This window comes from Lygodium microphyllum, chromosome 19 (genome assembly GCF_053477565.2).
Source record: "Lygodium microphyllum isolate KBCC chromosome 19, Lygodium_microphyllum_v1.1.10, whole genome shotgun sequence".
In the NCBI taxonomy this organism is placed as follows: domain Eukaryota; kingdom Viridiplantae; phylum Streptophyta; class Polypodiopsida; order Schizaeales; family Lygodiaceae; genus Lygodium; species Lygodium microphyllum.
In genome coordinates, this window is record NC_141153.1 from 73085858 (window position 1) to 73157946 (window position 72089).

At 40.8% G+C, this 72089-nt stretch overlaps 1 long non-coding RNA gene across 1 annotated transcript; it reads left to right on the forward strand.

Annotated features, from left to right (window-relative positions):
* The first annotated feature begins 7790 nt into the window (after positions 1-7790).
* LOC148020030 (uncharacterized) lies at positions 7791-42365 on the forward strand. The gene is made up of 2 exons (XR_015694920.1): positions 7791-8198; positions 42021-42365. It is a non-coding gene; the product is annotated as an uncharacterized LOC148020030 (long non-coding RNA).
* Positions 42366-72089: the final 29724 nt, after the last annotated feature.

Consider the following 72089-nt stretch of genomic DNA (forward strand, 5'->3'; position numbering starts at 1 on the left):
CCCACCTACCTGTTCCGCCTACCAGCCGACCTAACATGCCCCTTATCCCACCGCAGTGCCATGGGACTGGCACTTGGCTAGGAGGGGGTAATGTTACCGTGTTTTCGACCACATTACCACATCACAGAGGAGTAGAAACTGGGAAGAAGGAAAAAGAGCAAAAAAAGGTGAAAGAGGAAAATGCGCACCATCAAAATAGGGGAGTGCCCCCAAATCTGTGTAAAAGAGTGCCAGGCTCGCTCCTGTGCAAAGTGTATGCATTAGTAGGAATAGGGTAAATTAGAATGGTGGGAAATGGGAAAGAGGGCCTAGGCTACGGCCGGCCATGTAAAAGAGGAAAAGGGGATGACCGCCCAGAAGGGATTTAGGGTTTTGTATATAAAGTTGAAAAATGAATGAGAAGCTCATTCTTTGGTGTGTGGCAAAGGGAGTCCTCTTCTTCTTCTCTTCTTCTCTCCTTCTTGCTTGTGTGTGCTCTTGAGAGAGGGAGTGTGAGAGTGTGAGGAAATGAGTGTGTGTGAGGGTGAGGGATCAAGAGGGTGAAGCTCTTCACCATCTCCTATCCTCTTCTTCTCTTCTCTTCCCTTCTCTTCTCTTGCGCGCGCGGCTGTGGAGGATGGAGCTTGGAGATGGAGGATCGTGGAGCTACTGAAGTGCAAGAGAGAGGAGGGTACTCGATCGAGCATCAAGGTAAGCTCACTACACTCGTAGGATCAACGGCGCGTCGGCTAGGTGAGAGATAGCCATTAGAGCTCGCTTGAAACGCTTGAAAGAATAAGCAGTTCGAGGGTCTTGGCAGTTGAGCGAAAGATCCCACACTCTCACACCCTCTCTTTCTCACTCTTAACAATGCTAGTACAAGATAGAGAATAAGAAGCAAAAAAAGGCATTGCTCAAAATTGCACATACATGAATGAGTTCTTCCATTCACCTTTTTACTTTCATACATTAGGGTTAGAATTAGGGTTTTCGTCACAAGTTGGGCATCCCACCCACTTTTAAGGCTCGTACGTAGTCCTTTCAATATTGTATGCACCTCACTTGGGTTAATTGATACTCAAAAGTGAATAGAAGTTATGTGCCCACAATTTGTAACATTTGTTGCAAGCTTTTATATTCAAAAGTTATTATCATTTACATGCGAGTGACCTTGGCTTTGACGAGTTATAAAAATGTTAAGATATTACAATTGTTCAATGTAAAATTATGAAGCTTTAAAAAATTAAATTATCTTCAAAAAATAACTTCAATGCTTGTCCTTGACCTTCTTTAACCTATCTTTTAATTGAGCAACTAAGAATCATTTGCACTGTTTAGATAGAGTTCACATGAAGTGAGAATACCATTGCATAAAATTGCACACAATGAGCTATTGATCCTTGCTCTAGTAGTTGAGCTTGCTTAATTATTTGCACCATAGCATAATGTTTACAAAGTTGTTCCTATCTTTGACCTCCTTTCTATTCACAATGTTTATTTTAACATCACTTCTATTTGTCTTTATTAATGTGTGAATAGGTTGTCTAAGGAGAAGGCATTATAAAGAATGGAATATGGCAATGCTATCATGCATGACCATGGCTAGTTCAATATCATGGTAGAAAATAGTCAATATCTTTCCCAAGTCTAAATGTAATCAAGATCAAAACACCTTTAGCCAACAATTTATCAAGCTTAACCTTATTTGAGTGTAATGTTAGAACTATTGAGGAGAGTATCATCATTACAACCACCATTAGAATGATTGCTTCAAGTGAATTATGGTATTCCTCTTAATGTTTATCTATCCTCAAGAAGATACAAATGTATATATGTTTGTATGTAGGTGCATATCAAACAAAATGTCAAAGATTGTTAAAACTTTGAAGATGAACTTATATGTTGGAAAAGTTGGAATAGCCCTTGTCCTCTCTCCATGTCTCAAGTCCAAACTTTTGTTGGTGGGAAATCCAATAACATGCTCTTTGGGGGAGAGGAAAATTTATAACTACATATCTTTAGGTAGGGACCATATATGTGACAATTTAGAAGTCATATTTTGGCATATCCTAATCTAATGAACATGTTGGTCCATGCATTTTAATATATTTATGATCCTAACTTATACATACATACACAAAGTTTGTTGAGTGTAAAAAAGTTGAGTGGGGTGTGTGTGCGTGCGTGCATGCGTGCGTGCGTGCGTGCGTGTGTGTGTGTGTGTGTGTGTGTGTGTGTGTGTGTGTGTGTGTGTGTGTGTGTGTGTGCACGTGTGCACGTGTGCACGTGTGCTCATGTGCGTGTACGTGTGCATGCGTGTGTGTGTGTGTGTGTGCGTGTAGAGAGAGGGGGGGAAGAGAGAGGGAGAGGGAGAGGGAGAGGGAGGAAGCACATTATCCATGAATCAAACCGATCACATCAATGGGGTGGTAGGTGTGATGCTCTATGGAGTGTGACTACCTAGTTTATTGTGATCACTCCTACTCATGGATAATGTGTTAGCATTGTTGTAGAGGTAACATATGTAATAATAGCATGTAGCTCTAGAGCTAGTACTAAAAAAAATCTATAAGAACCTACGGACTTTTCAACTAAAATCTATTATTGTCTTTCTCCTCAAAAGCTTCTGTTGTATGCTTAGATCTTCAATAAGAATAGTCATAAGCATCTTTAGTCCTTGTACTCCATCACCCTAGGAGAAGCCCAAACCCCTCCTAAAAAGGCAATAAGATCTCCCTCTTATCTCATTATATACAATACATCTACAAATAAAGTGCTCCTTGGACTCAACCTTCTAGTAGCATCATTGGCAGATATGTGCATCCTCACACATGTATATACCATCCAATAGCCCTACTATCCCATGGGAGAGGTGGACATCCAATCATAGTGGCTTGATAATAAATCCCTCTACCAACACATGTAGGTTAGAAATGATGTTAATACCATACCATCTTCATACCAAGGGGCTCTAGGAGATGCACCCATGTATGATCCATAGGATCAATCTTCACAAGGCCTACCTTCGAAAATTGATTCTTCTTTATACATGTGATCTATGGGAAATCCAAACTACAGTGGAGTGGTGTGAGTGCATCCATCTCTGATCCATGTGTCTTGAACCATGACTGTATCTTTGCTTACTAGCAATGTGTATCCCCATTCTCCAAATGACTGTTTGGATGAAATTAATGCCAATTATGGATATCTATATCTAGGAAGCTCCTATATTCTTTGTAATTAAGCTATGGCCTAAAAGAATGCCTCCTTGACCATAGGCGCTACTCTAGCCTCCATTCTAGCGATATCATGAGGTACCAATGGTTTGCTTCATATCATGCAAGCAATCATCATTACTAGTGTCCTCTCAATTCTCTTCTAGGCCTTTTTGCAAAGACTAGGGTTTCAATACGGGGGATTTCTATAGCAAGGATAGGGTAACCAATGTATCAAATAGTCATAATTTAGTTTAGGGTTCCTAGAATTGAACATATGCACATTTTTCATCTAGTGCTCCAAGTATTGCATAACCTCTACCCAACCTAGCAATCGTTGCATCTTGCAATGAAAATGTAGGTCCTGTAAATGTGACTCCTAGATATACAAAGAATCGAGCATACTCAACCATATTCCCACCAAGAGTAAATTGATATCCCATTTAGGTCACCCAAGCTTGTGTGGTATGAAACACCATCACCTTGGCATTTTAAAGTTTCAATATCAATCCTCTATCCTTGCAAAAGGCTCACAATGCATCCATGTGTCTTTGTAAGCCCTCAAGTGAATCCACAATCAATACCACATCATTTGCATACAACATGATGGATATCAATATGCCATCCAATCTCAAACTTGCTTCTCCTAATCTATCCACACAATCTGAGAGTTCATGAACATAAACACCAAAAAGGGTAGGCAAAAGTGGGCATTTGTGCTTCACATTGATGGTATTGTCAATCATATCAAAAAGCCCTCATGGAGCATGCACCCTCCTTGTCACTAACTCATATAAGGCATGAATCCCCAATGTAGACACTTTGGAGTGCCAATATCTTGTAGTCACTATATGAGCCTAGGTTGAGGTCCAATGTTGAATGCTTTGCAAAAACCCACAAAGAAACAATAAATCCTCTTCTCATGTGCCCTGCCTTCCTTTATTATAGCTTCGAGGGCTAATATGTGATCAAGCATAATGAATCCTCTACCAAAGTTTTCTTGACTTTGTGTTCTATACCCATGTCGCTTTACCCATGTACTAAGCTCATGCTCTAAAATGTAGCCATATATCTTGGCCAAGGAGTGACCAATCATGATTGTCCTCTTGTAATTTTTTGATAACATAGGGTCCTTGCTCTTAGGTCTATCCAACTTACCGAAAAGCCCTCATGCATGGCTTGATTGAACATGTACATCCAAAGAGCAATATGGGTCCATATTAAACAATTCATCACATACTACAATTCTATATACGTGAGCCGTCTGTTGTAGAAACTGATATCTAGGATGTTTAGAAATTGGAGCAACAAGTAAGCTCTTGATGCAACCTCTTGTCATTGTGAAACTCAAATATGTATGATCCACAACTAAACCAATAGGTCTACTTGAAAGGGTAAAGTCAATGATATATAGCATCACAGAGGGTGACCCCATCAAGTAGTCTATTTTGTACTCAATCCCCCCATGGGATTCCAGCATGTGAGCTATCCTGAACCTTGCCATCGTGACATGTTAAAGATGACCAACTTGTGTGCTCTCCCCAATGGAATGAAATGTCTACCATTTGTGTTATCTCCCTAGTGTTACATGATTATCTTTACATGTTTGTATCCTCTAGGGCAATCTCTTGATGCATGGAATGATGTATGTTATACATCATTGTTTGGGCAGTACCTATGTGTGCATTAAAATCTATGGCTAGCAATATGTCTCCTATACTAGCAAACCATAAAATATCCTCATATAGTGGCATCTAAGGGGACTCCTTTGTTGCATCTCCTGATGGTACATATCTAGAATCAACAAGTGGAAAGTAACACATTGCTATGTATAACTCCCTAAGTCCATCTCTACATACTTGGATCCATAGGTATTGTGCCCTAGTAACTCTATGTACAAGATGTACTCAACCAGACAAAACTCCTCCTTGAATAGTACATCTACCCCTCTAGATCCTCTAGTCTCCTCTATTTTTGGTGACTAGGGACAAAAACCTGACTCCCATCTATATCCTCATATCTTTGGTAAGTGCCAACCATTGCAGCGTGTCTCAATATACATGGCAATATCTACATTTATGAAAATGTCCTCAAAATAACCAACATCCATTTGGAGAGCTCCATTACAATTCCATCTTGTAAATCTTGATGTCTCATAGGTTGTGTTGTCCATCACGATACTTTGTAAATTTGCGTTTTGAGGACTCGAGATATGTGCTCTTTTCTATGTGCCACTTGGGTTGGAGTGAGGTCTTCATCCAAGTAAATATTTTGACCTTTTAGAGGCCGCCTCTTGGATAAGAAATCCCTCCTTTTTCCCATGTCCTCAAACCTAAGAGTTAACACCTTCATTGTATACACACACGCACACACCAAGCATCCATAGTTGGCACTTCATTTGCACATACTTTTTCACCGAGTGCTTTTGCATCCTATTGGGGAGTGCCCTTCTCGGTCCACCCCACTACACATACTTGTAAAGTTCACACTCTATGATTTGCCTCTCCCTCAAGAGTGGTGTTCATGACCTTGACTTTATGGATGGGTGACATTTTTAAGTTTTTAACTACGTCAATCCATTATGTTGTTTCCTTCACTTGCACTTGTGTTTGTCCTGTCACTTTGGCTTGTGAATTAATGTATTTCTCCATGTGTGGATAGAGATCTCTTTAATCTCCTCTTGCACCTTTGGGGTGATCTCCCCCTCCTCATGTACATATAATTCCATATGCATTTACATTCTTTTAGCCCTTCTTAGAGATACTCCACAACGTGATTTTTAGATTTATCATTATTTACTATTTTAGATTATCTTCTACATTCTATGAGTTCTTCTCTTAACTTCATGATGACTATGTTTCTTTCATGCATACCTCATTCAATGTCCTCTTTTCATGACACAAATTGCGCATAGAATTGCCCTTCCATTTCAACCCTACATTTTGATAGTATTTGTGCCATATTAGGCTACATGGCCTCTTGCATGGTGCCAAGCATGTAACCTATACATGTTCTCAATTGCTTTTGTACAATTTCCAGCTCATTGTCCTACATTTTGCAAATCTTATAAAGTGCACTTATTCAAATTTACACTTTTGAGCTAATCATGTGTTTAGTTGGCTCCATATTACATTATATTTATTATCTTTTTCTCCCCTTGGAGAACTTCACCAATAGGGACATGATCTTGTATACAAAGACACACCTAAGCATGCACTTACCATGGGTATGTAGCTATAGATGGGAGGTGGCATGTCACCCTAGAGCCTGATCATGAGGGGGGAACAAAGGGTCTAGGGGAGTGGTTGTTCTGTATAAGGAGGAGCTACAAGATATTGTGCAGGTCATGCAAAGGGATAAGGAGTCTCACTTCATGTGGATCTAGATGGATATAGACCATCCCCCATGACATATACATTTCCATTTAGTTAGTCATAGGAGTAGACGATAGCTATTTTGGGATTTGGAAAAACTCATTGGCTTTTGATGTAATATTTTGATCTCATAGTCCAAATTGGCCTTTTTGTAGATGTTTACATTTATTTATTTTTATATCTCACTCATCTGCTTCTACTATAGTAGTAGAGTTGTCAAAAAAGGGGAATGGAAGGGTTGTTCCTCAGCACCCCTGTGGAATAGCCTTGCATCACAATCCTCATGGCTCCACTATAGTTCCACCCATTTGCCTACTTTGTGAGACTCCATAATCTATGGGATGCATCTCTATCGGTGGGCTACCTAGGTTGGTGCGAGATCTCCTCTACATACATCCCCCCTCCCCCCCCCCCCCCCATTTTTAGTAGCCTTCCTTTTGGAGAGGATGGCTAGTTGCGATCCCAAATCAACAAATTTGAGGATGAAGGGGCTTAGGTCCTTACCTACCCGCCACCTTCCACAATGGAGGAGTCCTTCACTCCATTTCCCCACATATGCCTTAGTAGTCTCCCTCTTTCCATGCGATCACTCAAATGTGTAGAGCTCTAACCTTCCTTCTCTTGTCCTCTTTAAGTGCTACATTCACAAACTAGGCCTGTGGTGGCATCATATATGAATGAGAGAGAGAGAGAGAGAGAGAGAGAGAGAGAGAGAGAGAGAGAGAGAGAGAGAGAGAGAGAGAGAGAGCAATTTCCTTTGGGTCTTTGCCATGACTTGTGGAACTTTTTCATGGCTTAGTTCTGGGATTTTACACACATTGGCCTAGGGCCCTTGTGTATCTTGTAATCATGTAAACTTGTACCTTTTTTTTCGTAATTAATACAATTACCTTTTACGGAGAGAGAGAGAGAGAGAGAGAGAGAGAGAGAGAGAGAGAGAGAGAGAGAGAGAGAGAGAGAGAGAGAGAGAGAGAGAGAGAGAGAGAGAGCCTTGTGCCACATGAAAAGCTTAATCCCTATCCCTCATCATTCTAAAACAACCAAACCAAGCAATTTTATTATGTCCTAACGCCTCCTTAAAAAATGTTTGGGGGAGAGCGCACTAACACCCATGCGTTGTTGAGGTCAACATGAAATGCCAACACTCTTCAGAACGTAACACTATCACTCTTCATAATGTTACAAGAATGTAACATTATCACTCTTCATAACATAACACTATCACTCTTCATAATGTTACAAGAACACCAATATTTTTAAAGATGCTAATATTAGTAAGGGGCATGAGATTATCCATGGTCTTTCGTGCTCTCTTCCTATTCCAAGGATCATAACTCCCGTTCGCATCGTATGATTGTATACGCAGCTAAACAAAAGAAAACTTGCTTCTTTTACGTTTTTTCACAGGACGTTTCTGGCAGGAAGCTGCGGGTTATCGGAGGCAGGAGAGGGAGAGGGAGAAGGAGAACGAGCGATGGCGCAACCTGTGCTCTCGAAAGTGGCGGCCTTTTGTGAATGGGTGGCTGTGCCTGCAGCCATCTTGGCGGCTTGGTACTTCACGCCACCTCGCCCTATCCCCCACGAGCAGAAGGAGCAGCCCAAATAGAACTGTCTGCAGCCTCACGATTGGGTAAGACTTCTCTTCCTGACATCATCCCGCTTCTCTGGCACCATAGAACCACAGACCGTTGTAAAATTTCATGGCCTGCTTTTTGAAACACGTCACCACTCTCGACAATCTATTCTGTCGGCATATGATGACCTAGGTCTTTCTGTCGTCGTATAATAGACCAGGCCCTAACTTTGGAGAACCTTTACAGGCTTGCCGGTCTGGAAAGCTCGCATGGTTTCACAGGTTAGAAATGTAGGTGGTTGATGAGCAAAGGGGTTGATTGTTCGGGGCAGAAGTGTCGACGGAAACCTTGAAAACATGTTGTGGCAGCTTGATCCATAGGTGCAGGAAGAAGGGTGAAATTTGCCTCTGAGCTGTAACTTTCCTTAGTCATCTACAAGTTTGGAATGGTTCATGTTATAAACCACATGTGAGACCTCATGATCTAGACTTCCTGAAGTCCGTTGAAGCACCTTGCAAGAACCTGAAATGTTGGCAGGGGTCTAGTTGGCTTTTGTAAGGACTTGCTGATGTACGTCCTTGGAAATTTAAGTGTACACTAGAAGAGATCTGAAAGGATGATGGAGATTATGCAAAAAAATCTCCCTTCTGGTTCCTTTCCTCAACCTGCAGAAAGGAAGTTCCTCCTTCTTAGACCATTGAAAAAGATTTTTGTACAACTCTTGGTCAATCATTCTTGCAAAATGCTTCACATTTGTTGCTTTATGCACGTCCTTAGAAGGCAGCCAATCGAGAACATTATTTGCCCCCCATCGTGCGATGAAAGTTTTATTAAATAATGCGAATATATATTAATGTAAAAAGTATTGGACATCAGCCATATAGGTGACGTTGCTCAGTCCTAGACTAGTGCTTCTTTAAAGCCTTGAACATTGCCCTAAAGAGATAGTCTTTTTCCCCAATCCCCTTACAAGCAATCAAAATCTCCTCCAGTAAATCTAGAGGACTTGCCAAAGACTATTGCATTTCTATGGCTCCACAGGCATTTTATCACAATAGCTCGAGCAACGCTACATATCTTGAGGGAACCCTCTTTGAGATTATAATTTGTTTCAAACAAAATGCTTTTGGTATTGAATCTTGCATGGAAGCCAGCCGCTTCGTTTTATGAGCCAATCTTCTTCCATAGGGGCTTAACTTCTCTACATTCTCAAACCATGTGAGCTACCATCTCTTCTTCCCTTTGGTAGACATGATAGATTGGGGGAATCTTTACACTCTTGTGCAATTGTTGTTGGGTGGGGAATTTATTTGTAAGCACCTTTCACAAAATTACGTTGAGTTTGCTAGAAGGAGTGGTCTTCCAGAGGACTCTCAATCTCTTCTTCTAGGTCCTCATCTTGGTCCATGGGAACTTAGACTTCAAGTACTCCATAGTTCTCATAAGGATTCTTCCTTGATAAGGCTTAAAATCCCTTTGTTTCCTACAATCTGCTACCACCTTGCTTATCTTGGTTTGGATAGATCGAAGAAGGGGGACACCCTTGGGGATGTAGGAAGTAGGCCAATTATCCTCCTCCTTCTTGAAGATTAGATGGAGCCACTCTTTTTCTTTAGGGCTGCTTTGCAATTTCTTCCACACTCAAGAACTCTAGATGGCCCCCATGGCATACATTTGATCATCTCTATATGCCCTTACAATGGAGGGTTTTGGAGATTCACGGAGCCAAAATGTTCAAAAAGTCACCTTCAAGAGTAATCACCTCTTCCATCAGTGGGTGGGGACCACACTCTCTCACTAATCTTGCTCTTCTACATTGAACCAAGTTATTGATGACCTCCGATCCCTTATGGTAAATGTGATAGTTTTATTGATGATTACGTCTTCCCATTTCAAACTAGGCCAAAGCCCTCCTTGGATGGGATTAGATGTAATCATGTGCCTAGCAACTTGAGCCTAGGGCTGATGACAACAGTCCAACCTTCCAATGAGCCTTAGGATTAACTTGTTCGCCCCATCTTTGAAGGGCTCAACTCCTAGGCTTGCTTCCATCTTCTTAGTTGTAACCACATCTTAAGAGATAGCATGCCAATCTTGGGAATCTCTTCTAGACCAGAGAAAGTTTCTGAAGGCTTTTTCAAGCTCATTCCATGATGATTTGCTAGAAGGGAAAATACTAGCTACAAATATGACAGTAACCGTCAACATGGAGTTCAAAATGATTAGCCTCCCCCCCAAAGTAATACCATCTAAGCTCCACTGCAACTTCCAAGTACAACACCTTTGTTTTAGGCTTGTTAATTATAGACCCAAACAAGTTAGAAATATCTTGAAAGACCTTGAAAAGAGTGTCTAGTTGATTTTTTTTGGGTTGGGATGATATTGGAGTTATCATTTGCAAAGAACTTGTTAGCAGTCTAGTCAGCTCATGTGTGAGTTTGGGCATGTGTCCTAGTGGGTTGGGTATTCTAGTGATATTTAGGTTTTTTATTGTGGTTATATTGATGGTGATTTTAGCATTTTTTGTTGTCCGACCAGCATTAAATGTTGGCCGACCTATTATGGTATTCTTTTGGCCTATTTATTTAGGCTCCTCCTCCACATTTTGTCATTCATCACTTGGAGATCCAATGCATGCCCTATTGGAGAGAGGGAGTTGGTGCCGGTGCCCATGCAATGAGTGACTCATTGTTTTATGTGAGTGTCTCGTGTTTGTTATATGGATTCCATTTCTTGAGCACATTTCTGAGTTCTCTTTTGCAGTGTTCTTGTGTTTTCTCTTTCCTTTCGTTTCTGTTTTGTGTTCAATGGTTTATTTCATCATTCTTTCATGCTTCCACTACTGCATCCACTTCTAACATGGTATCAGATTTCAAGATCTACATCCTGCTGTTTTCCTCTGTTGATTGCAGGTCTTGTCCTAGTGATCAATGATATCCCTTGACTACTACCACCTCCTTATAGCTTGGCGACATTTGTCTGGTGCAAATTGCCGTGTATCCAGCCTCTACAGTATGTGTTTACTGCTCCTACTACTTGCATTTTTGTCTCCAACTGTTTGCGTTTTGATTTTCTGCGTTATTTTATTGTGGTACTGCTGCATTTATCTTCTGGCTTGTGTTCAACAGTTTATCTCAGCATTCTTTCATGCTTCTATTGCTACATTCACTTTTGATAGAACTGACTGGCTAGTTGCTCACCATGAAGCATCCTTAGGCCATGTAGAATCCTCCCTGAATTTGCTAGTCTAGTCTTCTCAAAAGGGGTTCTATGGCTATAGCATAGAGCAAAGGAGCTATTGGAGACCCTTGCCTTAGAGACCTTTTGAGTTCAAAGGGATTGGTGAGGGCCCCCCGTTGATAGAAGCTTTTGCTTCAACACTTGAGAGAAGGGTCATTATTTTCTTTGAGAATTTCTTCTCGAAGCCCATGGCTTTCAAGGTGATGGAGATAAATTCCCATAAGATCTAGTCGTAAAGCATTTTCAAAATCCATGTTGACAAGGAGGTAGTTCTGCCCACTAGCCACAACCTAGTCTATAGCAGTTGCGAGGTTTAGAATTGCATCTTGAATCTTCCTATTGATGATGAAGCTACACTGATAGGGATGGATGATGCAAGATAGCAATACCTTGATCCTCAAGGTGAGGGCCTTAGTGGCAAGCCAATATGTTTAGCATTGTCAAAGGGCGCCAATGAGTTACCTTAATGCTTGTAGCTGCCTTGGGAATTACCTTGATTAGGCCTATGTTTGCCTCCTTAGGGAAATGACCAATTGTAAAATAGTAATTGATGAAAGGAGTGAAGTCGGCTACACAAGTGTCTCAAATTGACTTGAATAATTTTGCCGGCATGCCATCAATGCCACGGGACTTACTATCCTTCATTTTCATCAAAGCATGATGAAGCTCGTCCTTAGTGAAGGGCCTACATAAGGTTGTTGCTTCTTCCACAAAGACCAGGCTAGGGTATCCTTGGAAGAAATCTACCACTTTCTCTTCATAGCCATAGCGCTTGTGATACTCCGAGCCAACTACTAAAGCCAAGTGGTAGTGGAAGAGGGAGAGTATTTCAATTGTGTCTATGTGAAGGACACCATTGCCATCTTCAATGCAGGCCATAGTGCCCTTGTTCCTCTTATCTTTGAGTGCATTAAAGTAGAAAGTTGATGGAGCATCCCGCTCAACTTTTGAACCTTAGATAGACCTTCACAACTTGTAATCTAGCACTTTCTTACCTTTCCAAGTAATCTTTGCACTACAAAATAGGGTTAGGAATAACATCATGAAGAGTACATAAAAAATCACCTCGATTTCGGGCAGCAACAGCCACATTCCTTTGCTGTGCATGAGGAGTGGCTTTGCCATGGTTCTTAGAAAGGTGGGTATAGCTCCAATGCAAGTTAGTCACTTTGTTGTTGGATCCCCTCCTTCCTTTTTAGAATTGTTTCACATGTGGCGTAGCCTCATGGCAAATTGAGGGTCATCCAAAAAGGACACATTGAGGTGGAGGATAGGCAGTGTGTGCCCTGGAAGGCCTTCCAACACTCCTTTTCTAATTTGATAGAGTTCCCCCCTTGGAAACGGTCCCCTAGCTCCATTGTCATGTTCCAATCACCAACCAACAGGGTGGGGTCTTTGTTGAGTTTCGAATTTGGCCATGCTCGCTGGTTAGCTGTGATGGCAGAATTAACATCGGCATATACAAAAATTACAATTATGTTGACTCTTGAGATTTGCACAGCAACTACCAAGGTCGAGCCATCCTCAGCTGACCACAAGAACTGGGGTTCTAGATCCTTGTTAATGACCATCATGGTGCCCCCTCAATCTCTCATACAACCTTTGGCGAAGACCTAATACCTTGAAATGGGTATCCCATTGGCCTCCTCCTCCCTTACTTTATTTCTTGCAAAGCTACTACTTGAGGCTTCCTCTTTCTAATGATGGAGTAGAGTACATTCTTTTGTTGGTGCACATACCCCTCACATTCCAAAAGACTAAATTGGTTTTTGTTGATCTTGGATTTATCCTTGTAAATGTATCTTCAAAGGTTTCTCCCTTACCATCAATTGCAACGTAATAGTTCTTTTCAACAAGAGGAATGCATGCTTGCTTCTTGAGCGAGATTTTGTGCTTACCTTTCTTTGCTTTGCCACCCCTATCCTTAGGGTTAAATGTTCTCCTTCTTCGAGTTAGGGGACTTGGGAAGCCTTGGTAGTTTGAGTTGAACTTGGTTGTTCGCAAGCTTGAAGGTGTATCAAGAGAAGGCTCCTTCCTCCTGTCCTTTGAGACTTCATGGAGTGCCTTCTCTTTAGTAATGATAGGAGCTATCTCCTTGTGTTAGAAGTGGTGCAACAATGGAAGCATAGACAAGTATTGAAATAAACTATTGAACACAAGATAAAAAAGAAAGAAAACAAAAGAACATTGCAAAAGAAGAGAGCTCAAAGATATGCTCGGCAAATGGAATCCATATACCAATCACGAGAATGATGTGTACAACAGTGAGTCTGGCTCCAAGGCACTGGCACTTGCACTGACACTGGCTCCCTCTCTCCACAGAACCTATAGGTGATGATGTGACATAACGAAGAGGGAGCTAGGTATGTAAAGAAGAAAATAATGTCATAATAGGGGCAGGTCGGCCAGCATAAAATGCCCCAAATAAGGATCATAATAATCATAATAAATGCCTAAATAACCTAGCCATGCCCAACAACTCACACATGAGCTGTTTAGACTACTAAGCCTCTCTCTTAGATCATGGGCGATTTGATACGATACAATGATACAATGATACAATGATAAAGGCTAATCATAGTCCACACAACAAGGAACCACTAAAGTAGAACCATGGATATCCAAGCAATGGGTGATCAAGCCACCACCAAGGTGCCTCAGAGAGAACTTGATGTCAATGGCAATCATACCAGCTCCTGAAAATAGAGAGGAGTCATAACAGATATTTGTGTTCGTCAATAATGTTGCGTAGTAGCATACAAGACCATCTTGTCAAAAAATGCCTTTGAACATATGTGACCATGGATTCCCCACTTTTGGCCAAGACCGCCAAAGGGTCCCCTTATGCAAGCTCGAAGTAGTAGCCAATCCCGTTCTTTGTTTAATAGAAGCCCATCATGAACCTAGATGTCAATTCTAGCTCTAGGATTTGAACTTGTCAGACTTCGAGCGATGTGTCAGGGACGTCCCTCTCTGGAACTTGTGTACCTGTATACCTGTATGGATGAGGTTCATTGACCCCATTTTACCACCCTCTCACACTCCCTCTTTGGCATTGGAGAGTCTTGAGGGATGACCACATCACTTGGACTAGAAAGCAGCTGAGGAAGGGGTAGTCAAGCCCTTTCCTCCATCTGAGAAATTGGATCCCTTCTGCACTTGGGACTTTGCCTTGGTTGGAGGATCAGAGTCTAAGTCTTAGAAAGAGGATGACTCGACAAAGGAGTCCACATCCCACTTCTTCTTCTTCTCCCACTTCTGCCATGAGGCTGCTAACTCCCTGTAGTCCTTTTGTAAGGGACTCGATTTCTTCTTTCTATCAAACATCTCTAAAGCAGTAAAGGCCTCATTGGAATCTCCATAATGAGACGGAAGCCTCCCTTGTAAATGCAAAGATGCCTCGTGCTCAAGTAGCATTGAGGACATATGTGTAAAGCTCACAGGTGTAGATGAGGTTTGCGCCGTCAAAGCATTGGTCACTCCATCAAACTTTGGGGGGAGCTTATAGAGTAGTGTTCCCACAAGACGGCCCTTTGGAAGGGTAGACTACATGACAAAAGGTGGTCTTGTACCTATGTAACACGAAGCAAAAAGATTTGGACGGTGTTCATCTTAAACTTCATCTGCTAAAGCTGTCTATAAAAAGGGTCACTGTATGCACGAGGGAAGGTGCCTTGTACATCATTTGAAGCTTCAACCATACTTTGCGAGTGCAGAATACAAGTGTCATCTGAATCCCATGTAAGCACAACTTCCTCATGGTTGTCCTCCTCATTAAAATTTTTGGGAATAGGAAAAGGATGTTGAGGCCTAGGAATAGCTCCACATACAATGTACCGAATCCGCCTTTGCACAAACCAAGCTTTCGTCACGGCACTGTTAGCAGATTAGTCAGCTTAGGTGTGAGTCTGTGCTGCAGAGGCTGTGGTTTTTTTGTAGTATTTTTTCTGACATTTTTGGGTGCAATTTTTAGGGTTGGGGAGCATTTAATGCTGGCCGATTGCATTTATTGCTCCCCCCATTTTATGCCTATATATTGCTGGGGCTCCTCCTCTTCTGGTGTACTTCGGCCATCATTTGTGTATTCTTCTGGGGAGAGAGGAGCCGGTGCCAGGGTGCCCACACAGCCATTGAATCATTGTTGTATGCTGCTGTCTCTTGTTCGATATGGATTCTGTTTCCTGAGCATACATCTGAGTTCTCATCTGTATTTGTGTTCATTCATTCATTCTTTCTCGTCTTGCGTTTCAGCAGTTTATTTCAGCATGTTGTTTATGCTTCCATTGCTGCACCACTTTTGACATGGTATCAGATTTCAGGTTGTGCACACCTTGTGCTGTGTTTTATTGCTGCTTTCAGGACTGATTTACCCCTTTGTTGCCCTTGCAAGATTGTTGTCAACTTGGTTGCAACCGGATTTTGGCTTCCATACTCTGCGTTTTGATCAGCATCTGCATCGCTTGCTTGTCCAATACCTCCTGCTGCCTGTGTTTTCCTCATCAGGCTGCTGCTGACAGTTCCCTACCCTTGTTTAGGCAGTGTGCAGCTTGCATTTTGCTGTGTATAGCACTATTTTGGGCTGGGCGACTGGTAGAACTAGCCGTTTTTGCTGTTTCTAGCATATTTGAACTGATTTTTTGACTTTATGCAGCAGATTTTGGCTTATTTTTATCAGCTTTTGGGTTATACTGCATGTGAACTCTTGTTTTTTGCAGTCTGTGCTTGTGGTTTGGCTGTGTTCCCTCTCCCAATCCCTTCTTTTCTCTACTTCTTTTTTGAAACCGCTCCAGATGGCTGCTCCATGCACATCCACTGATGACAAGCTCCATGGACCTGATTATTACATGTGGAGTGCGGTGATGAAGGCTTGGTTTATGCAGAAGCGGTTATGGTACGTGGTTGGCAGAGCTATGGCACATCCTCAACAACCTTCTCCTGTTCCATGTGATTTTGATAAAGCAACCATGAGGAGGCTGTGCTTACATGGGATTCGGATGAAGCTCGTGCTTATTCGGCATTACTTCGGTGTATTTCCAAAGAAGTCCTATCGGCGGTCACCTCCTGTACGACAACTTGAGATGTATGGTGGAAGTTACAGTTGATGTATGAGGCTCCTTCCACCATGAGGGCCGTTACTCTCTATGGCCAACTCGAGCATCTGAAGTTTGAGTCCACATATACGATTCAATCCTTCCTACTTCGTGTTACCCAACTCTAGGACTAGCTTCGCACTATGCAATCTAGCCTATCAGAGGCACATCTTGTTGGTACGGTACTCTACAAGCTTCCTCGGGAGTTTGATGGAGTGGTGAATGCTTTATGGGCGTAGACATCTACAACTCTTGTCAGTTTTCTTCAAGGACAGTCAGTTTTCTTCACATGTCCTTGATGCTACTTGAGCATGAGGCTACTTTGCGACTACAAGGGAGGCTTTCGTCACATTATGGAGGTTCATGTGAGGCTATTGTAGCTTCAAAGAGGGGTTCAAAGATGAAGAAGTCGAAGGCCCAGTGTTATCAATGTGGCAAGAAAGGTCATTTAAGGAAGGACTGCAAAGAGTTAGCGGCTTCCAGCAAGAAAAAGGAGCAGAAGACGATGCGGGATGCGAACTTCTCTGATGAGTCCTCCTTTGCCTAAGATTCTGATTCCGACCCTCCAGCCGAGGCGAAGTCCAAGGCGCTGAAGGGATCCTCTTCTTTCGATCGTGGGAAGGGCTTAGTGGCCCCTTCCTTAGCTGCTTTCTAGTGGTGGTGATGCAGTCATCCCTCATGACTCTCCAATGCTAGAGGAGTGTTAGAGGGTGGTGAGATGGGGCAGCCGTGCCTCATCTATATGTTTATGCAGATGCACAGGATCTAGAGAGGGACATCCCTGACGCATCGACCGAAGTGTGGCAGGTACAAATCCTGGAGCTAGGATTGACATCCAGGTTCATGATGGGCTGGTTACTTGACTGAGAGTGGGAGGCTTTCGTCTGGAGCCCACATGAGGGGACATTTAGGCGGTTCTAGCCGAAGGCAGGGTTCCATGGTCGCATGTTCAGAGACATGTTTGGCAGATTGGTCTTGTATGTCTTGAGTGACATAGGTGACATAACACAGAGAGTTGCTATGATTCTTCTCTATTTTCAGGTGGTGCTGTTATGATCGACATCGACGTTAGATACTCTCCGAGGCATCTTGGTGGTGGGCTGGCCACTCATTGCTTGGATATCCATGGTTTTTCTGGTGGTTCTATGTTGTATAGTTTATGATTCCCTATCATTGTACTATTGTATTGTATTAGATTACCCCTGATTTGAGAGAGGGTGTTAGCAGATTAGTCAGCTCAGGTGTGAGTCTGTGCTGCAGAGGTTGTGGTTTTTTTGTAGTATTTTTTCTGGCATTTTTTGGTGCTCTTTTTAGGGTTGGAGAGCATTTAATGCTGGCCGATTGCATTTATTGCTCCCCCCATTTTATGCCTATATATTGTTGGGGCTCCTCCTCCTTTGGTGTACTTCAGCCATAATTTGTGGATTCTTCCGGGGACAGAGGAGCTGGTGCCAGGGTGTCCACATAGCCAGTGACTCACTGTTGTATGCTGCTGTCTTGTGTTCGATATGAATTCTGTTTCCGGAGCATACATCTGAGTTCTCATCTGTATTTGTGTTCATTCATTCATTCATTCTCTTGTCTTGTGTTTCAGCAGTTTATTTCAGCATGTTGTTTATGCTTCCATTGCTGCACCACTTCTGACAAGCACTCCATGTAAGATAGTCAAGTCCATGTAACTTATCGTCTATAGAAGGGCATGGAGGAGCCATCAGGAGAGGAGAAGAAGAGAAGATAGAGGATAGAGGATATATGGAGAGGAAATACAGCCAAACCAACAGCAAATACTTCACAAATTGAGAGTTCACATGCAACAAAAAGTCTGATTAGAGACAAAGGAAAACTGCTGCAAAATGAAGAAAAAATAGTCAAATATTGCCAGAAACAACAAAAACTGGCTTGTATAAACAGTTGCCCAGCCACAATTAGAGGCAGAAAATGAAAAACATAGGCTGGTTGAGCATTTAATGCAGCAAACGGATGATTGCATGCTAGAATCTAGGCAAGGCTGAAAACGCAGGTTGCTGGCCTGAAAATGCAGGCAACAGCTCAATACACACACACATGTGCTGAAAGCCACCAGTAGTAGATCTCTTGATCAGCAAGGGGAAGAAAGACCTATGATTTGCAGAAAAATTGCAATAGGAACCTAGATCTTGCAATTTGATACCATTTCAGAATTGGTGCAACCATGGAAGCATGGACAAGTTCTGAAATAAACTGTTGAACATAAGACAGAAAAGAAAGAAAACAAAAGAACATTGCAAAGGAAGAGAACTCAAAGATATGCTCGGGAAATGGAATCCATATACCAAACACTAGAATGACGCATACAATAGCGAGTCTCTGTTTCCAATGCGCTAGCACTAGCTCTCTCTCTCCATAGAACTTGTAGGTGATGATGTGATTGAAAGAGGAGGGAGTAGGGTATATAAAGAAGAAAATGATGCCAAAATAGGGGTAGGTCAGCCATCATAAAATGCCTTAAATAAGCATCATAATAACCATAATAAAATGCCTAAAAAAGCTAGCCATGCTTGGCATAGGTTAGACTCACACATGAACTGGCTGGAGTGCTAATACCTCCATGGCTGATTTGGGGTCTTGGGTTGTGTTTCTAGGGTTCTCCTCCATCGCGGATTCTTCTCCACGTTTTGGGGAATCCTTGGTAAAATGTCTAGATTGTTTGCAGAGGTAGCGTGCATCCAAGAAGGCTCAGAACATAATTGGAACCACCATCTCAAAGCCCTGAGAATTTGTGAGCTCCAAGACTTTAGGTAGCTGAAGCTTTTTGTCCCATAGGATGCATGCCCTTCTATTAGGTGTAAGTGCTTTGTAGGAGGTTGCAACCGAGGGAACATAAAGGACTTTGTTGAGTGAAGCTAGCCATGGCATAGACCTCATCATCAAGCCAAACTGGTAAATTAGGAAATGTGACCTAGATAGGGCATTGGGATTGCAACACTCTGTTAGTGGAAAAGGAGGGAGATCGGCATCGTAAGGATAAGGTTTTTCTTGAACCCAATTGCACAACCTAGAAGCCAATCACACTCAGTAGCAATATCAGCTAGCTCATGAAAAAGCCCTTACTAATAAACTTGTATTATAGCAACATAGCCTTACCTTGGTATGTTGCAGAGAACCATCTATCAAATTGTAACCAGTCTTCCTTTTTGGAGAGGGTGGTAATTCCCTGATTAAGCACTTAATTATAACAATCAACAAATAAACATAAATTGAAATGCACACTTTACATTCAAACTTTTTGGACAATGGACACCATGTTGGCCCCAAAATTGGCGCCCTTTTTGGTATTTCTTTATCTTCAAGTACCGATGGATGTATTACTAGCCGAGATTCCTCAATCTCTTTGTTGATCCAAAAGCCCTTTATTGTACCAACAATCAACAAACAAATTGGGTAACTTTCCCCTTGAATTTCAACCAAGACTTGCTCTAATTGGACCCTAATTGGCCAAATGTTGTTCCAAATTTACAATGGATGGCTTGGCATTTGAAATCCTTGACAATTCACAAATTTCAAGTGTTGATTTTAATGTTCAATGCCTTTTCTTGTTAGCACGGGTCTGAAGGTGGCACCTAAACCCAATCTTGTTGAGATTTGCTCCAAATGTTTGAGATTTCTTGAGATAACCTGATAATGGGTTGGAGAAGGTGAGAGAAAGCTAAGATGAGAGAGAGATTTGATTTTCTTTGCGGGAAAATGAAATCGGCCTTTCTTCTTGGAAAGGGCAATAATTCGTTGATTAAGCACTTAACTATAGGAATCAAATATAACTTGAAAAGCAAAAATTATCTTAATAATATTGGATATTGGACATCCTATTGGCTCCAAAACTGGCGCTCCTTGTGGTATTTCTTTATCTTGTAGTGCAAATGGAAGGAGTACAAGTGAGATCCTCTGATCTCCTCCGCTAATCCAAGTATCTCTTGTTGTCAAAACTGACCAGCAAGTCTCCAAACCAATTTGCCCTTGGTTTGCTTGGGGATTGGTATTCACCTTGCTCTTTGAAAGACAAATTCAGCCCCAAATTTGATATTGGTTGGCTGGCCTCTTGAATCTCCTTGAAATTCTTCAATTTTAGTTGTTGGAATTCAAGTCCTAGGCTATCGATTCTGAGCACGCATCTTGAAGCGACTATCAAACCCTAATTTTTGCTGTAAATTAGGGTTACAACAGAGATTGACTTAAATCTCTTCCTCTAGTGGCTCAAACTGCTGGAAAGTGTTGAGATAACTTGAGAAATGGTTGGGGGATAAAAGAGAATGTTGTAGAGAGAGAAATTTTAGAGTTTCATCCGGAGAAACATTGAAAAATTATTGCTGCCCTGCTCAAACTGCCGCGGAACCTATTAGGACCGCTAGAAAGATTGCTGCTCCCTCTCTTTTATGCTGTCACATGCACCAGAAGGAAGGATCTTGGGATGTTGTCACCTGCTTTAGAGGGCTTCAAATTAATGTCACTTGCTGTAGGACTGATTCCTGATGGCTACAAATCACATCAATAGCCTCTCCTTGCTCTCTAACAGCCTCCTCCTCTCTCACAATGGCTGAAATAGACTCCACTAGCCCATAAAAACATATTTGCTACTTGCATGGGCAAGTTTTGCCAATTGGCAACCTTCTAATCTCATTTTCTAGCATTATCCAACTTATTGAATTAATTTTCAGAATATTAATTTTAAAAATTAATTTAATAATTATTCTAGTGCTTAAAAAATTAATTTCACTAGCCAATAATTAAATGTCTTTCAAATATCCCTAAGCAGTTATTAGCCCTTAGACATGCATTAATTAATTAATGAATGCCTAGTCTCTAATGTCACCGCTAACATTAGTGGCCAATAAATTGGTCTAGGCTAAAATTTGACAACAGGTACTACCTAGTATTTGCCAGGCATAACTTATTACAACTTTTGCCTTTGGCACCCACTGCATCTTGGGGGTCCTTAGCTTGTTAACATAAAATAATTGTCATGTACGTCACACATGCTAAATAACCTTGCACATTTGATTAATAACTTAATCAAATGTTATCGGCAAGATTAGAGCATCTCAAAATTTCATGTCTTTGCGACAGAACTTCCCCTTGAAATCCTTGCAATCGTCCTCGATTACAGTGCATTGTGCCAAAAGAAAAGCATATTGCACTGGAATTTCCATAGGGCATCACAATCACAACATTGGCCACTGTTGTCTAAGCATGCTATATGTCCCAAATCTTATTGAAAATTTCCAACTTGCATAACTATCAAATAATACTGAGAATTACTCGAGAGCTATTGCTAGAAACCCATTGGATGCATCCATAACTCATGTTTCTCAACTGTTCCGACTTTAGAACCATAGTAAAGCATGTTCTCAGCATAAACCATGGTTGAAACTATCAATGTATAACATTCCCGATTTCTAAAAACACGCATTCTTTATACAAACTGCCTCTTAGGAGGCCAAAAGGATAATTTATGGGAAATAATGGCAAATTTTTTTATCCCTCTCCCCCCAGCCGACTGTCGTGCTAGAGGAGGGGGGAATAGCAAGGGTGATTGAGTATCCCTGCTGGATGCCATGGAGGGGATAAGGCCATGCGTAAGGCCGCGTGGGGGAGGGAGGATCCCCTCCCCTCACCTTTATAAGCCTTGTGGGGGGGGGGAAGTGATGGTAAAAAGGGCTGAAACCGTCACACTGCTATTGAGGAGGGGAGAGGGTCGTGAGCAATCAGCGTTGCTGTTGTCGTTGAAGGGGAGAGGAGAACCGCCAGTTGCCGCTGCCATTCGTTAGCTCGTCTTGCCGCCATCGAACCGCCAGCTGCCGCTGCCATTCGTCAGCTCGCCCTGCCGCCATCGAACCGCCAGCTGCTGCCATACTCCTTCCTCCACGTGGGCTTCCACGTTTTCCAGAAGCTTTAGAATCTTCTTAGGAAGCTTCTAAAGCCTCCTTGGAAGCCCTCCTTCTTGTGGGCATCCTCATAACCCATTTTCATGTGGGTTTAATAACCCCACCCCTCGGGATTAAAAAAAAAAAAACCCCTTTCCCGTGGATCCCATCCAAGTTTTAAAAAAGCCCATTAAGCCTTTCTTTTTTTTTCCCCTCGTGTTTTTATTCAAAGGATCATTTCAAACCTCGGGGTACCTTAGAACCCCCTTTCTATTGGCCTTCACAAGACACCCTCTTTCCCCCCTTTTCCATTTCACCCAAGGCCCTTTGAAAAGCTCATTTAACCCGGGAGTTAAGGCCTTCTTTCCCCTCTTTGGGTTCCCCACAAGCTTCCACTAATCCGAGTTATAAAACCCTTTCCGTGGGCCTTTCCTATTGCCCTCTCAAGCGGGTTCTTGTTAACCCGGGATCTTTTAAAAATTCCCTTTGCCTTCACAAAGCAAATCTTTTACATCCCTTTTTCCTTGAAGTTTATGGAGGAATCCTATAAAGCCTTTTAAAGCCAACTCCGAAAGACGGTGCAAGCGGTCACAAAGGGAGTTCGCGTTCGAAGAAGAGCGGCCAACATCATAAATCTGCGTCCAAGGCGGAAAGGCCGAATTCGTGATGGCTCCTAAGAAAGCACAAGGTGCAACCGCAGGAGGATCGTCTCCTAACATCCATGTGGACATTTCACCACAAGTCCAGGTTTTTCTTTCTAATTTTGATTTATGTCGTTATAATTCAATTGTGCATGGATCATTTATGGAGATAGGATGCATTTTTCGATTAAAATACTTTGACTAATTTAAAAGAAATAGCTCACGATGGAAGAATTCAATCATTAGTATTTTTCAATAAAACGAACAAAATAAAGTGAGCATAAGATTCCTATGCATCTCTAGCAAGTGGTTTTTATGCATTGCAAAGAAATGAAATTAGATTAATTAATTTTCATTTTTACAAAATGGAATTATAATAGTACACTTCGATTAAGCATGGAAGAAATAAACCGCATATCGCATTATTGAATATATTTTTCGAAATGATTCTTAAAGAAAGTTACTAGCAACCGTAGGAAATTGCTAGGGCTACATGAAGAAGATTTAACTCTAGGCAAGTGGCCTAAAAACTCAAATCAACGAAAGGTTGTGTAAGTTCTGCATACGACAAATTCATTCGGAAATGAAAGTAGAAAAATGTTGCATGTTTAAACATAAAATCCTAAAGCCTAGTAGCATGAATCTTGTTTGCATGTTATAAGATGATCAATTGGAATTATGCTATAACTTAACCTATGCTTTGATCTTAACCCAAAAAGTTAGGGTTTGTAAATTAACTTATACGTAAGCAATGAATCATGTGGTTACGGAAATGGTAGCGTAATTATCTTCAAGAATAGACAAGTTAAATTGGTTTAAACCTAAACATCTAAAAACCGCGAGAGATTCGTTTAGGAAGGGTTAATTCAATGCAACATATCCCAAAGAGCTAACTAGGATTTAATATGTTGAGGACGTGACCTAGTCGCTCGTATTGCCGAAGCTGAAACTCCTATACCCTAAAGACTTGCCCACATTCACGGAATGTAGGGACAGTAGGACATACTTGCGAGAAATAATCTAGGGTTTTTTTTCCCTAAGGATCTCTCGCTAAAAAGATGAAGCTCGTTTGAACTTGGAACCCTAGAATCGACAGTGTTGGCCTAATGCAATCAGGAACGGATTGTTATATCTAATCATGATATCATGATTAGAAGACGTCGTTGATGGGTAGAATAGTCCCATGGATTAGGTGCAACACTTGGCAACAAGTTGCAGTGTCGCATGATCTTGTGATTTGATCACAAGGGAATGGCCAATTCCTCAGGATGAGATTGACGAATTCTTACGCAAGTTTATCTTGCAAGAGGATAAATAATCGTCTGATATAGTACATTTCTTGGGTAAAGTGACCAAGATACGGGGATTAGATATTTGCTTGGAAGCAAAAGACCAATCAGTAAATTGGAATAACATATTTACTGCTAATAGAACTTAAGGTTTTGGTTAAGTTGGGTTAATAGGGTACGGCCCTAATCCAAGGATATAAGGGTTAACAGACAAACCCTTGGGGATCTTGCCAAGTCACAATTGATCCCGGATCGAGTGCTGGATGCATTCGGAAAGAAGGATTCACTCCTTAGCAGTTGGCAAAAAATAATGACCAATGGAAATGATTGTGCTTGTAACAGTTTTAAGAGCACTGTTTTGCTTTGTTTGCTCAAAGAATTAAAGGATGAAAAGTTATCTAATGCTTCAGGTTAAAGGCCTGAAGGGAGAGGCAGCTTCAGTTACCCTCGATTGCCTGCCTGACCCTAACCAAGGGGGTTGTTAACCGCGCCGGGAAGGGGACTGAACCCGCCGCGAGAGGTCTCTCCGTTGAGCGCTACTTGGAGCAGGAGGACGCTTGGGTGCTAGAGGGGGCTCTGGCCGTAAATCTCTCGCATTCCGAGCCCTGCACAAGAGGCCAATGTGATTCGAGATTGGATCTCGAGGCCCGCATACTAGTCTACGGGCGGAATCTTGGATTAGTAATCCCTGTGGATTGCTGGATAGCCTTCGGGCGGATTATGGATAAGCCTACGGGCTAGACTTTATGTATTTCAAAGATAAATATAATAACCTGTTGAAAATGAACTTGTTTGACATTGCTTTTCTATGTCAAGTGCTATGATTACGTGAAGGAACCAGTGCCTAATGGGCTGATTAAGGAAGCTGATTGATACATGTCCAACTAAATGTGTTAGGTAATTAAATAACTAAAACAACCTGAGGAAAGTGAGGAGGATGTGGCCATAGGTCCGTCCTACGGATGGGTGGTCCTGGTTGGCCGTGAACTTTTCTCAATCATGATGGACAGTAAGAAGATCGTTCAAAGGACACGAACAGCAAGGGCGCTGACCTAGAATCTAAGTTATAATAATCCCGATTTACGCTGTTTTAGGGGAACGGAATGGGACTATGCCTTATGGCAGAGAGGTCGAGCCTTGCATCCCTCTCGTTTCCCATTCTCCTTGAACCAAGTGCAGCGTAAATCCGCTTCGGACCTGGCGTTTCTGCGTAAAGTAGTTCACTTGGGGTTCGACGCTAGTTGCCGTTTAGGAAATGACCATTAGGGAAAAACCCTGATTCAGGTCGGTCCTAAGTGGGAATGGCCAGAAGACTTCCGTTACGTGGCAGACGTGGAAATGCTTAGATCGCAAACCCCATGACATTCCATGGGAGTGCCGGCGGAGCTTTCTAGACATCCTTTCCGATGGACTGCTAAGACGTGTCTTGAAGATTACAGGTGGACACGTTACACAATGGCATTTACTAAGATGTTGTCCATGGAACGAGTAGTAAACCATTGAAAATTGAGCATAATCTGATCATAAACTAATCACTTGCTGATCCGAGAATTGATCACCAACTACTGCAAATGTGACCTCAAACTGATTACAATCTGATTGCAAAAACTGATCAGCAATTGATGCAAAAACTGATTCCAAAAGTGACCATAAATGGTTCTCAAACTGATCAAAAAAGTTATTTTGAACTGATCAGAATTTGATCTCAAAACCGAGGTAAATACTCATGTCCAACTGATCATAAATTGACCCAAAAGTATAGTTTCAGTGCCGGGTGAAACTCATACTCACCTGCATAGATCTCACAGTGACTAGTACACTAAGTAGTGACCTCATTGCAAACATACTGTCAGCACAGTACCTTGGATATATGCCAAATACATCCGAGATCCACTACATACAAGGGCTGTCCACAATGGGAGGAGAGGGAGTGCTACCTTGATTGGCCCCAAAAACTGTTGCCCATTGCGATATTTCTTTAGCTTGTGTTCCTCGATCGAGCTCCTCAACCTCAAGCTGAATTTCAGCATACATATCCTTTGGCACTCACCATGAAAAGGCCTTAACAAATTGACAAGAAAGGCACTGTGTATTTGCCAATGTGGAGGTAATTTCAGTCAAGATGTCACATCGTTGATCTTCTTCAACAACTGGAAGGGTCCATAGTATCTCATACTCAACTTCGGATATAGTCTTTCTCTTCCTTTCTCCAACACTTGAAAGGGTCCATAGGATCTCATGCTCAACTTCGGATACAATTTTCTCTTCCTTCGTCTTTTTTAGCCTTGCCTTTTCAAAACGCAACAATATATAATTGTTCTTTGCAAACTGCAAAGCATGTATATGACGATTAATTGGGCTCTTTTGCTTTTCTTGTGATCTCTGAAGTGCATACTTTATCTTTGCATAGGCTTCATCCAAGTTTTCCATATAACGGTCAGCCTCAGAGATCGTATCCTTAGTTTGCAAGATAGGTGGTGTCTTCTTGCCACTCTCAACCACCTTAAATGGAGCTTTGCTAGTGGAATTATGCATCGTGTTGTTGTAAGCAAACTCAACCAAGGGCTAATATTGCTCATACTGTGTCTTGTGGTCTGAAATATAGTACCTCAAATGATCTAATGCCGTTGAATTTACTCCCTCAGATTGACCATCTGTTTGCGGATGGAAGGATGATGAGAGTTTCAACGTGGTACCCATATTCTTGAACAACTAGAAAGCTAAAAAATAAAGTCCATTGCAATGCTCTACCAAGGCCTATTTGGAATTTGCAAGGGCTACAATGAACCCCGACATCTTTTACCTATCATGCTTTACCTTTTGACATACGATGCATTTCTTGACAAATTGTTTTGCATCATGTCTCAAAGCTAGCCAATAAAGATATGCTTCACTGCGTTGACCATGCAGTGTGGCATCAATACCTCTGTGTCCTGTATATGGAGGAGCATGACTTTCAATAGAGTAAAGGCTCACCATGCCTTTTATTGTGTTCGGGTGTGAACGGACCCTTACACTTGTACTTTATATATATTATCAAAACCTAAAATGGTACATCCCATCATTGTATATAAACACTTTGTGTGTCGTGCTCTCACTCCTTCTGCTCACTCTTCCTACTTTGAAGTCTGTACTCAGTCTGCCTTGTACTTTGTCTTGATCCTAGCAAGTCGGCCATCAAACTAGTATCAGAGCGAGGTTAGAGGCAGCTTGGCAGTTAGTCGGCTGTTATAGGCGAGCTGGGGGCAGACAATAGCTGATAGTTGTCGCACGTGACATCCAGGCAAGCAGGTGACCAAATGGAGCATCAGGCGGCAGTCACGTGTGCAGGGGTGCAGGTTAGAGGCGACATGCAACGGCGTAGGCACGCAAGTCAAGTTATGGCGTAGGTGCAGTCAGCCGACGGGTCCAGCAGTCGACGGAGTCGGGACGTGCAGTCAGTTGACATGCCAACGTAGATAGCATGCAACACATAACATAGATTTTTTACCAAAATTTTAATTATTTCCTACAATTTTGCCTCTTCCCTTTGTTGGACGTTGGTATGCACAAGCATAGTGTACAAATTTGACCCAAAAATTTGGGGCTTTTCTCGGGGTTTGGGGACTTTGATGTAAGACAAGACGATCTTACGTAGAAATTGCAAATTTGGTGCACATTTGCTCGAGAAATTTAGGGATTTTTCACATTTTAGTGAAATTTCTTCAATTTAACTAAAATTTGTGCATATTGGACCCAAGAAAATTGGGGCTTTTGCAAAATTTCTTCAATTTGTGCAACAATTGCTTAGTATATGCACTTGGGTTCATGTATTGATGCAATCTGGACGGATTTCCTTTTGAAAATTTGGGGCTTTTGACCGAAACTATCAAATTTGTGCCCGTGAATGCTTTTGGAGCAGAAGTTGCAGTCAAAATTTGGGGATTTCACATGTAATTGGTGCCTTGGCCTCTGAATGTGGCTATAATTGCTTGTGGAGTGCAGTAGTATGTTGGGATAAAGGCCCAATTTCACCCCCGTGTATAGTACATGCACATTGTACATGTGAATGCACCCTTTACGTGCCCTAAGTATAAATATATTTTATTCTTTGTGTACCAACACATTGTTGGTACACTCTAATCGAATTGTACTTGACTCTGTTCTCACTCTTGCTCTCCAGCCATCAGCCTCTCATGCTCACTTTTACTTGACTTCCATCTCTCTCAGCTGTGCTCTTCGCCCAACAATTGGTATCAGAGCCAAGATTTTGCACGCTTCCCGAGACCCAGGCAAAGGCTGCTGGGCTTGCAGTAGCAGGCGTATCCTTCCTTGGGGCATTCACGAATTGAGAAAATCGGGGATCCTTTGCCAATTCAGCAAAAAGATTTACTGTTGTGCACATTCGATCTTTGAAGCTATCATCAAATTCTTCTGCCCCTTCTGGTTATCAACGCCATTATGCATTGAAGTACTAAGATTTGGGTCATTTCCCACATTTTTAGCTTGCTGTCCATGCTGAGAACCATGCCTAGTATCAGTCATTGCATTCCCCCCTTCACCATGTGACTGCCAAGGAGTGATGCATCCTCTCCACTTGTGAAGAGGCTTGCTGTAATTCAGTGCTGAGAGTAATTTCAGCACTAATGCAATAGTCCCAAGTTGCAATCAAGTGCCACGGGCCCACCAATTCAAAGGATTTGATAGTATCCCGGAGATGGAACCATGAAACCAGTCTTCCTTCCATGGATGGGTGGTAATTCCTGTGAGAGTGCGTTGCGGAAGAGGGAATACGAACACGGAGGGAGAGAGAGAGAGAGAAAGCAGAAAATAAGGAAGAGAAATCTGCACTGACTGAAATGAATGCTGAATACACTGAAATGGACTGATCAGTCCCTGCACGCAGCCCACAGCGTCAGCGAGGGCACCAGATCAGGCTGATGATGATGGCAGCACCAAGGAGTGTCGGAATCTGCAAGAAGACAAGTGATCAAGTGGGGAGGTGGGACTGCCTATAAATAGGCAAAAGGACAAACCCTAACCCTAACCCTAAAATGGGCGCAAACCCTAAAAATGCCCTAAAATGGGCGCCCCACAATAGTGACCAAAAAGTGGTCGGGCAGCCAGTGGCTGCCCACTAAAAGAGGCCAAAAAGAAACACACATCCTAAGACAGCCAGTCAAGAGTGACTAGCCTCCCCCATCATAACACATGACAGACATGCTAGAGCTCCTAATGTCCTCGTTTGACTCAGATTGAGGCTCACAGGCAGGAGATGACAAGGCATGACAAACATGATTGCTAACACCCCCTCTCAGATCCTGGATGTGGCTGAAGGCCGAAGAGGAAATAGATCCTGGGGTGGCAAGAGGAATGCCAATGTCGATGAAGCCCGTTGATGTAGACTGTCGTTGAAGGAGCTCCTCACGATTCTGGGGATCCCCCTCTAAAACACTAGGGGCCAGGGAATCCACAGCCGCATCACCGAGATCGTCCCCCTTTGAAAGGGATGGGGGGGTACGAGGGAACCACCGGAGGAGAAGGTGGGGGATGGGAAGGAACCTGTGGAATAGAAGGTACACAAGCGGGAATGGGTGTAGCAATAGACTGCCGCGGAGGACCTTGCATCAAAGAAGGGGAATGGAGCCTGTAAAGCCCATTCTCCTATCAACCTGTAGATAAGACAGCTCCTCTAAAAGAATCCTCAATAACAATGGCATGCTCGGTGAAGATCACTCGTGTGCCAAGCCTTGTAAGGCCATTAACTGAGAGGAGGGGAAGGCCCAAATTCGGAACATGTAGGGCTTGTGAAAAGGAGCTCGAAGGTCGGTCGGTAAACAAAGGCAATGTGCCAACACCACTAATAGGCACCGATAAAATGTCACCAACAGTGATTGAACCCTCTGATAGACGGAGATTCTGTAACAAATCACCTTGGGGAGTCATATGACTTGAAGCACCACTGTCCACTAACCAAGGCTGCGCAGAAGACACTGCAGGCCCACAGAAGAAGGATCTGCCTCCAAAGCATGGATATGAAGGAACACTGACTCATGGGTAACAACTGGTGTAGAGGTAGAAGAAGGCTCTGATGTAGATCCACCCTTTGCTCCCGGACGAAGGTGAGGGTACTTCTTCCAGCATTTCTCCTTGGGATGTGTCCCTTTCCCACAGTGTGGGCACTCCGAACCTACAACAAAGGCTCTAGTGGAATTGGATCCACTAGCATTGACCTCTCTGAGTCGCTCGTCATGCTCCAAGACAAGCGGGGATAGCTCCTCCCATAGAAGCTTCTCACGGGTCCTCGATGTAAAAAGGCTGGTGTAGAAGACATCAAACCGAGGCGATGGCAGCTAAGTCAAGAGAATCATAGCCATGTCTTCAGAAGATATCGTCCGACCGAGGGATGTAAGCTCATCCCTCATATCCTGTAATCTGTTGATGTGGTCCTTCAGGGAAGGACTATCATCAATAGCGAGCATCCGCAACTTCTTTTCGAGAGATATCCGGTGGGCAAACGTCTTTTGTTGATAGAGAGACGCGAGCTTTCTCCACACGTCTGCTGTAGTCTTCAACCTGTGAACATGAACAAGGACAGAATCCTGCAAACTCAGAAAGAGGAAAGATCTGGCTCTAGAATTGAGCCGATCCCATAATGTTGCACGATCCATAGATGTCCTGTCTGCGGGATCCACCTTAGGCCGGGGAATAGGAACAGAAACAAGCTCCCAAAGATGGAAGGAGTCCAAGATACACTCCACCTTGCAGGACCATAGAGAAAAGTTGGAGCCATCCAACTGGTCCTCTTTGGGCAGTTGAGGAAGTACGGGTACCTGTATAGGGGGTACCAAAGGCTGCATCTTTGGCCCACTGGAAGGGGCTCGCCGAGATACATGAATAGAAGGGGGACGGGGAAGAGGAATAGACTGCGGACGACGATCCTCGTGATAGAAATCACGCCTCCGTTCAGATGAGTGTCGAGACAAAAGCTCGTCATCTGAGTCATCAAAGCCCGTAAACTAATGAGAAGACATCTTCCAATCTGCAAAACACCAAAACACAACAAGGGAAGGTTGCCGGTGCCAAAACACAAACATCAGAAGCTCCTGAGCTGGCCGCCTTGCATAGAGCGCTGCGGAAGAGGGAATACGAACACGGAGGGAGAGAGAGAGAGAAAGCAGTAAATAAGGAAGAGAAATCTGCACTGATTGAAATGAATACTGAATACACTGAAATGGATTGATCAGTCCCTGCACGCAGCCCACAGCGTCAGCGAGGGCACCAGATCAGGCTGATGATGATGGCAGCACCAAGGAGTGTCGGAATCTGCAAGAAGACAAGTGATCAAGTGGGGAGGGGGGCTGCCTATAAATAGGCAAAAGGACAAACCCTAACCCTAGCCCTAAAATGGGCGCAAACCCTAAAAATGCCCTAAAATGGATGCCCCACAATAGTGACCAAAAAGTGGTCGGGCAGCCAGTGGCTGCCCACTAAAAGAGGCCAAAAAGAAATACACATCCTAAGACAGCCAGTCGAGTGACTAGCCTCCCCCATCATAACACATGACAGACATGTTAGAGCTCCTAATGCCCTCGTTTGACTCAGACTGAGGCTCACAAGCAGGAGATGACAAGGCATGACAAACATGATTGCTAACAATTCCTTGATTACAACTTAGTTACAGTAGCAACATTTATTACAAAATTGAGAAATGCAAATTAACTCACAATCTTAAACAATGGACACTCTGTTGGTTCCAAAATTGACGCTTCTTTCAGTATTTTAACTTAATTGAAGAAAAAGTTAATGTACAATGGGATTTTCCCAATCCCTTTCGATATTCCAACTTCTCTTGCTGTCCAAAATGACCAGCAAGTCTTCAATCTGATTTATCTCTTGATTCGGGCAATCGATTGGCCTTCATCCACTTTAATGGCGATGGAGAATGCCCCAAATTCATTGATTTGCTGGTCCCTCCACTTGAATTTGATTGAAAACAACTTCAGCTGTGTTGAATCCAAGTCTTGAAGCTTCCAATTTTCGGCATGCTTCTCGAGGTGGTTGCTAAACCCTAATTTTTGTTGCAAATTAGGGTTTACAGCATTTGTTAGGTGGTAGCCTTCTAATCCCATTTTCAGCATTATCCAGCCTATTAAAGATTTATTTTCAATCTTTAAATACTGAAAATCAATCTAATAATTATTTTTGCGTCCATAAAAATAATCAAACTGACCAATAATTAAATTGGCTAGGCAACTTTAATTCCCAAGTGTATTTGTGTCATCATTGACCATTAGATTGGCATTACGTACAATTAAACGCTATTTCTCTAGTGTCACCAATTGACACTTATGGCCAAATAAACAACCTAGACCAACAATTGGCACTAGATACCACCAAGTACATGTGCAACATAACTTATAACAACTTTTACCTTTGACATTTCTTGATTTTCTTGGGTCCTAGGCTCGTAAATTTACTCTAACCCCTATTATACCTCACATGTGTAACATTTACTTAACCATGTGATTAAAAATTAATCCACATGTTAAGTGAGGTTTCAAAAATACATATCCTCATGATAGCTTGCTATGCTCTGCCTCATTTTGAGTAGACAATCATGCACCAAATAAAGTGTCCACAAATCCTCTATGTAGCGTGAAGATGCAATCCATCATCAGATTGAAAGTGGTAGGAGCATTCGTAAGTTCAAAAGGCATGACAAGAGACTCATATAATCCAAAAGATATCTTAAAAGGTATCTTAGACACATCCTCCAGTCTAATGCGTATCTGATGATATCCACTTTTCAAATCTATGTAGCTAAATATGATTGCCCCTTGCAATCTATCCATAACGTCATCGATCCAAGGAATAAAAAATTGATTATTTGTTGTGAAATTGTTTAAAGCACGATAGTCAATGCATATATGCCATGAACCATTCTTTTTCTGCACCAAAAGCACTGGAGAACAAAAAGGAGACGAGCTGGGCTGAATGAGCCCTTTTTCTAACAGCTCATTCATTTGACTCATAATCTCCTGTTGGGGTGCACTAAATGTGTAGGGTGGCTTATTAGATGGGCTACTTCTAGGGATAAGATCTATGCCATGATCTTTGGGTCTTTCAGGCAGTAGTAGCCTTGGAAGTGATTGAGAAAAGCAATCAACATACATTTTTAGAAATGATATGCGATTCTTCTCTAACTTTGATATACTCCCAACATTCTCATGATCATCCTTATCCTTAATAAACCAAGTATACTGAAAGATGATTTTTCATGACCTAAGAAATTGCAACTGTAGATATAGCGTGACATATTCACATTTCAACTTTACATTTAGTGTGAGTGCCTTCCCTTATGTTGAATAGTGATCACTTTTGCATGTGAATCAATCATTGGATGCATACGGTGACAGCATAGCGTACCAAGCAACACATCATAACCGTGAAGTGGAGCAATGAAGAACTCTTTGTTGTCTATATATCCTTGTATATGCAATTGAAGCTTTCCAATGAGCGGTGTGACGGGCTTTGCATGACCTTTACATACCATTTCAACTTCTTCCATGGGTTTCATCTCATCCTCTCTAATGCCAAATGGGTTGCTATTATTGAGAAACCCTTTATCTTTCACCTGTAGTTTGCGTTTTTGTGTTTTTGCATTTTGCGTTTAGGGTTTGCAGCCCAAAAAGGGGCGCCATCTTAGACTGACTGTGCCTATTTATAGGCCACTCTCTCATTCATTCCTCATGGTTGATTCATTTAGTCCGTCACCTCTTCTCTCCAGCCTCTCCACCGTCCTCATACCCGCTTAGGAGGACATTGCGGCTTGTGGTTCGTGGCTGTCTTCATCATCTTCCTTGTGTTACGGCACCCTTGTTTCCTTGTGTCACATTCACTGCATGATTCGGGTCTTCATCATTCCATTCATTAGAATTTCTTCTCTCTTTCCTTCTCTTCTCCATGTTTGCTGAGTTCACTCCGTGTTCCTCCCCGCAAAACCTACTGTCTCGTTGGTACGTCATCTTTTGATATGATATCAGAGCTGAATCTGCTCAAATAGTGGCAAAGATTCTCCACTTCAGTAAAGGCAAAGACTGGTGACGGGTTTGGCATCCACCACTTTTTTTCTTCCGCTGCATCAACATCTCGTTTTTGTAGGCTTCAGGTGTTCTCAGCTTGCTGCCCACACCCCTTTCGCGGAGGACATCACAGTCTCAGTTGTCCCTTGCTGTCATCTACAGTCTAGCGCCTGTTTCCAGCCTTCCACCTTGTAGTTTGCAAGTGTTTACAATAGAGCGGCTATTGCTGATCACTCTCCATTCAAAAAAACAATCTCGTTTTTGCAGATTTCAGGTATTTCAGCTTGCTGTCCACACCTCAGATGCGGAGGATATTGTGGTCCAAGCTGGCCATTGCTGTCTACAACAGTTTGGCCTGTTTCCAGTCTACCATACACTATTCGGAGCTGATTCTAGCATGCTGAGTGCCGCTGCTGGTTTTTCTTGCGTTTTTAGTCTTTCTCTCTCCTCCTCATCAGAGAAGACAAAGACTGGTGGCGGGTTCGACATCAACATTTGATTTCTCTATCATTTCCAATGCGCATTGGGAGATATCATTTTTCTCTCTTCCACCCTCCTTTATTCAATTTACCACACCGGTACCATGGCGTCTCCCTCGACAGATTGCCCTTCTACTGGGTGTTCCTACTGCGGCACGAACGGTCGTCTCACCGAAGATTGTTAACATTGGCCTTTGCTCCCTACCCCTCCGGAGTATATGCGTCTTCCAGTAGACTCTCCTTGGGCCACCTCTTCTCTTTGGGCCACAAAGATCATTCTGCATCGGCTATTAGGATATTGTGCTCAAGGCAATCTATTCAGAGGTTTCCTCTACCCACTTCTGGGTACAATGGCTTCCCTGGCCTATATCTCCTCCACAGTACACTCTCCTGAGAGCCTGCCTGTTTCCCACCCTTGGCTCATCCTTAGCCTCCTTCCCCACCCTCTTCCACTTAGGTTGGAGAAGTCGCTTGTGGGTGCTTTCCAGCTTCTTCTTTCAAGCCCCATATACCTTCTTTGTTATGACTGGCGACACTTCCTTCGTCATCTGATACTTTGCAGTCCATGAGCCATGAGTGGTTGGATTCCCTTTCTCTCTTAGATTGGGATTCAAAGCGGAATTTCCTTACTTCACTCTCAGAGGGGGCTTTCAAATCTTCTTCGGCTTGATTGGGGGACTTCTACTTCTACTCCTACCGATTGAGAAAGGGTCCCTATGTGCCTTGAAGTTCTTCACACACCACTACCTTTCACTTTCGAGGAGTGGCTCTCCTTTGAGCAGTCATTCCCTTTGCTCATACCCAGGATCTAGAGAATCTACCTAGATCGGGGCCCTTGGATCTTCAACAACGACTTGGTGACTAGGCCGTCGTATTCCTTCCAGCATGGAGTCACGAAGCTAGTGGCTTCTCTTCTGACGTTGAGTTTCGGGTTTTACGGCTCATCCTTGTCTCTTGACCATCTTTAAAGATCTCCTTTCAGGTGGTATTTTGAGATTACAGGGTGGATCTTCTTCGTCCCTTGGTCAGCATGGAGCCAACTCTCGAAATCGATTACAAGGATATCCTTATGGTTCTCGGCACCACACAAAGTCCGACATTCCTTCTATGCATTGCATGCTTTCATCATCTTTGTAGTAGAGCCCTTGGGCAAGTGAACAAATTCTCCACGAGGGACATTGTCCAAGTGGCACTTGTTGCATGAGCATTCTTGAGCATGTAGTATTGCATCTCCACCTCACTCTTCTCTTATTTCCCTTTTTGGGCATGAGAGGGGGTATTGAAAAACCCTTCACCCTTTATCCGCAGTTTGCATTTTTGTGTTTCTGCGTTTTGCATTTAGGGTTTGCGTTTAGGGTTTGCAGCCCCAAAAAGGGGCGCCATCCTAGATTGATTGTGCCTATTTATAGGTCACTCTCTCATTTATTCCTCACAGTTGATTCATTTAGTCCATCACCTCTTTTCTCTCTAGCCTCTCCGCCGCCCTCACACCCCCTTAGGAGGACATTGTGGTTCGTGGTTCATGGCTGTCTTCATCATCTTCCTTGTGCTATGGCACCCTTGTTCCTTTGTATCACATTTACTCCATGATTCAGGTCTTCATCATTATATTCATCAGAGTTTCTTTTCTCTTTCCTTCTCTTCTCCATGTTTGCCGAGTTCACTTCATGTTCCTCCCTACAAACCCTACTGTCTCGCTGGTACGTCATCTTTTGACAGCTATGTCTACAAAGATGAAGTTGCCTTGTGTACCATTATCAAAGAATATCAATGCGTGCTGATTTCTAATTTTGCCCCATACTTTACACAACTAAGTGGCGTCATCATTGGGATGATCACTAACAACATCGGGCACCAATCCCAATGATGTTTTGGGCTACTTTCTCGTAGGATCTACTTGGTTTTCTGATTTTCTAGCTTGTTGCCTATTATTGAATGTAGGTGATAGCATTTTGGAGGTGTATGGCAATAGGCGATTGCATTAAATGCAGGTTAGAGAAGGTTGTAGGCAGATGTAAGGCTTTTCTTGCGAAGAAAATCGGATTTTTCTCTTATCTTAGCTTGTTGTTACCTTCTGTAGGCCATTCTCAGTTTCTCTCAACAAATCTTATACATTTGGAGCATATCTTAGCTAGATTTGGGGGATAGCAAGAGGATTTTTACTGTAAATCCTAAATTTTTGCAAAAATTAGGGTGTAGGAGCCACCATTGAGTACTATAATCAATACCTAAATTTCACGGATTGTCAGGGATTTTAGATGCCAAGCCATCCATTGTAAATTTAGGGCTTTGAAAACTTGTTTGCGCTCTATAGCTACTTTGGTATGCCTTTGCTTGTTGAACATGTTTTGCTTGGCCTTAACCCCCTTGTCGACCTCAGCCATATTGGGGCCATTACCTTTCGTAGCAGTAGTGTAGTTAAGTTCCATGAAAGCCACATTTTCTCTCTTCATCTCTTATTCTAGCTACTGTTCTTTGCATGTGGATCAGAGTGGCACTTACCACCAGAGTTAGCCTGCATGTTTGAGCTCTAGAATAATTATTAAATTTATTTTTAAAAATAATATTTTAAAAATTAATTTAATAAGTTGAATAATGCTGAAAAATGGGATTAGAAGGCTGCCACTTGGTAAAACTTGCCCATGCAAGTGGAGAAAACCTTTTTAGGGGCTGGTGGAAGTCTATTCCAACCATTGTGAGAGAGGAGGAGATTGTTAGAGAGCAAGAAAGGTGGTTGATGTGATTTGCAGTTGATAGGAATCAGTTCTATAGCATGTGATAGCAGTTTGGAGCCCTCTAGGAGCAGGTGACAGTAGCTCAAGGTCCTTCTAGTGCAAATGATAGCATATAAGAGGGGACAGTAGTCTTTCTAGCGGTCCTAAGGTGTAGGTGATAGCTTCCATGGCTGTTTGAGCAGGGCAACAATAACTTTTCAACGTTGCTCGTGATAAAACTCTAAAATTTCTCTCTACAACATTCTCTCTCATTTCCTAGCCATCTCTTAAGTTATCTCAGCATTTTTTAGTAGTTTAAGCCATTGGAGGAAGAGATTTCAGTCAATCTTTGTTGTAAACCCTAATTTACAATAGAAAATCAGGGTTTTGACAGCCGCCTCGGGATGCGTGCTCAGAAATGAGGGCCTAGGACTTGAATTCTAGCTGTTGAAATTGAGGAATATCAAGGAGATTTAAGAGGCCAGCCAATCAAAATCAGATCTGGGGCTAAATTTGCTTTCCAAGGAGCAGGGTGAAGGCTAATCCCGAAAGCAAACCAAGGGGCAAATTGGCTTGGAGGCTTGTTGGTCCGTTTTGACAGTAAGAGGCACTTGGATTAGTGGAGGAGATCAGAGGATCTTAGTTGTACTCCTTCTATTTACAATATAAGATAAAGAAATATTGCAAGGGGTGCCAATTTTGGGGCCAACGAGGTGTCCAATGTCCAAGCTTAAAGTGGTAAAGTGTGCATTTTCAATTTAGGTGAATTTTATGCTTGTTGTAATTAGTACGTAATCAAGTTATTTACCACCCTATCCAAGGAGGAAGGCTGGTTGCACACTTATTAAAGTGTCAATGTAGTGTGTGTACACCTAGTGTCTTAAAACATTAAAGTAGTGATTCTAGGCTCTAGAGTAAGTAAACCTAACTCTAGTTAGTTGGTGGAAGATTGGTTAGGTTAACCCTTGACCTAAACAAAGGTTGTACTTTCACTTGTCTTTCATTTTAGCAAGTACACTCTACACTCTTTTGCTTCAGCTCACATTGTCATAGTCTCTCGTTTCTCTCTCCTCCATAGCTGATGCATTTTTCGCATTTGGTATCAGAGCAGCTTATACTTGTAGATTCCGTCCAGCCACCATTAGTTGGTGCCGCTCCTCCTGAGGTCTTGCTGCCACCAGCTTTGTTCGTGTGAGGAAGAGGAGGAGTTGCTGAAAAGTGAGGAGCTAACAGCCAGCTCCACCTGTACTGCAGTACTGTTTGCAGTGCTGCCTCTCAGCCCATTGCCCAGACCGCCTATAGCTGTGCCCGTTGCACCACCCGTAGAGTGCCACCTCCACTAGCATTGCTGCTGTTGCTTGGGTGCTTGTGCCTGCTCCCTGCCACCTGAGCCCGCCCACCAACGTTGCGCAATCCACTGCCTCATTTGCACCTACTGCTGCCATTGCTTACATGCGCTGCCAGCATAGCCAGTAGTGTCTCCATCCGCTTGCACCATTGTGCAGTGACATGCATTCCGATGAGGTATCAGTTTGAAATTGGGGCTTTTGACCGAATTGGTGTCCTACATGTAGCACGACACCCAAAGTACTAACATTGTACAATTTCTTGGAATTTTGTGCAAGAAATTTGGGGCTTTTCAGTCTTTTGGCTCTTGCACACATCAGGAGGTGCATTACAATTGTTAGTTCTATGGCACACGTCCCAAGGCAACATTTCACATTTCTTAAAAATTTTGAGAAGAAATTTGGGGCTTTTGCTCGACATGCATTCCAAGACAAGCAACAGGTATTACAACAACATTATCTTGCTGTGTCAGTCAGATTTGGCAGTGAATTTTGGGGATTTTCAGTAAATATTGGGAAGATTAGCATTAAATTGCTGTAAATTGTCTCTTTGGGAATGCATTTCAAGGTGAGTGCACTACAGCAGTGTATTGCTGTAAATTGCAGGCTGAGTGCTGATTTGTGCAATTTTGGGCATGTTTGTCAAGAATTGTGAGAGTTTGTTGGTTTGGTACTTGCATTCCAATGCCATGTGGGGTTTTTTGGTACTCAACACACCAAATTCCAAGTCTCATTTTGGTCAATGCTCTCAAGCTCCTTTTTCACGGCCTCGTGCCATTGGATATGCTTTAGAGTCTCTTGTTGACACTTTGGCTCGGAATGCACTATATAATTTGCAAATAAAGACAAACGAATGATACACTATGGGCAAGCCGAGCACATCTTCCAAGGCCCTCTAGAGTGGAATCTGGTGGAAGAATCCCTGAATCCCACATGGTTTGCTGGTACCAATGAGGTAATGGATCTTGCGGAAGGGGCTTGGGTGTTGAAGACTCTGCAGGTGTCCCCGTCTCAAATGGCACTAGCACAGACTAAATGTCAGAGCTCCTAATGTCCCAGTCTGACTCAGATTGAGGCTCATAGGTAAGAGATGATTGCGCATGACAAACGTAACTGCTAACAGGTTTTGTGAAATCTTAAAAGTGCTGATTGCCCTTCCTAAAGCTGGCTGCTCCTGTGTGCTTGTCAGCAACCTGTTTTTCTGCATTCAGACTCCTTGATAGTTCCATGCGGTTGAGTCATAGTGTGGTACTCATCTTTCACAATCTTTTCAAAGCCTTGCTATTTTGTCAGCGTGATGCTGAGGAAGGGCTTTAGGCCTATTTCAATCTTTTAAATTTTTTTGTGGGCCGATTCCATGGAGTGTTTCTACATGGAAAGAAAAGCTAAATGGCGGAAATAGTTTCCCAACTGTTAAGAGTATGCCTATAACAACATGATGTGCTTCATTCAAGAACACAAGATATTGGTCTATTGGGATTCTATAGTTTTACTATTTTACATTATTGGGTCTAAATTTTGGTTCGATGATGGACTTATTTTCATGACATGTTAGCCATAAACCTTGGACTTTGGATATAATGTGTGTGATTCAAGCTTGAACATAGTTGCCAAGAAACCTATTTCATAAGGTTAGGAAACTTGTTTCATTCTTGGGCATTTCAGAAACCTAGGAAACACCTATTTTAGAATTTCAAACAAAGGCCCTATCCTTAAAACTGCATTTGAACTTTTGTAATCAACGTCAGTCACGGATTCATTTGTCACACTGACATGGGCATTGATGTTGATTGTGAGAATTTTACTGGAGTTGTTGTCTATGATACATGTATATATTGATAGCTTCTTTTATAATTAAAGCCAATATTGTCCTGGATGATGAACCGTTATGCATGTGCATGTTGATGCTGTATTGAATCTCCATTTACATGGTATAGGATCATTAATTATGATAAATTATATAATGAGTCATACTCTGCACATATAAAGTCTTATGATAGTCATCTTTCATCTTGAATGAAACCCGTTTCTAATGTTTTAGGAAACTCATATGAAACCTATGAAACCGGTTTCATACCTCCTGTCTCAAAAACCCTTGGCAACTAAGAGCTTCAATGATTGTCTTTATGTGCATGTGGAATGACTACTTCTGCATATGAGTAATTGACTCTTATGGGTGATTTTATGGATTCTTGCATCAAATTCAGACAAGCATCAGTAGAGTTTCTGACAGAAGATGGCATGTGTGTATTTCTTTAGTATTTATGTGCTTATTGCTCATTTCCTAATGTTGTATGTTCAATTTCCTTTGCTGGGTAGGGCAAAACGAATAGTGGGCAAGACAAAACATTGCACATCCTATAAACATTCTAGAAACATTGTTAAGGTTTGAAGCATGATACATCTGTAGGAAATGGTCACTATGCTTCCATCATTGAGCTGCTGTTCCTTGCATATATCTGGCTGTTCCAGCTTGATATTGACTAGAGTACCTTGTAGTTGATCTCAAAACAACAATCATTTCAGACTGAATTCTGAGCTAGCCATAAATTGACAGAAATACTGGCTTGCCATTTTGTCTCCTTCCACTTTCAGTGATGCATGCCAGACTTTATGCATCATGGGAGCTGCTGTCTGTCAATGTCCTACTTGCCATAACTTTGGTGTGTCAGGTTGTCCTCAACCAAAACTGCTTTTGCCATCAGCTTTGTAGCCTTCTTGTGGGTAGGCAACAAATCGGGACAATCCTCTGGTAATCTGTGAGCCTGTTTACAAGGATTCCCTTGATAGGTACTGCAAAGACTCTTGAATCAATTGTGGGGCATGCATGTGTATAGCAAGACTCTTGAATCAATTGCAGGACATGCATGTGTACCATGCACACTAACAAACCTATGCTATATGCATACATGTGTGCACCCATCATGTGCACTGGGATTGTACTGCTTGTAATATTAGGTAGGCTGAGGTGCTTCAATGATTGTCTAAATCTCTTAACTCCTGATACATCTACTCAGCATAGGCTTTTAAACTTACAATTCCTGATATTATTTTTTCTGTTTTTCTTTCTGTTTTTGTTTTTGGTGATGTCAATCAACATTTTTTCATTTGGAATCAGGTATGGTAGAGGGTAGCAAAATTCAATGGGGTTTACATAGGGACTGACTACACTTGTGCAGTAAGCTAAAGGCTGGTTTTACCAGTACAGTGGGCTACTGAGTCATCATGACTCAACATTCAAGTATTTCTAAGGAGGGACTAAATGATTCTCTCAATTAATCTCAGGTTGTCGTTTGAATAATGAGTTCCATGAAGTTGCCTGCAAAGTAATTGTTTGGCAACAGATGATTCCTGTTAGTGAAATTCATAGTTTGACAATCAGGACTCTATCTGAAGGTTTTGCCTCTGGTCTTGCGAGGGCCAGGATGTCCATTTATTAAGCATAATGTGTATTTTGGTTCCCAGAACAGTGCCAAAACGTTTCATACTTGTTGCTTCATTTGGTAGCCTCTTAGTTAAAACATTGGATCATACTTACAAAGCGTTGTTTTGACCTATTAATATAAATATGCTAGCACTTCACTCCCAATGGCTTTTGCAATCAATAGTCTATTTTGAAATGGTGTTGAGAGGTGTAGTGGGTCTCAATGCATACAGAATGTATGGTGTTGATAGGTGTAGTGGGTCTCACTTGCATAGAACATTATATTCTCTGGTTCTACCTATGGCAAGGCTGAGGTGTGGCTAAGAATGGAACCAGTTGTCAGACTTTGGATGACTAGTGTTCTCTAGTTGAGAGTAAGGATGCATGGAACTATCATAAACTTACGGTTATTATAGAAAAAAGGTTATAACTGCCACTTATGAGACAAAGCAAGTTTAGACAACTTACTTAAATTGACCAAGCCCTATATCTAGCAATATGATCTAGTCATCAGCCAATGAATCACGTATATGTAGGTGCCATTGGAGTCCTTTAAGGTTTTGTCAATGTAAGCTATAGCTGTAACTAAACCAACTAGCTAAAATTCAGTTAAATAGGCAAGGTAATAGCTAGATGATTAGTGTGGGAAGATTACCAAAGTGTGTAGGAACAAGGTTAGTGTAGAGTATAGAGAATGTGATAGACAATAGAGGCAAGAAGGTGAGTATTATTAAGAGTGAAGCAGAACAAGAACAAGATTACATCAAACACAAACCGGAATAGGGAAAGCATTGATGAGGAAAATAGTATATTTTGGAGAGAGGACATTTATATGAAAAGCTTATTGCTACAACCATATACAAAGGCATCAGTGTATCAAGGTCTTATAAATGAACCAAACTACAAGCCAATGGAAATGGAGAGGCCTTGAATGGATCACTGTGGATAACTCCAATTGGAAATAGATGAGCTAAGTCTCCACTCAATTGTGAGAGGATAGCAAGGAGCTATCAAAGGCATTGCAGCATGCCAAAAAAGAACAATAGGGTCCATGACAAGGATGTTGAAGCAGTAGGGGGTGGTGGCGAAAAGAGACTGCAATATAAAAGAAAGGCTTGTAGAAGACCATAATCCTTCAAGAAGCTCCCCACAAACCTAGGAATCCCTCTTTGATGCGCAAAAGGCTAAGAAATCCATAGGTGCATCATTGATATTGTCCTCGGCTAAAAGGGATGGGAGGTATGAGGTAACCACTTGAGGAGATGGTGGTAGATGAAATGGAACCTATGGGAGTGGTGCACAATTGAGAATGAGTGTTGCAATAGAAATCTACCCCGAAGGGCCCTTCACAATTGATGGGGAATTTGCATATATGGCATTGTCTCTTGCCAACTTGCAAGAATGGCTCTTGGAAAGAATCCTCAATATATATGGCAACCCAAGTATTAAGTCTTGTAAGGCTAGTAATTGATACAAGATGGAAGCTTAAGTTTGGAATATGAAGAACTTTCAAAATGGAATTTAATGGGAAGTCATGCAATAGTGGCAAGGTGCCAACGCCATATATAAGTACATAAGAAATATCACCAACAATGATTATACCCTCTAATGAATGTAGATCTTGGAGCCTATGTCCTTGAGGAGTCTTGTGATTCAAAAACTTTGTTGTCCAATGAGCCAAGGCCTCTCAAAATATGAGACAATTGAAGAAGGCCCTTTCATGGATGTGAAGGAACATGGGCTCATATATAATAGTAGGTGTAGATTGAGAAGTAAAGGTAGAGGGGAGGCTTCAATGATATAGCTTCATCCTTGTCTCCTGGATGATGAAGGTGATGGCATTTTTTTCAACATATCTCTAGGTGCAAGATCTTTCCATTGTGAGGACACATGGGATATCCTTTGCGCTTCCCTTCAAAATCAATATCAAAGTTTGAAGGTGACTTTGATTTCTTGGATTTCTTATTCTTCGCTTTCTACTTGGCTTGTCCTTTATATATAGATGATGTCGCAAAGACATAACTTCGTGTATTGGCTCCGTTGAAATTTGTCTCCCTTTGACGTGCATCCTATTGAAGCACTCATAGGACTAGCTTCTCCCAAGGGAGTGTTCGTGTATGAGAGGTGAGAGGACTAATGCAGAACACATCATAATTCGATAATGAGATGTTAGAGAAGTGTCATGATAGGTCTTCCAAAGGAATGGTTTGCTCAAGGAATACAAGCTCATTTCGAATCTCCTCCATCTTCTTGATGCGATCCTTCATCATAGGGTATTTGACAAACAACACATAGTTATTGTAGCTTTGACACCAGGGATATGTAGTGCTCGAATGTTTGGAGCGGGTAGAGGACATGACATTTGGTTTAGATTGAACACCCTTGGGAGGGATCTTGTCTCGTTGGCTTTGATGCAACTTCTCCTATTGCCATTATCATGGTCTATGGAACAACTTCATTGACAAGAGTCCTTGGCTTTTTGGATCCTTTTTGGTAGCTATGTTTTTCTAGAGCTCCTCCTCTTGTTCTTCATTTGTCCAATATTTTTCTTTGGATGATTTTTTGTCTTTAAGTTCACTATTGCATGGATTGTTCTTGCTTGGGCATGTATATAACATTGGGTTGTGCGAGCTTTCCTTCTTAGCTTTTGTTGACAGGACATTTGATTTAGATTGAACACCTTTGGGAGGGGTATTGTCTCTTTTGCTTCGGTGGTGGTCGAGTGTGTTTTGCATGTATAAGCAGAGAATTTGCACAACTTGAGGAGATAGAGAAGCGGGCTTGTGATCCCATGAAGCTACTGAGTTTGAGGTGATTATTAACACAAGGATCCACGGTAGGTTGGGGTATAGGGATTGTCAAAAAATCCCAAAGCTCAAAAGCATGGAGGATGCACTCCACTTTGAATGACCATAAAAGGCAAAATTTCCATCCATCTTCTTGGATGTAGGTAGAGAGTGTAGAACATGCACTTGCATAGGGGGTGCCATAATTGCCAATTAAGAACAAGCAATTGGAGTGGCCTACACGAAATGCAAGCTCAAGATGTTGTCCTTGCAAAAAATAGAGCTCTTAAGGGTTGGAAACAAGTTGTCCTGGTCAAGAAGAGCTAAAACACGAGGTCTTCAATGCTAGAAGATGTTGCCTATTATTCTATATCAAGAGGTAGAGGAGACACGCATGGTTCATTCAACCATGTTGGTTTGAGAGACGCGAGAAGTTTTCCATCATGGAATGCTTAAAGCTTTGGGGGTTGTTTGTTTCATGAGGGTTGAAGCCAATCTTCATATAGTAGCTAGGTAGTTGGTTGGAGGTTCAAAGCATTTTCTTATGATTTATGAGCTAGAGAATATATTCCACTACATTGGGAAGTTGGTGCTAGGGTAGAGTTGCAATCATTGGGCTCCGATAGTGGGTGTTACAAAGATTTAGGTATGTTTTTGTGTTTTTGTAGAAGAGTCGTAATATCTTAGTTTAGAAGTGAAACATCCAAGTCTTAGGAAGGTCTTATGGGTGCCTATCGTTGGTTGCTAGTTATTTACACTCCAAATGATTGACATGATAAAATATAGTTTATACAACCTTTATTGAGATATGGTCTCAAGGAGCAACTCATTGCTCTTGATGAAATAAGTTCTCATCTTAATTACTAATGTTTTGAGCATTCTTAGACTCTTATTAGTATTTTGCATTTGAATCGTAGGTCATGATAAAGAGCAATCTAAATATCCTCAACTTATTGCCTCGTGAGATCATAGAGCCTCTTTCTTGAAAGGGCTTAATGCACATTGTATGCATATTATTGCCTTGAGCATAGAACTTAGAGACTCGATGTAGAATGAACTATGTGCCTAGAATGATAAGGTGGCACAAGGAGTGGATGGGTATAGATGCATATAATGGTGTAGGGAGAAAGTTCAATGGCAACAAGCTTTGATAGAGTGTCCTAACTCGCCACAATGTGTATTTAGTGGTTTGTGCCTTGTATGAATAAGAAGCCTAATATTGGCTGGCAAATTTGTAATGTGAGTGTGGGAGGGAGAGGAAGGTAAAATTATGTATTGGATGATGTAACAAATTGAAGAAAATTTAGAATTTGAGATAATCTTTCTACTCTTGATAACCTTTTTTCGCCTTCATGAAGAATGAGGATCTTTAGCTCTTGGAGCACCTTTGCTTTGATACCATGTAAAGCAATGCTTGAATAGAACCAAGGTGTTGTCATGTGTAATTGAGTAGTCATTTGCTACAACTATCAAACGGGAAATGAAAAAGTGTATTTTACTCGTAGCTCATAGTCCAATATAATTCAATGTAAAATTTTGGGGTAATAATGACTAGAATGACCAAATCCCCGCGCCCCCCCCCCCCCCCCCAACAACAACACACACACACACACAAAAGAAGAAGAAGTTACTACTGTAGATATAGAGGTCAAATTACTAGGATTGTTAGAAGTTGTGGGTAAGGAGGAGAAGAAAGAGCAGGTTGTGGATGTTTTTTGTATCAAATTTTATAGGAGGGTCTTGGCTATTATTGATGTATCACCTTTTGGTTCATAGAAGGATTCTACACGTTGTGAGGTGGAAGACTATGCGTTTATCACAAATTATAGTTATGATTCTTTTGTGCATGCATGTATAGCAACTTTCGGTTCTAATGTCTTGTACTTTGATAATAATGCTAGCAAGTTTACGATTCCTTATAGGAAGTGTATTGTCCTTTGCAAATGTTGCTTTATTCAATGTATTACCATCCCATATCCCATTCAAGCTATTAGTAAAATTGCAACTTACATCAATGAATGGTAATACATATAGTCTCTTAATAGTGCTTTATGTACTATGCATCAAAATAAACTTTTGTTAGTTTGTAATTATAAAAGTTTAATAGATATGATTGTAGATGATGTATGTACATTTCATAATTGTAGTGGGATGATATTATTGCTATATCAAGGACCTTATATTGTGTACTATTCTAAACATGGATATCGATAAGAGGGTTGTGTATGATGCTGAGTTTTATAGATGATGTTATGTTGTTGTATTCATATTTTGGATGCTTGAATTATGGCTCTTCTTGAGTCATGCTAGATTGAATGGTACTTGTCACATTTTTAAACTCTTAGAAAAAATATATATAAGGATTATATGTGAAATGATGCAACGTGTTGAATAAATTGTAGCTGGACATAGTGATGTTTGTGGTCTTATTAAGACATCCTCAATTGGTGCATATTTATTCTTTGTGACATACATTGATAGCTCTAGTAGATTTACATGTGTTTACCTTTTGAAGATGAAGTCAACGGTATTTGTGGTTTAAACAATTTTTATCTATGTGAGAGAGAGACATTCACGCTCTTCTAAGTATGGATCTAATGTGCCTCATGTTCCATAAGACAATGAAGTGGCTAGGAGGAAAAATAGAACTCTTATAGAATTGACACGAGACATTGATTATATATGCTTTTTTCTCATAACTTCTTATTGGAAGCTACTATGTGCTACTAATTACATGCCGAAGAGTCATTCAACCAAGGCTTTGCTAGTAATTACATCTTATCAAACTTGGTATGCTAGAAAACCTTCTATAGTACATCCCCATTTTTTAAGATACTTGGTTTATGCTCGTGCTTAAAAAATATTGGATGATAAAAACTATGACATGCATTTTTATGGGTTATAATGAAAGTAACACCTAATATTTTTTTAATTATGTATATAAAATGCAACAAAATGTGTTTGCTCATGATATCTTTAATAATATGTTTTTATAATAAGTGTTTCTCGATAAGGTACGTCTAGGTGATGGTTGCCCCAGGTAAGACTGATGTAACATTTTTCTCTGTGTTTCTACTCTCTCTCTCTCTCTCTCTCTCTCTCCCATTGACTATAACTTGGACTAGACATCAATCAACTCTTGCCCTTTGACTCTAGCTTTTGGACTTTCCTACACTCCCTCTCAATCAATTTGAGCTAAATTTAGTCATTAGGGCTGATGTCCTGAGAATTGAGAGAGGGAGGATTTGGATCTAACTACCCCTCTCTCTAGGATAGAAGATGGGGTTTTATTGGAGCCACTTCCTACACCTTGGAGGATGGATTTATGTTCAACCATAATACATGGACATGCACCTCTCCCACAATATGTAGGTTGTTATTGGATAGATACACGCCTCCTCCCATAAGTTGAGGATAGAGTTGCAAATGGATAGATGTTCCAGCAGAGGATATGATATGCTAGCTTTGTGGTAGAGAGCTAGAGACGAAGGAAAACTACATATGCATGTTGGGGGTAAAGGTAGCTATGTCTAATCGTCCATGTATTCATTACACTAACAATACGTGTACACTTGTACATTGTAGGTGGTGGGTGTCTATCATTGTCACTTCATTCTTTATTCTTTCAGTGGCATTTGAATAAGAGAAGGCTGATCACACATTGTGATTATTAGAGTTTTCATGTATGCTCTCTCTCTCTCTCTCTCTCTCTCTCTCTCTCTCTCTCTCTCTCTCTCTCTCTCTCTCTCTCTCTCTCTCTCTCTCTCTCTCTCTCGCGTTCCATCCACCATAGCTCTTGCTTTCGCTTTGTGTGCTTTGACTCGGACTCTTACCTTTAAATTGGTATCAAAGCCAACTAGTCAAGGAGCTTTTTCATCCTTTGCTTCAATCTAAATTCAAAGCTTCAACTCAAGGTTTCATGGTAGCCATTGTTTCTTCCTCTTCAGGTATGCATTGAGTCTTTCTCTCTTTCGACTTGTTCCAACTTGCTTCATACTTGTTGAGATTCCCAAGGCTTAGTTGAGCCTTGTTGAGTGCTTATTGAGAGAAGCAACTATTTTATTCATTTTGAGTGGATACAGAGTATACTGTAGAAGTTGCGGGATAGCTTTGGTAGATTTATAGCATTGTCGTATTTTAGCCATAACTTTTGTATACAATATCAGTTTTAGGTGTTCTATAGCTAGAAAGAAAGAGTGCAACAAGATCTAAGGTACTCAGAGTTAATTCTATGCAAATTTTAATTCTTTGTTTCACACAAAATATAATCATTTTGGTTTGGATAACAAACGGTAAATTCCATCATGTATGTTTGATATTTTAGGGATGCTATTTTGGTGCTCCAATGGTATGGTTATATTTTTGGATTTAAGCTTGAAATAGATAAGATTTCAGTCATATGAGTATTGTAATAATGTGATAGCGATCATTTATCAATGAAAATCTTATCCTTAATGCTCATTAATGCTTTATAGGATACTTAGTGGATGTAGTGCTACTTTGGTTGTTTTGTATACTTTTCAATATATTATGATATGCTTTTGAGTTGAGATTTGGGTTCCATTACATTGATCTTGGCTGTGGTTACATGCCTTGGTTACTTTAGTGGCTTATGCAATTATGGACTTAAAGAATCTATTGGATTTTATGTTCTCAGCTTATGATCTTATATCTTGGATACTTAGATGTCATGTACTTGATATTGTGAGCTTGTATTGCTCATTAGGCATTCGATTTTGTTCCAATGGAAGTTACATGTACTACTTTGGATGTTACATAGAGCTTTGGATTTATACAATTGAGGTTAATCTTACTTTCATCGAGAGCGTGGGATACTTAATTCATGTACATGCTCTTTTGATATATATTGGATGCAATTACTCTACGGTGGGTTGATTTGATCATCTACTTTTTGGACATGGTACTTATGTTTGTCAGTGATATTTATATGCTTTTGGATTATGTATTGAGCTTTACTTAGTGGGTGCTGAGTTGAAGCGGAAGTAGATTGAGAAAGAGAGCTGAGAGCAGACACAATAATCGAGGAGTTTAAGGACTCAGAGCTAAAGAGTGTTTGACATTGATAGAGTGAGAGTGAGCCGTCGAATGGGTGTGTACCAGTGTGGTACACATAAAGAATGAAATAATATATTTATACTTAGGATACGGTACACTTACACTCGTTAGGGTGGGTTCACATGTGTGAAGAGGGAGAGCGCGTAAAGGGTCTTTATACCCAACAACCTCCCACTTAAAGATCCTAAGTGAATCTTTAACCAACTCCCACAAGTCTAATGCAATGCTCATGTGGAGCCTTTGCAAGACTTTTAGTGAGAACATCTATAGGGTTATCTTGTGATTTGATCTTAGTTAAGGTGACTAGACCATCATCCAGAACCTGTTTGATAAAATGATATCGAACATCAATATGTTTGGTACGTGCATGAAACATGGCATTCTTAGCCAAGCATACAATGCTCTAGCTATCACATCTAAGTACATGTATTTTGGTGGATAACCCAAAATCCTTGACCAAACGACCAAGACAAACTGTTTCTTTTGGAGCCTGAGTGGTTGAAATATATTCAGCTTCAGTGGTAGAGAGTGCTACTATTTTTTGCAATCTAGGGCACCAAAAAACCGTCCCACTTGTCAAGGTAAAGATATACCCGCTAGTAGATTTGTGAGTATCCAAGTCATCTACTATGTTTGCATCGCAATACCCCTACAAATCCAACGTACCCTTGCCATAGCAAATACATTTTCTTTGTGTGCCCTTAAGGTACCATAAGATACATTTCATTGCTTCCCAATGTGCTTTGCTAGGATTGAACATGAACCTGCTTACAACTCCCACTGCATAAGCAATGTCAGATCTAGTCGCAACCATAACATACATGAGTGAACCACAAGTTGAAGCATAAGGAATACTCTTCATGGTATTGGCTACCTTGTCATCTTTTGGGCAAATTACTTTGCTAAACTTAAGGTAGGATGGAAAAGGTACACTAAGAGGCTTAGAATCATACATAGAAAAATGATCAAGTACTTTGCTGATGTACTTTTCTTGTGAGAGAAATAAGAGTTGTTGCTCTCTATCTTGTGTGACACGCATGCCCAAAATATGATCAACTGCACCTAAATCCTTCATAGAAAAGGCTGAATTCAGTTGCCTTTTCAATGCATTAATCTGACTTTTATACTTACCAGCAATAAGCATAACATCCAGATAAAGCACAAGTATAAGAAGGCTTCCATCATCAACCTTCTTAATATATAAGTAGTGATTTGCACGCACTACTTTTAAAACCATGTGAGAGCATGAAAGAGTTAAACTTTTTATACCATTGTCTAGGAGCCTGTTTCAAACCATACAAGCTTCTCTTAACCTTACATACCATATGCTCCATTTCATGTATAACAAAGCCTTCGGGATGTTTCATGTATAGCTCTTCTTCCAAATCACCATGCAAAAACGTAGTTCTAACATCCATTTGATCAAGTTCAAGATCCATAGATGCTACTATGGCAAATAACACTCAAAGAGTGGTCATTTTGACAATAGGAGAAAATACTTCTTGAAAATCAATGCTCTCATTTTGTATATAGTCCTTAGTCATAAGTCTGGCTTTGTATTTAGATTTGCCATCCACACATTTTATTTTATAGACCCATTTGTTAGGAATGGCTTTTCTATCCTTGGGCAATATAACCAAGTTCTAAGTATCATTTTGATATAGTGACTTCATTTCTTCCTGTATAGCTAGCTCCCACTTTTTCTTTAACTCACATGATAAGGCCTCTTTATATGTAAGAGGCTCACCTTCATTTGTAAGCAAAATGCAGTCCAAAGAAGGATCAAACCTTTCTATAGGTCTTCTAACACGTGTAGACCTTCGTACCCAATGATCTGTGTTATCAGGTAGTGGATCCATATCCAAGGGAATGTCGACGATCTCATTGTTTGGCTACTGAACTACATGTTTAGGTTGTTGTAATACAATTTAAGGCTGGTGTAATTCATTTTCAACATGTTGATTTTGGTGCTCAAGTTGATGTTCAGCCTCCCCTTGCTACCCATTTTCATCTGGCTCAATAATGATACGTTGATTATCATAATCAACATCAAAAGGAGCTGAATTTTCAATGGTTGATGGCTGCTCTAGTAATTATCATGCTAAAATTTAACTTTCTTTTTGTTTGAGTCATTAGATGTGACATTTTTCAGTAGCTTTGACTCATTGAATATCACATCCCGGCTGTGTAGCATATTTTTTATGCTTGGAACCCAAACTCGATAGTCCATTTCCCCTTCATCTCCATAACCCATGAAGATATCTCTATGAGATTTCATGTCAAGTTTGGTTCTGCTATCAACATGTACATGTACATAGCATTCATAGCCAAAGACTCTTAAGTGGTCATATAAAGTAGGTTTGCCAGACCAAATCTCTTTAGGAATACCATTGTCAAGTGCACGATGTGGAGATCGGTTGCAAACATGCACCACTGTTTTAAGTGCCTCTTCCCAAAACGATTGCGAGAGATTATCTCTGGAAAGCATGCACCGAATCTTCTTACATAATGTGCGATTCATTCGCTCAGCCACACCATTAGAAGATGGATTGTAAGGAGTTGTAAGCTCTCGTTTAATCCCATTGTCACCACAAAATTGATTGAATTCTTTAGATACATACTCTCCCCCATTATTTGTTCTTATGCATTTTAACTTGAGGCCTTTTTGAGTATTAACCAATGCATAAAACTTTTTAAAAGCATCAAATGCCTCACTTTTTTGCTTAAGCAAGTAGACCCATAGCTTCCTAGAGTGGTCATCAATAAAAGACACAAAATAATGGAAACCACTATGAGTTCTTATTGGCATGGTGGAAACATCAAAATGGACTAGATCCAAGATACATGCCTTTCTAGAGGCTCCATGAGAGTAGGGACTCTTTACATGTTTATAAAAAATACAATCATCATAAAATTCAAGCTTTGAACTTTTCACATTAACTCTTCCAAGTGAAGAGAGTGCTTGCAAACCCTTTTGGCTCATATGTCCAAGACACTTGTGCCATAACTCCATGGGTGACTATACTTCAGCAACTGTAATAAAATTTCCAAGTAGTGCCTTGCAGTAGAGATAATATAGAGTTCCCTTTTTACCAACTCTAGTGATTAGCATAGATCCTTTCTATATTTTCCACATGTCACTACCAAAAGTAGTGAAGTAACCTTTGCTGTCAAGCTGCCCAACAGAAAGCAAGCTCTTCTTAATGCCAAGAACATACCTAACATCATGAAGAATCAATTCTTGACCATTTTCTAGAGCCAGGTGTATGGTGTCCATTCCTTCAATATCACATGCATGATTGCTGCCAAGGTAGACTTTTCCAAGATTACCTTCTGCATAAGTAGAAAAACACTCCAAAGATGGAGTTACACGAAAAGAAGCACCACTGTCAACAATCCATGATTGTGACAAACCATCATGAGCTGACAACAAAGCATCTATCACATCTGTTTTAGTGATATACATGTCCTCCATTGTCATAGCAAGCGAATTTGAAAATGCAACCAGCAAATCAATATCTTTATCATCTTCTATCTCCTCAATAACAACACTAGATACCACATTTACTTTTTTCTATCTCTTTAGGGGTAGAGCTGCCGTCCTTATCATTCTTTTTGCATTTTGCATTAGTCTGCGTCTCACGTTCTTATTCCTTTTTAAAGTACATGCAATCGGGCTTTTTATGCCCTTTGCGACTACATTGATAACAAGTTACATCTTGCTATTTTTCCTTGCTCTTGCTACGATTTTTATTTTTATTTGCAGCATTATACATTTTTTCAGGTCTTTCTCTTACATTTTAGGCTGATCCATTGTTTTCCCCACTTGCCTTGCGTCTAATCTATTCATTCAGAATAGAACTACACATAGCATTAAATGTCAAGTTGGGATTATTGCTCAATGACACAACCAATGCTTCCCATGAATCGGGCAAAATCATGAGCAAGAAGATAGTCCTCAATTTAGGATCAAAAGCTGGCAAACTCGCATCCTGTATAACTGACTCAAAATACTAGTGAAAGCTTTCAAATGCTCTGAAGTAGCTTTGGACTCATCAAGCTTCAGGCTAACCAACTTCCGCATGAGATGTACCTGATTGATAGGAGTTGTATTCTCATAAGTAGCCTTAAGCTTTTCCTAGACTACACAGGCAGTATCAAGCCATTTTATATCAACCAAGATGCCATCTGTGATGACCATTTTAATGTAAGTAATGGCCTTTTTATTCATTTTAGCCCAATCCTTATATGACAAAGCGACATGCTTATGTTCTTCTAAAGCATCATCACAATCCTTTAAAAAAACTATACCATGCATACGATCTTTCCAAAGATCAAAACCATTTTTGTCAAATTTATGAATCTCAAAGAGATTCTATGAGTCAGATGTAGATGCACTGCCAGTCATTTTCATCAATATACAATTGCAATAATGGGTTGAATGCTTTCAGCCAATAACAAGGTTTCTAAATTGTAATAGTAAGTACACACTCTTGTACTTCCAAAGTGTCCAAGAAGTAGATGTTTAGCTGTAAATTTTAGTCTCAAGTATTGATTATAGCATGTGTACGAATCAAATCTGATACATTTGCATTAAGGATAGCTCCCACTTCAGTAGTACATCACCAAAATTCCCAAACGCAATGACCCAAATGCTGTATTTACCATTGTTTCATTGCATAATGAGTATTCAACAATGTATGTACCAATTTCAACATTTGAAGCATCCAAAACTATAAAGACTCCCACTTAGTAGTGAATCTACTGTAGATTTCACTCTCCAGTCTCAACATGACTCAAAAGTACATCACCGATGTGAAAAACCCCAAAATTTCTGCAATGAATCTACTCCAATTGCATAAATACATCATCCAGAGCATCAAGTGCAGGCTAATGTTGGACCCAAATTTTGGGATCCAACAGTGCACAATTTCCAAGAAATTGGCTCATCCAAGCAAAAATTTCACTTGCATTTGAGAATCCCCGAAAAATTTCTGAGACCTCTATACTCAATGTCTGCAATTTATGGTCTAGAGATCACTGCAATATGTGTCAGGCAGCACCAGATTTGGAAAAAACCCCAAATTTTAAGACCTAGACTTGCACAGATTTGCACTCTGTGCTTATAGATGTGAACACTTGGTAGAAGGGAAAAATGAAGTGAAGAAAATCAAAGGGAAAAATGTGGCGTTGACCTTTTGCCTTCCAGTCCGTCGCGACCTTCTGCCATCCCTGTGCAACGACGCCTATCACGTGGATGTCTTCTAGTCCATCACGTAGGTGGTTGTGCATTTGCTTTGCACAACCACGTCAAGTAGCAACACCTCGTCATACAGTCTCCCCCAGTCCCGTCGTGCATGTCTTCATCTTCACGCACTCCGAGTCTGCACAATTGACATTACACTTGCCCACAACTAGTCGCCTCGCTCGACTGTTGACCTTGCGACTTAAGTTTGTTACAACTGTCTACGACTAGTCGCCTGGTACCCTAGTACCTGCTCGTCTACTCCTCGATAGCCTGACATACCGATTGCTTGCTTGTGTGAGCCATTGGCTCTGTTACCAGTTTGCTGAGTTGAAGTGGAAGTAGATCGAGAAAGAGAGCTGAGAGTAGACACAATAATTGAGGAGTTTAAGGACTCAGAGCTAAAGAGTGTTTGATAGTGACAGAGTGAGAGTGAGTTGTCGAATGGGTGTGTAGCAATGTGGTATACACAAAGAATGAAAGAATATATTTATACTTAGGGTACGGTACACTTACACCTGTTAGGGTGGGTTCACATGTGTGAAGTAATATATACACGGGAGAGCGCGTAAAGGGCCTTTACACCCAAAAGTGGGTTATTCATTTGGCAGCTCTTCTCTCTTTACCTTGAGATCTTCTATGTGCATGATGTCTATGCCTACCACAAGTATGATTATTGACACACTACAATTGTAATAGCTGTCAATGGTGGCGGTTACTCCTGGTCTTTCTTTCTTGGTTGCTTACACTTAGTTATTGGCATATTGTTATAGTTTATTATACAACTTGTTATTTTAGTTTTATACATTCTATCTAAGGGTAATCACTTGGATTTGATAATTACTTGAATTAGTAGACAACTCATTCTTTTGGCAATTTCTCTTGCTCAAACCTTGATTAGGTTGTGATTTTGGGGTTGTTTTGCTGTCATTTACAACATCATGTTTGTCTTGGATTGTGCTTTTATCTCTTACATTCTGGCTGGCGGGTAGAATAACTGTGCTATCTTTAACATTGAGAAGTTGGATGGCACAAATTATAGTTATTGGAATGCACAAATTTAGCAAATTCTATTGTAGAAAGCACAAATTAAGCCATTGTCTCTAAGTAGGTCTGCTATAATGTTGTCTCTGATGGATAGACCACATGGAAGTTACGTGATAAGATTCACAATGTTTATGACAAGCAGAGTCTTATCTCTTAGATGTACTGGTTGAAGCAACTCATGGATCTTTATATGGAGGAGGAAACCTCCATGTTTGCCCACTTGAATGAGTTTCATTATATTTTCAGTCACTTGTTTTTATAGAAAATTGAATTTAGGGAAAATGTTTCTCTCTTATTTTTGCTGGTTACATTGTCGGAGTCATGTGATACATTCGGTACTAGTATGTGTGCAAATATACCTACTAATGGGCTAAAATTATAGGATGTACTCTTGAATGAAGATGTTAATAGAAAGAATATTAATGCTTCCTACACCTCTCATGCTTTGATAGTCAGAGGCAATATTGATAGAAGTGATAATGACCGTCAAGGAAGAGACTCTCAGAAGTATTGTTCTCAATCACATGGATAGTCTTGTAGTAAGTCCCGTGGTCGTAAGTCTGCATTGACTTGTCACTATTGTGGGAAACAGGGTCATATTCAACCATAGAGCCATAAAATGTGTGATGAGACAAGTGCAAAGAAAAGGGAAATGATAAAATGCATGAAAAGAATAATGATCACAACATTGTCCCTAGCAAGTCCAGTGTTAAGATTGAAGAGATTAATATTGTGTAGACTAATTGTGATGATGACTTCTTTTTCTCTTAATGCTTCACAATTGATTGATACCTCATTTATCGATGCTGAGTGTTGGTTGCTTGATTCATGGGCTTCATTTCATGTCACCCCTCATCGAGAGTGGTTTCACTCCTATCGCAACATGGCAAGATTTGTTAGATTGGGTAATGACCCGGCATTGAATATTGTTGGTATTAGAGATGTCTAGCTACAAATTCCTTCATGCAGTATCTTTACTTTGAATGATGTATGCTTTATTCTGGCTTTGACCAAAAGTTTACTTTTGGCTAGATAGTTGGATGATATAGGTTATGTTGTATCTTTTGGTGACTCGTCATGAAAGCTTTACCCATGAGAATCTTGTCCAAGTACCACGAGGTGTCAACTTTGGCACTCTTTATTCCTTGTATATGGGTCTATCAATCATGTTTTGGTGGTGGATTTTGTACCACATGTATTGTTATGGCATCATCACCTTGGGCACGCCATTAAAGGAAATGAAAATGCTTATCCTTTTGCACTATCTTTTGCCCCTTGACTATAAGTGTTTTGATTCTTGTGATCATTATCTTTATGGCAAGCAGACTCGTAACTCTCATAAAAAGTCTAGCATTATGCACATAGGTGAGCCTCTAGCTCTTGTTCATTTTGGTGTTTGCGGACCTATGTCTTGCAAATCATTAGGTGGTGTAAAGTATTTCGATATTTTCATCGATGATTACTCCTATAAGGTTTGGGCATACCCCATAAAGTAGAATTCGAAAGTCTTGACTACCTTTCAATGTTGGCTTGCTTTTATTAAGAACCAGTCTGGGCATAGACTAAAATACTTATGATTTGACAATGGGAGCAAGTATGTATCTAAAGCCATTGAATAGTTTTGTGATGAGAGGGTATTAAGCATCAGTTGATGGTTCCATATACTCCACCACAAAATGGTATGGGTGAGTGCATGAATAGGATGATTCAAGAGTAAGTCCATAGTATACTTGGATAGGTAGGATTACCACAATACTTTTGGATTGAGGCAATTACTATTGTCGTATATTTGATTAATCGATTTGCATGCATTGCTCTTGACTATCAAGTTGTAGAGGAGGTATGGATTCGAAAATCTCCATCATATGCTCATTTGTGTATCTTTGGTTGTTATGAGGCTCTCTGTCATGTTCCCAAGGATAAGCATAATAAGCTAGATCCTAAATCTATGAAATGCATCTTTCTTGGTTATGGGGATGTAGGTGAGATGGGCTATCTCCTATGGCATCCATAGGTTGGGAAGATCATCCGTAGTCATGATGTTTTCCATAAAGAGAAAATGCATAAGTAGCTAGAGCAGGTTGTTGAGGTGCACAAGGTGATATTTCAGGAGGAGTCTTCTATTACTGTATAGCCATCTAGACAACCTACAACAGCAAGTTGATGCTTTGGTGTTCTAGGACCATGATGTTAGATATGAGTTATAGGCTCCACAACTATCTACTAGAGATAGATATCATCTTGATCGGTTTTCATTCTCTATGGATTATTTTATGGTGACAGATGTTGGTGAGCCTCTTACCTATGATGAGGCCATGTGCAGAGGTGATAGTTAGTCTTGGGAGATGTCATGCATTTAGAGTATGCCTCACTGTAGAAAAATCATACATGGGATTTAGTTTTGTTGCCTAGTGAAAAATGTCTTTTGCCATGCAAGTGGATGTACAAGTTGAAGAATATCCTTGGATGTCCCAAGCCAACCTATAAGAATATATTGGTTGCTAAGGGTTTTAAGTAGGAGCGTGGTGTTGACTTCGATGAAGTTTTCTCTCTTGTCGTGAAGATGGCTACCTTATGCTTGGTTTTGGCTTTGGTTGCAAAACTCGATTTGGATCTCTATCAAATGGATAACAAGATAGCTTTCCTATATGGGGACTTGTATGATGAGATTTATATATAGTAGCCTAAGGGCTTTGAGAAAAAAGATAGAGAACACCTACTATGCAAGTTGAGAAAGAGCCTTTATGGCCTTAAGCAGGCACCTAGGGAATGGTACCACAAGTTCGATACTTTCATGCATTTCGAGGGATATATTCGTAGTGATATATAGATTTGTGGTTATACATGGAGGAAAAGACTCATGATGGTAACCTTATGATTTTGATACTCTATGTTGATGATATATTGATTGCTCAGTGTGCTCATGATAAGCTAAATTCCTTGAAAAATCAGTTCAAGAAGAGCTTTGAGATGGACATGAAACATGCCTCATATTCTTGGGATACGTATAACACACGATCTCTTTAAGAATCTTATTTACTTGTCACAAGAGTACATCTAGAAGATTCTTGAGCGATTTCATATACAAGATGTTGAGCCTATTGGCTGTCCTTTATCTTCTCATGTGAAGGTTAGTGAGGCCAATTGTGCACAATCTGATGAGTAGAAGGTCGAGATGGCCAAGATTTCTTATACATCTACAATGGGTAGTTTGATATATGCCATGATAGCCACTCGTTTTAACATAGCATTTGTAGTGGGAGTTGTGGTACGCTATATGGCTACACCTAACAAATGGCATTGGGATGTAGTGAAGGGTATCATGAGGTACCTTAAGGGCACTACATATTTGTGCACATATTATGGTAGCCATGATATAGGAGTCATCGGTTACAATGACTATGATTATGCAAGACATGTAAGCAATAGGAAGTCTACCTCTAGCTATGTCTTCACCTTTGCTAGATAGGCTTTTTCTTGGATGTCTGGGGTGTAGAAATGTGGGGCCCTATCTACTATAGAGGCAAAGTATGTTGCATCCACTAAAGCTTGCAAGGAGACCCTCTAGTTAGGTCTGTCTAGTTGTAGACCTTTGTATTATTGATGTGGTTCCTACAGTGCATTTAGATTCTATGAGTGCCATTTAGCTAATCTTCCATGTGAAGATAAAGCACATTGAGGTGCACTATCACTTCACCAAGAAGGTGATAAACAACAAGTTTTTTGAGCTTGGTTGATGAGAATCCTATAGATCTGCACTAAAAATCTCTTAGCGGAACACTTTGCCTTCCTTAGAAAGATGATGGGCATAGGATAAGATGATGTCTATTTCTTATCCTATTGTACTTTGTCACTTTTTTCTTGTTCTCTCGTCTAGGGGCACATTCACCTTCAAGTGGGAGGTTTGTTGGGGATAAAGGCACGTGTCCTTAACCACCTATGCCTAACCACTTGTGTATTCATTACATTGATAATACCCATGCACATGTATACTGTAGGTGCTGGATGTCCATCACTGTCACTTTATTCTTTGTTCTTTCAATGGTATTTGAATAAGAGAAGACCAGTCACACATTGTGATTGTTGGAGTTCCCACATATGGTCTCTTTTTCTCTCCCTCTTACTCTCTTGCTTCATCCGTCATAGATCTTGCTTTGCTCTTGCTTCCCTTTGTGTGTTTTTGTAAAAACATGGATCTAAAACATGGCTTGAGGTAGAAACTATGGAGGTTGGAAGAGAAAGAGTGAGTTTATGAAGACACTGACATGACTGACTATTACACAAGTGAATTAGGTTCCAAGATGGAAGCTTGGACTCATAAACACAATCTTGTGTATAGACTGACAATGACACAACAACTTTATTGAAAGACAAAAGTACTATGACATTGCATTAGAAAAGAGAGCAAGTACAATGCTTTATAGGAAATTGGATGGTAGCACTTCTCCTATTGTGCTTATGGGATTCTAGTCCAGAGCCCTCACTGCTCCATACAAAGAGGCTAAGTAGGTATGATTGTAGAAATCTCAACACCCCTCCCCTCAATCACAACCAGAAGTACAAAGTGTGTAGAGGATTTAGTGAGAGCAATACTTGCAAAGTGTGGGCGCACTAGAAACATGGAAAAATACTAGAGGCTATCACAAAACATGCTAAGTGTGGGTACCACAAACATGGTGGACATCCAAAGGATGTAACAAAGTGTACAGAAGTTGTTGTACAAGGTTACATAAGGAGTTTACAAACTTATGCCAGAAGCATTAGGGCTAGGCAATACAAGGCTAAAAAGGTCTATCAGAATAGAAGGACTAATGAGGCTTGTCCTTCTCCTGGTGGTCTTCTTCTTCTTCCTTTGCTCCATGGTCATCTTCTTCTTTAATTGCAGTAAGATAGGCCTTTAGGGACCTTTTTTTGGTGTGGCAGAAGTTCTCAGTGTGTCTAGTCCTTTTGCAAAATCACAGAAAAGTTGGTCCTTCTTGTCTTTGTATATGTTGCCAACATATAATGCTTGTTCATCTCTAGAGGTGCTTGGTTCTTCCTTAGTTTTTAGCTTCTTTTCCTCCTCTAATAGTGATGCTTGGATATCAACACGCTCAGGGTTTGACATATTGATTAGAGTTGTTGACACATTATTATATTCAGGAGGCAAAATTTTGAGCAGAACACCAATGCAAACATCTTCTTCCATTTTAATGTCGATTCTTGTAAACTGGGTTAGAAGTCCTTCCATGTAATTTAGATGTGTGGCAAGTGATGTGCTGTGGACTTCATTTCAAGCCTGAAAAATTCAATAAAGAGGCCATACTTTGATGAATTAGATTGTGCACCAAACAAAGTGTCAAGTCTCTTCCATGTATCTTATGAAGTATCATGGTTATCCACATGGTGGATATAGCCGATCCTCTAACTCCAGCATGGGCAAGGACTGTCCAACTATTCACTTTAAAGGGGTCAGGTTTCACACCTAGCAGACCCGCATCAAGCTCATCCTAATGAAGAAGGGACTTTGGGCCATCACCAGTGGAATAAGTCCTCAAAAGGAAGCGTGAGGAGATATTGCCTGGATATGGAGATATAAGAGCTCTAAGCAAGGTTGGTACTGCCTAGCTATGGCTGCCATGGAAGGTTGGTAAAGACGGAGTAAGAAAATGAACTCATTGGTTGTGGACTTGAGCTAAGCTGAGTTGGAGAGAGGCTGGAAGGGGGGTTTACTGATCTGAACTGATGTATGCTTGCTCACCATGGCTCTGATACCATGTAAAAACATGGATCTAAAACATGGCTTGAGGCGGAAGTTATGGAGGTTGGAAGAGAAAGAGTGAGTTTATGAAGACACTGACATGATTGACTATTACACAAGTGAATTAGATTCCAAGATGGAAGCTTGGACTCATAAACACAATCTTGTGTATAGACTGACAATTACACAGAGACTTTACTGAAGGACAAAAGTACTATGATATTGCATTAGAAAAGAGAGCAAGTATAATGCTTTATAGGAAACTGGATGGTAGCACTTCTCCTATTATGCTTATGGAATTCTAGTCCAGAGCCCTCACTACTCCATACAAAGAGGCTAAGTAGGTGTGATTGCAGAAATCTCAATAGTTTCCACTTAGACTCTACCTTTCAATGTGAATGTACAATGTATTATGACATATGGGGAAGGTATCACTACCTTTTTTGTGAGGGCTTTGGATCTCTTTGTCGTGTCATGGAGTATGACTAGAGATGTTTATGGTTTTTCCTCCTAGAGCTTCAAAGGTGCTACAAGATAAGAGACTAACTTGCCTAGAGAGACCTAAGAAGAGAGCAGTGATGGATTCCTTTCATATATCAGATCCCATAGGCACTACTAGCTTAGTAGACACAAATCCATCTTGCTAGACTACCCCTATTGCATGCCACAGAGTTGCTAGTATATTTGATGCGTATGGAAACTAGGTCTAAGAAATGTGGATGGATAAGGATGGATGAGGTGGGAGTCAAAGAGGACACACACAAATGGATGGAATGCATTCCATAAGCAAAAAGAAGGAAGAGTGTCCAAGCTCAAAAGCTATAAAACAATATACTTGCTCCACTATCAATCAATCAAGTATATGAAGGGAGTAAGCTTGGAGTGGAAGCACATGAGCGGAAGCAAGAGCTATGGTGAAAGAGCGAGAGAGAGAGAGAGACATAAGATGTAAAAACTCCAACCATCATAATGTGTGACTGATCTTCCCTTTATTGAAATGTCGTTGAAAGATTAAAGAATGAAGCAACAACAATGGATGTCTGCCATGTGCACTATACATGCGTGTGGGTACTGTTAGTGTAGTAATACATGGGTAGCTAGATACATGCACCTTTATCCCCAACAACCCCCCACTTAAAGGCGAGTGTATCATTGGTGAGGAGATAACAAGAAAAAAGTGACAAAGTAAAAATGTACATAAGTACAACAGGACGAGAAAAGATATCTCATCCAATGCCCATCAACTTCCTAAGAAAGGTAAAATGTTCCACTGAGAGACTTTTTGTGAGGAGATCTATAGGATTTTGGTCACTTAAGATCTTGACAAGGTCAATAGACTTGTCCTCAATGACCTCCCTGATGAAGTGGCAACACACCTTAATGTGTTTCATCTTCACATGGAAGACATGATTCTTAGCTAACTAGATAGCACTCATAGAATCCAAATGTAGTGTAGGGACCACACTCGTAATACCAAGGTGGCCTAACCAAGGAGCCTTCTTACAAGCCTCAGTGGCTGCAACATACTAGTGCCTCAATAGTAGAGAGGATTATGCATTTTTGCACCTTGGACATCCAATAAATAGCACCTCTAGCAAAGGTGAAGACATAACCAGAGGTGGACTTCCTACTGTTTGCATGTCCTGCCTAATCAAAGTTAGTGTGCCCCATGACTTGTGTATCCTGGCCACCATAACATATGCACATAGATGTTGTGTCCTTCATGTACCTTGTGATACCCTTTACAACATCTTAATGTCGTCTTCCAGGTGTAGCCATATAGCGTGCCACAACTCCTACTGTAAATGTTATGTCAGGATGAGTGACTATCATGGCGTACATCAAACTACCCATGATGGATGCATAAGGGATCTTGGCCATCTTAGCCTTCTACTTATCAGACTATAGAAAATTGGCTTCACTAACCTTCACATGAGAAGGTAGAGGACAACCAATAGGCTTACCATCCTACATATGAAACCGCTCAAGGACTTTCTAGATATATAGATAAAGAAGCTCCTCAGAGCAATCATGTGTGATGTGCATCCCTATTGAGAATAGCAAATGATGCTTAATATGTATGCCCATAGAGGCTGAATGTGTGCCCAAAAGAGGCTTGCCCATAAGTGGCTTTGTATAAGAGATGTGACAAAGATGTATGCTCTAGAAGCTCTAGGAAGAGATGTCCTGAATCCCATATGCACAGTGGAGAAAAAGGGGACTATCATGAGCCTATGAAGCGATCTACCTTCTTATCATTCTATAATGGAATACAATTGTACTTTGTCCTTTCAGTCATAGTCAATGTCATACTCAAGATTGTGTTTATAAGCTTTCATCTTGGAACCTAATTCACTTGAGTAACAGTTGGTCTATCTAATCTATGCCATCATGAACATTGTCTTTGTGTTTCATCCGCCATAGCCATGCTCTAGATCCATACATTTTCAAATGGTATCAGAGCCCAGCTAAGCATGGCAGAGCTCCATAAATTTCTTCCCTAGTTTCTTTTCACCTCTAGTAATCTCTATTCAATTTACATCGAGCTCATGACTCCATTTTTTCGACTTCAACTTCATCTTGACCTTCATACTGCTATAGCTAGACTACACCTACCCTACTTCGAGCTCTTGAATCTTCCTCCACAAGCCAAATCTCGCCAAACATCCTTTTGAAAAAGTGTTCCTTAACTCAATAAGGATCTTTGTGTCACTTTACAGTAGAACATTGGGGTCTCTGCTGCCCACCATTGCACAAATTATTGCTTGCTGTCAGTGTATGTGCTTGCAGACTATCATACCTACTGACCTTGGAGGAGGTAGTGTGTGGAAACTAGGTCATTTCAGGATTTGCATCCTTTTGGAGACTTCCTCTATAGGTCAAGGCGCACCCTCTCAGCATCTCAAAGCCTAATATAATTGAGGATAGTAGCCAACATTGACGTTTCTTTCAGATCTGGCACAGTTTGTGTTGAGTAGTAATTCGTGCATCATCTCGACCTACACACGGTGCAATCTCTACTGCCGCCATAGGGCTTTGGTAGTCCTCCAAGTGGGCTAACATGACCCAAGAGGGTTTCCCAAAATTCTTCCTTTACTACTCACATAGAGCAAAACCCTAGCTGTTTGTCTGTTGGCAGCCATAGCTAGAAAACTCAAAGCTTGACTTTCTCTTACTATTATCCTCAACAATGATTTTAATCATTGAGCTACACTCTCTGGAGCTCAATATAGATCTGGAAGTGCCTAAATAAGCTCAGAGAAGCCATCCACAAAGTTCATGAGAAATCACCGACATTCAAGATTAAGCTCAAGCATAGTATCCACCATTGGTACTCAACTAGTGTTATTTGACACTAATCTACTTGTGTTCTTGGGCAACTCACTTTCTGGTATTATCTCAGCTATTTGAAGTTGATCAACATGGCATAACTCCAACAAATAGACAAGTTCAATGGAGAAGGCTTTCATGTCTGGAAGGAGAAGATTGTGTACCACCTTATGCAGAAGGACTTGTGGGACCTGTTTGAGGATGATGCAGATAGCAAGAAGGAGGATGATGAAGACGGGTTCTTTGAAGAAGACCAACTCAAGACAAAGGAGTGGAAAAAGATGAACAACAAGGCTCTAGGAATCATTGCTTGGGGACTATCTGATGATGTATTACACCATATATCTGGCATCAGAGATACTAAAAAGGCTTGGGATGAGCTTGATAGAATCTTTGGAAGTCCAGCCAAGAATTGTAAGGTAAAGTTGTTAATGCAGTTCTATAAGCTTGACATAAAAAATAGCACTTCAATGACTATGCATATTAACAACTTCAAAAGTCTAAAAACTTAACTTGCCACTTTGAAGAAAACAATAGATGATGACGAAGCCATTGCTGTACTCCTTGCTAGTGTAAACCTGGATCCTTATGAAAATCTTGTCTCTACTCTCAGCAGTGTACCTAATTTTTTAGAGAAAGATATTGAGCACTCTCTTCTTGATGAAGAGAATATACAGAAGAACAAGAATGCAAAAGATGGTATCCCATCATCTAGGGAAAATCTCTTATACACCAAAGGAGCTGTTGGAGCAAAAGGTCAAGGTCGAGGATTCAACTCTGACAACAAAGATCGGATGACATATCATTATTGTGGTAAGATTGACCATATATCCAGTGAATGTTTTCACCATAAAAGAGCACAACAGGTGCAGAACGATAGCCACTAGAATCAGTTCATGAATGAAAGAGAAGAAGAAGAAGATACTTCTGCCATCAACAACTCTGACATATTGTTTTGAAGATCTTATGCTTTTCTATAGTGGATTTTTTGTTTCCCTTAGTGGATTTGCTATGTAAAAGAAACCCTTGCCATGTAAAGTTTCAAGCTTTAACTTGACTAGGCTGCCTATGAGGTAGTCTCTCGAGCCATGTCATCATGTAGGGGGAGAAAAAGCCAGCAAGTAAAGGAACTCATCATTTGAGGGGGGGTGTTGAGAATAGCAAACAATTCTTAATATGTATGCGCATAAAGGCTGAATGTGTGCCCAAAAGAGGGTTATCCATAAGTAGCTTTGTATGAGAGGTATGACAAAGATGTATGCTCTAGAAGCTCTAGGAAGAGATGTCTTGAATCCCATATGCAAAGTGGAGAAAAAGGGGACCATTATGACTCTATAAAAGTGATCTACATTCTTATTGTTCTATGATAGAATACAATTGTACTTTGTTCTTTCCGTCATAGTCAGTGTCATACTCAAGATTGTGTTTATGAGTCCAAGTTTTCATCTTGGAACTTAATTCACTCGACGAGTAATAGTTTGTCTATCTAATCTATGTCATCATGAACATTGTCTTTGTGTTCCATCCGCCATAGCCATGCTCTAGATCCATGCATTTTCACAATCCCAAGAATATGCAAGGCCTGTCTCATGTCGTTCATCTCAAAGATCTTCTTGAGCCAAGTTTTCAAGGCATCTAGCTTATCATGAGCTTTCCTAACAATAAGAATATCATCCACGTAGGGTACCAAAATCATAAGGCTGCCATCACGAGCCTTCTTCGTGTATAAACATGGATCCATAGCACTATGAATTTAAGCATATCATCCACATAGAGTACCAAAATCATAAGGGTGCTATCACAAACCTTCTTTGTGTATAAACACGGATCCATAGCACTACAAATATATCCATGTGTATGCATAAAAGCATCAAGATTTGTGGTATCATTCTCTAGATGCCTGCTTAAGGCCATAAGGGCTCTTTCTCAACTTGCACACTAGGTGTTCCTTGCCTTTTTCTTCAAAGCTAGTAGGCTATTACATATAGATCTCATCATACAAGTCTCCATGTAACAAAGCCATCTTTACATCCATTTGGTAAAGGTCTAAATTGAGTTGAGCAACCAATGCTAGTACCAAGTATCGGGTCATCATTTTGGCCACAGGAGAAAAGACTTTGTTGAAGTCAACACCATATTCCTGATTGAAACCCTTAGCTACCAATTTGGCCTTATAAGTGGGCTTGGAGCATCCAGGGATACTTTTTAGCTTGTATACCCACTTGCATGGCAATGCCTTCTTGCCATTAGGCAAAGGAACCAAATCCCATGTATGGTTAGTCTGTAAAAGGAGTCATACTCCAACTGCATAGCCCTGTCCCATGAGTAACTATCATCTGTGTGCATGGTCTCATCATAAGAGAGAGGCTCACCTCCTATATCTATTATTATAGCATAATCCAAGGAGAGCATAAAGCGCTCAAACTTACATCTTTGGCTCTATTAAAGTGTCTCAAAATAGGCTGATCCTACACAATAGGCGGGGCTTGGGCCATTGGAGCATCAACTAATACTGTAGGCTATCTAGCTCGTTGTATGGGAGTAGGAGGCTTCTCTTGAAAGATCACCATGTGTACCTCAACCACCTGCTCAGGCTACTCAGGTATCTTTTTCTAATGGAAAATGATATCATGGTTGCAGATAACCTTACAAACCTGCAAATCCCATAGGCAGCAATAGCCCATCTCACATGCATCCCCATAACTAAGAAATATGTTTTTCATGGACTTAGGATCTAGCTTATTACACTTGTCCTTGGGAACATGACAGAATGCCTCACAACCAAAGATGCCCAAATGAGTATATGATGAAGCTTTTCTAGTCCATACCTCCTCTGCAACGTAGCGATCAACAGTAATGCAAGGTGACCTATTAATCAAGTGTATGACAATAGTAACTGCCTCAATCCAAAAGTGTTGGGGTAAGCTTGCCTAGCCAGGCATATTGCGGACTCTCTCTTGAATCATTTTGTTCATGCGTTTGGCAATACCATTTTGGGGAGGTGTATAGGGGGCAATCAATTGACATGTAATACCCCTCTCATCGCAAAACTACTCAAAAGATTTCGAGAGATACTCACACCCATTATCTGACCGTAAGTATTTGAGTCTATACCCCCAGATTACTTCTCAACAAGAGCAAGACCACTGAAGGTAGATAAGACATCCAATTTTCGCTTAATAGGGCAAGCCTAGACCTTATGTGAGTAATCATCAATGAATGTGACAAAGTACTTCACACCATCTAGTAATTTACAAGGCATGGGACAATATATATTGGAATGAACAAGAGCTAGAGGCTCATCCATGTGCTTTATGCCAAACTTCTTATGCATACTATGGGTCTGCCTACCATATAAATAATGATCACATACTTAAAACACTTATAGTCTAGGGATGGAAGATACTACAAATTGGTAAGCATTTTCATTTCTTTGAAAGATGTGCTCAAGGTGATGATGCCAAAGAGATACATATGGAACTGTAGCCATAACTAAATCATGGTCACTTGACCCACATAAAAGCAAAGGATAAAGAGTATTGGACTTACCACCACGTGCAATAACAAGATTCTCACATGTAATCTTCCATGATGAATCACCAAAAGAGACAACATAACACACATCATCCATGGTGTTAGCAGAGATAAGGATCTTCATGAGAGTCGGTACATGATGTACATCATGAAGAGTGAACATGCTGCGTGAACCAAAACACAGTTAGACATCACCAATACCAATGATCTCCATGGCATTAGCCAAACTGACAGATCTAGTCATACTATGATAGGAGTGAAATCATTCTCTATGAGGGGTGACATGAAAGAAAGCCCCTGAATCTATCGACCAACAATGAGTATATCCTGAGAAAGCATCAACTACCTGTGAAGCATCCAAAGAAGAAGCATCCGCTATTATCTTTTCGGGTCTCTCAAAGTCAATGCATGTGACGTAGGGGAAGCATCCGCATTCTTTTTGTTCACCTCTTCTATCAAGAGGGCACTCTCAACATCCTACAATTTCAGCCCATCCTTAGCATAGAAAGTCTTGTGAAAAGTGTCCCATGACTTAGGTAGAGTACCAAACAAAAATAAAGGATGCGAAGTATCCTTGAACTCAATCTTCTACGAAGCTAAATGGCCGATGATGGAGTGAAACTCATTCAAATATGGAGATATAGAAGTCTCTTCATTCACGCAAAGGTCCATCAACTGTTTTAGTAAATAAATTTGAGAGAAAGGACTCTACTTGTCATAAAGATTCTTAATCTATATCCAAAGCTCATATGCAGTTTGATTTCCAATTACAATATTGTAGTGAATCTACTTAGAGAGTGATAAAATTATCGTGAACTTGCATAGCTCATTGAGTTCATCCTAATCCTTAGCTATAATGTTTTTGATCCTGGCAACCCCATTTTCAAGTGATATAACTTACAATTTCTACACTAAAGCCTACCATATCTGGGTTGATAGCCTCCAATTTTGTCACCAAAAAAGCTAAAAGTATGTGGCTCTACATCGACAAATTATTCATTTTATCAAAAATTTTTGTACTATGTGCACATTCATTGTACTTCATTGATATATTTTTATGGTGTGTTGTAAATGCTTGGCTTGGAGTTATAAAAGCCAATTGCATATGTTCTTTTATTTTACAACCTTAGGAATCTTGTCTAGAATACATGCAACACATAATTCTTCTACTTTAGTCTTTATGTATGCTCAAAAATATTTGATTTAATAAAGGTTCAAAAGGGTACAATTGGGGTTCTTGGAAAAAAGTGGTTGAGGAGGTTGGAGCACGACAGATTGTGGTGTCTCTTTAACTTCTTTCTTCCCTCTTTTCCAAACTCTCTTTGTCCATCCTTCCTCTTGCTCTACCTTTGTGCTACAACTATGGATCTTGAGTGTGTAGAGAAAGAGGAGGAGCCTCCTGATCTTGTTTCTTGATCAGTGAGGGTGTGTCTTGGGTCTTTTGTGTGTGTGTATTCATGCCAAGAGAGGTGTATTTGCAGGTTTCATGGTGAGGAGCAAAGCTCCAAGCATATATTTTGCTGCTTGGTACCCTAGTTTTGTGCTTCTTGGAGTGCTGGGTGAGAGCAGGTCATGGGTCTTCCAATAGCTGTAGTTGGTCCCATCTAGTTTCTCAACATTGAAGATAGCACTATCGTGAGAACCACTAGGCATAATGAGACCAAGCAAGTATACAAAAGGGCAAGACGGGCTACTGTAATACCCTGCAAATCAGCCCCAAAACCACTGCTAAATCAAGCGAGAGACAAGAGATACTACCACTGTAATGAGTTGTCCACAACCTATCAGCAAAAGCTTGTCAAGTCCAAGCGAGTGCCCTTAAATAGGATGCATAAAATTGAAATGATAGACTAATATAATAAATTGCATCAATATGCCAACAACCAATTGTGAGCAACACAGAAGGAAGAAGCTAGGAACAACCAGTACTGAAGAGACTGTCACAACTGTAGTGTGTTTGTAACCATATATGCAATATGCATAGACATCATGCATAGGGTAGGTCTCAAGGGTAAATGAAGAGAATTACCAGATACATAAACCACTTAGCAAAGCCCAATACATAACCCCCAAAATCATATAAATACCACTAATAACACCCTAATAGACATAATTACTAGGTCCAAACCAAGAGATCAAATCAACCCACAATAGGGTAATTGCATCCAATAAATATCAAGAGAGCTTGTATGTGTCACAATGAGACCCATTGTCTCACTATAATAAGCTCACGCTCAACCTCATAAACCAAATGCTTTGTAGTACATCCAAGTGCCAGTGTGGCTCAATACATAAAGCTAAATAGTTCCCATTGAAACAAAAGTCGAATGCCAAATGAGAAAATAAAGCTCGAAACATCATGTGAATGACATCCAGACATCCAAGATCCATAGAATATACATCTAGAAGCATAAAACCCACTATATATTCTTCAAAGCTCGTAATGGCAATGACAAAAGCAACTGAAGTATAAAATCAAGGTGCCAAAGCATCCAATGCGGTTGAAAATGGAGCCTCAAATGTCACCATAGACATGTCTTGTAATGAATGAAGTTGAGAGGAGAGAGGAAAATGAGCTAAAGAGAGAGAAAGAGAGGAGGAGGAGGAAGAAGAAAGACTAGAAGAGGAGAGAGAAAGACAGGAAAGAGGAGAGAGAGGAGGAGGAAGCCATGGAAGCTAGAGATGAAGGTGAAGAGTATGTTCTTGATAATAATTGGATGCCCTAAACTGGGTCTCTTACACCTCCTATACCCCGATTAGTGTGACTAGGTGTCTAACACCCCTAGTTCTAGTGTATCTTGCTCATTACATGTCCAAGCCCATACATCAGTGCCAAATATGTACATTAGCATATGTCAAACTCGAGAAGCCTATAAGCCTTCAATGCATAAAGCTTTCAAGTGGAATACTTGCTATCCATTGTATATACAACAAAGAACCTTGCTTCAAACTGAGCAAAGAAAGCTCAAACCTATCCACCAAGCCTATCCACCAAGAAGCATCTT